At 35.2% G+C, this 72089-nt stretch overlaps 3 protein-coding genes, 1 non-coding gene and 2 pseudogenes across 5 annotated transcripts; 3 read left to right on the top strand and 3 right to left on the bottom strand.

The window, feature by feature from the left end:
• The first annotated feature begins 3554 nt into the window (after positions 1-3554).
• On the top strand, positions 3555-6597 carry LOC111022597 (patatin-like protein 3). The gene is made up of 6 exons (XM_022299766.2): positions 3555-3741; positions 3910-4091; positions 4189-4375; positions 4461-4622; positions 5110-5418; positions 6166-6597. The coding sequence occupies exons 1-6, from the start codon at positions 3628-3630 to the stop codon at positions 6385-6387; spliced, it is 1176 nt and encodes a 391-aa protein (XP_022155458.1). The 5' UTR covers positions 3555-3627; the 3' UTR covers positions 6388-6597.
• Positions 6598-16741: 10144 nt separating this feature from the next.
• On the top strand, positions 16742-18190 carry LOC111022609 (patatin-like protein 2; annotated as a pseudogene).
• Positions 18191-31717: 13527 nt separating this feature from the next.
• LOC111024766 (patatin-like protein 2) lies at positions 31718-33883 on the bottom strand. The gene is made up of 5 exons (XM_088120996.1): positions 33754-33883; positions 33320-33501; positions 33038-33224; positions 32842-32913; positions 31718-32066 (listed from the first exon to the last, which is right to left on the bottom strand). The coding sequence occupies exons 1-5, from the start codon at positions 33865-33867 to the stop codon at positions 31806-31808; spliced, it is 816 nt and encodes a 271-aa protein (XP_087977122.1). The 5' UTR covers positions 33868-33883; the 3' UTR covers positions 31718-31805.
• Positions 33884-42403: 8520 nt separating this feature from the next.
• LOC111024765 (patatin-like protein 2) lies at positions 42404-45723 on the bottom strand. Its single transcript, XM_022302541.2, has 6 exons — positions 45458-45723; positions 45034-45215; positions 44753-44939; positions 44518-44679; positions 44090-44398; positions 42404-42754 (listed from the first exon to the last, which is right to left on the bottom strand). The coding sequence occupies exons 1-6, from the start codon at positions 45569-45571 to the stop codon at positions 42533-42535; spliced, it is 1176 nt and encodes a 391-aa protein (XP_022158233.1). The 5' UTR covers positions 45572-45723; the 3' UTR covers positions 42404-42532.
• Positions 45724-62902: 17179 nt separating this feature from the next.
• LOC111024762 (patatin-like protein 2) lies at positions 62903-69802 on the top strand (annotated as a pseudogene). The gene is made up of 6 exons (XR_015789393.1): positions 62903-63230; positions 63445-63632; positions 63704-63890; positions 64400-64566; positions 66556-66860; positions 69419-69802. The product of XR_015789393.1 is annotated as a patatin-like protein 2 (transcript).
• A 997-nt stretch (positions 69803-70799) lies between these two features.
• Positions 70800-70995, bottom strand: LOC148212790 (U2 spliceosomal RNA). Its single transcript, XR_015789544.1, has one exon. It is a non-coding gene; the product is annotated as a U2 spliceosomal RNA (small nuclear RNA).
• Between the last annotated feature and the right edge of the window lie 1094 nt (positions 70996-72089).

Here is a 72089-nt window from a genome sequence, read left to right as displayed (position 1 = left end):
TCTGTTGAGCTTAGATTACTTACTGACTTGGGCGTCAGAGTGATTTACCTCCTTGCAGGTACCCCAAGAATCACTTTAAGTATAGCTAGCCAACCTCCCAAGTCGCCTATTGTGTCTTGCCAGATTTTCACATCAACAACGATTATGATGGAAAATTAAAACCGATAAATAATTAACCAAGTTTAAGCTATAAATCAATTTTTCCATGTCGAACTCAAAAGAATTAAGCTGACTGAGAATATATGAATCTGTTGCAAAAAGTCAAGAAATTTGGATTCGATATTCCAATTTCTTCCTTTTTGTGAAGAACAAACAATTTCTCACTCATGATCAAGGTGTACGCGGTAATTCTAACATTGGGATCATAACCCTTTCTCTAATTGACCAAAGACAGCTACAAGGTTACAAATTTTCTTTATTTCTCATTTAACCCGTCAAATTAGAAATTAATGATTTGCGTTTGACAAAGAAATTGACCAACTCAATGAAGTTCGGACTCAGGTAGGACCGTCGAACGAAGAAACCTGCATAGAAAAAGTAAACAACTTCGATGCTCAAGTCAGTTCAAGTCTCATTTATTACTCGAAAGAATACAGTTCTATGTACTTAGAAATGAACCGAGTCCCCTTATTTATAGGTTTCAGAGCGATGTCCCACATAGCCCACTGCACCATTACGACAGTCCCGTGAATCGCGGCGTGTTGTCCGAAAAGTAGGTAACCGTAAGCGAAGTGAGGTGTTGACTTGATCTCATAAGTCGGCTCGTCCTTGACTGAGCTATCGGTCGCTGTCCAAATTGTAAGTTATGCTTTAGTTTCATGTCATTTAGATGACAAGGAAAATAAATCTTTGACGTTGAGGGAAGAGTACATGTCAATTACCGATGAGTTATACTCATGTTGGCTATATGAACATCACTTGAAAAAATATATAATTTTTTATTTGTATAAAGACACATGACACACTTTAATAATAGATGGAGTATGGAAAATTTTCATACCAAAAAGGATTGGAAATTTTCCCAAATGACAACCACACTAACTAGTTTCAGTTTCTTGCAAATGGTATTTCAATTTTATTGTATTATATATTAATGCTAATTTTACTTAAAAAAAGTTGAGTATTTATAAAAAATTATAGTAAATATATTTATCAAAAAAATAAATTATTTATAAATATTAATTGATCTTTGATATAATTTAATAATTATTAATTATTGTTAAAGTTTAGTAATAATTATTAAAAGAAATAGCTCATAATTTGATTGAATCAATTACTTTATATATATTTTTATTATAAATTTATCTTCTATATTTTCTTTAAATTTAAAGTTGTTAAATACTTATACTCAATTTTATAATGAGAAAATTACGTAAATAGCAAAGTATAACTATGTATATATATATATATAACAACCCTGTTAAAAAATAAGTTAAAAAAAATAATGAGCAGAATCCATTTACATATTCATTTTGGATGGTTAAATGACGTCGAAGAAAAAACAAATATTTTGATGTAATCATGTGGGGTAGTGAAAAAATCTTGAATTATTTTTAAATTAAAAATAAAAAATGGAATAATTTAGGCATCTTCCATAAAAATATTTTATTAGACTTTTATAATGAAATGTATCTCTATAAATCTTCTAATTAATTTTAGGGATAAGTTGGCAACAATTTTTTTATATTAAATCTTTTAACATTGGTGTCCTTATTAATTCTTTTCATTGTTAAAGTGTTTATGCAAAAAATGTGACGGGGTATGACCTGGCCAAGGTCGGCCATGCGGAAGAGCTCGACTTGCTCCAGGTATGACCGTTGGGAGTGCTTGACCTGCTCCAGGTATGATCGCGGGAAGAGCTTGGGTATCCTTGGAAAGAGATGACTAGCTCAGAGGGTCAAGGTCGGCTGACTGGGATGAGCTGGTGTCAAGAACGAGCTCAAAGGCCACTTAGCGAGGAAAAACCTGCACAAGGGAACAAACACTCCGACATTCAAGTCAGTTTAGTCCGACGTCAATATGAAGACCGAGCTAGAATATGATACCTGACTGAAGAGTGAAGTGCCCTATTTATAGGTTGAGGTAGCCGACAACGAATCCGACCAGCGGTTGAGCATGTAGGGACCAAGGTCGGCCTGTCGAAAGTAGCTATTTCAATTCATACTCTTGTCATTTGGAATTTGGTTAAGTATGGAAGGTTGTTCCTCCCTTAAATGATCTTCAGGGAAGACCTTCAAGATTGGCCTTCAGGGAAGGCCTCAGGTCGGCCATCCGGCAATGCCTTCAGGTAAAACTTTCAAGTCAGCCCTCAGTGGCGCTCTTTAGATCGGCCACCAAAGGAAAGATCTTCAAAGTTAGACATTTTTGTCCTTCACGTGGTGGTACGATTTTCAACCCATAAACACATGGGAACGTATTACTAAATTTTCAGATAGATTAAGTATCAGTAAGACTGTGGTCCTTCTGAATAAAATAAAATTGTGTTCTCTCATGTTAATCGTGGAGGCAATATATTAAGCACATACTTAGCTGCCAAAGATGCTTATCCATAGTTTTAAGGAAGAGTTGTTTCCCTCGTGGCTTTTGCAAATTAAGTAATGACGAAATAATTTGTTTATTATTTTTCCCTCGTGGCTTTTACAAATGAAGTAATAAAAATTAAAAAAAATAAATATATCATAAAAATTTAAATATTTTTCATATAAATTATTTATGTTTTTTATTTAAAATTTTAAGAACGAATAATTGAGAAATGAGTAACATAAATAGTTGTCAAATACTTAAATTTTTTAATCAAAATGAAAATGAGAAACAAGAAATGGTAACGTTGCCAAATGAAGACTTATGTCTCAAATTAAAAAGAAAAACAAAAAACGAGAATGTTACCAAATATTAGATTTTGGCCAAATATCAAAAGAGCAAATTGTTCCCCATCAAAAAGTAGAAGAGGTGTGCTCAAGTGCTATAAAAGAGCTCATGCCTTTGAGTTTTACTCATCTCAATTCAAACATTTAAGCTTAGTATCCTAAGGAGTGATATTTTGCTTTGAGGCAGTGCTTTTTGTAATTGAGGTCGGGGAGAAAAGTCTATGTGATTGCAATAACTTTTCACAAAGTCGATTTTTTCCTGTGTGACGTAGTTTTTCTTCGATTTAGAGTTCTCCACGTAAATTCTTGTGTTTTCTTTATTCTGCTGTATTATTTAAAATTTTCAATTATTTTCTGCTTATTCCTATCATAGGAGTAGAGAATTCTTTCCATCACCAAATGGATATCACCGATATTCCGAATTGGTCGGTGGTTGGTTAAAAATTAAATTGAGTACCAAAATCTAAAATATGGCGGAAGAGGCAAATTAGAAGGCAAGTGGGAAATTTGAAATCAATTTGTTGATAAGATCAATAATATGATCACGTGTTGAGAAACCTAAAATAAAAGCAGGGTTGGAAGTCGTGAATTATTATTTGACCTCCATGGCCCATACTTAGTTGAAGAATACCTACTTTTCTTCATTTTCAAACCTCAATTTGTTCCATTATAAAAACCCACTTTCAGAAGCTTATCTTCCACATTCCAAAACTACAATTGCAAACCAAAAATATTCTTCTCTCTCTCTTACAAATCAAACATGGCAGCTGATTTTGCAAAGGGGAAGATGGTAACAATTTTGAGTGTTGATGGGGGTGGTATTAGAGGCATCATTCCCGGAACTATTCTCGCTTTTCTCGAGTCTAAGCTTCAGGTAATAGTTATTCACAATATATATATACCTTATAGATTGAAATAATTCACCAAGAGTGAGTTTGACGTGACTTTGAAATATCTATATATATACACTATTTGTCAATTTTATCATAATGTTCGACTATATGAAAGTTTTGATTTTTTGTGGGTGTTGTGCTCCAACTAGGAATTGGATGGCCCTGATGTGAGAATTGCAGATTACTTTGATGTAATTGCTGGAACAAGTACAGGTGGTTTGGTTACTTCCATGCTTTCAGCTCCTGACAAGAATAATCGACCTCTATATGCTGCAAAAGATCTCACCCACTTCTATTTAGAACATGCTCCAAAGATCTTTCCACAGAGGAAGTCAGTTTCTCGTTTTTCTCTATTATAACTTTCAATTTCCCAACCTTACTTATTATGGGTTCATTTACCGAATTTGTTGTTTTTGTGGTGGAACCAGTCATTTGTTAAGTTCAGTGGCAAATTTATTTGGGCAAGTTATGGGCCCAAAGTACGATGGCAAATATTTGAGGTCATTGATAAATGGACTGCTTGGAGATCTAACACTTAAGCAAACATTAACCCAAGTTGTTATTCCAGCTTTTGACATCAAGCTTCTTCAACCTGTGATTTTCACCACAATCGATGTATGAAAATTTGTTATCAATTAATATTTGATATTGAAATATATAAATTTTGGCTGGATTGGACTAATAATGTGTAAAAGTTCAGGCAAAATGGAACGAGTTAAAGAATCCAAAGTTAGCAGATGTTTGCATTAGTACCTCTGCAGCACCAACATATTTACCAGGTCATGAATTTCAAACTAAAGACTCCAAGGGAAATACCCGTAATTTTGATATGGTTGATGGTGGAGTTGCAGCAAACAATCCAGTAAGTCTCTCCCCTTTCATTTGTATTACTACATTTTAGGCTAAATATGTCTTAAGTCCAAGATATTTGGGTGTCTTTTCAATTTCGTTCTATTGTCTCTAAAAGTTTCATTTTAGTCCCCTTACGTTTTGAAATTTTTCAATTTAGTCCCTCACTGTTGGTGAATGTTCAAATTAGCTAATGATTAACCTACATGACATAATACTTAGTGAATTAGCATAATTTTAGAGGAAAAGAAAATCTTTTGGAAAGAAAACTCGAAATAAACTTTCTGGCATATATACTTTTTTCCTCCTTAAAATTTCCGTAGATTCATTAAATATTATTCCATCTAAGTTTATCATCAATCAATTTTAACATTCACTAACGGTAACTAAATTGAAAAAATATCCAAACACATCGAGGACTAAAACAAATATTTAAACTACATTATGGTATTAAAAGGGTGATTAATTAACATAATGTTTTGGTTGAAATTGATATTCAGACATTAGCTGCCATGACCCATGTGACAAAAGAGATCAGCATATTGAGACGAAGAATGGATCTTTTGAAGATAAAACCCATGGAAACAAAAAGGATGTTGGTGCTTTCTTTAGGAACTGGTACAGCTAAAAATGAAGGCAAATATAGTGCAGCTAAATCTTCAAAATGGGGTATGCTTGGTTGGATCTACGACGGTGGAGCAACACCTATAGTTGACATTTTCAGTGATGCTAGTTCTGATATGGTCGACTATCATATTTCTAGCATCTTCCAATCTACACATTGCCAAAAAAATTATCTTCGTATTCAGGTATATATATGGTTTTTACCATCATTATTAGGCGAATTACTATTTTATTTTAACTTTCCTTTTTGTATTTCGCCTTTCTAGAAAACACTTTTTAAATTAATTGGGTTCGAATTTCAAAAATAAAAATGGTTTTTTTAGAAGTTCAACAAGGAGGATCGAGGAGGTAAACTTTTGATTAAATTGTAAGTTGATTTCTTGAACTATGTTTAATAGGTTGTTTAGGTTTAGAAAATGTCTAATCGGTATTTAAATTTTCAATTTTGTATCTAATAATATCCTTGATCTATTTGTCACTTTTGTAAAGTGACGAAAATTAGACCTTGATCATTCAATTTTGGGTCTAATAGATCCGTGATTAATTTAAAATGTAAAATAGGTTAAGAACATATTAGACACAGAATTGAAAGTTGAAAGACCTATTAAAGGACACTGTTAAAATTTAGGATACTACATACAAAAATTAAAAGTTTATCAAAGACCTAATTAGACACGGTTAAAGTTCAGGGACCTATTAGACGCAAAAAATTTAGATACTTCTTAAAATTTCAAAGATCTATTAGACGTAGCTACGAAAGTTCATAATAAAAATTTTAATCTAACCTAAATACTTTTAACTTTTAAAGTTTTGAGTAAGATTTTAAAATTAAAAACAAAAAATTCATATAACAGAGGCAAGACTCTATACATAATACATACTTAAAAATATCACTAAAGAAAATCCTTATGTATGATTATGGATATTTATAGGATGACACACTGATTGGTGACGTATCATCTGTGGATATTGCGACCAAAGAGAATTTAAAGAAGCTTATAGACGTGGGGGAGAATTTGCTGAAGAAACCATTGTCAAGGGTAAATTTAGAATCTGGGAAGTTTGAACCAGTTGATGAAGGTACCAATGAAGAAGCCCTTATTGAATTTGCAAAAATGTTATCAGAAGAGAGAAAGCTACGACTAAGTCCTTAAGGCTAAAAATTTCCTTTTTCATCTATGAAAAATCTGTCATATCGTCTCCTGGGATGGTGCAGTGGCAAAAGTCTTGGGTGTTGTGGTAGCACCTACTATGGATTATTTCGTATGTTTGTATCTTGTATCTTTTATAAATTTATTTGTTACTGTTCCCACGGGCTAAATGACCTGTATGCATTTTTTAATGAAAGAGAGTTGTTTTTTCAATCAAGTCTCATGAAAGTTCTCTTTGGTTGTTCTCTTACCTCGTCCTCCTCGACTCTAATTAATCGAGTGATATTTACTTTGAGATAATATTTTGTATAATTGGAATCCATGAGAGAATTTTATGTGATTTTAATAAATTTTTACATAGTAGATTTCTTTTCGCTGCGCCATGATTTTTTTCTTGTATCTTTGATACACTATTTAAGAACAACACTAAGTTGTCAGCTACTTCACTAAACTAGGATGAGTTAATTACATATTTAGTGGATTGCACTTGACGAAAATACTTCAGATAGAAACGATGAAAGAAAATAATGGAGGGAAAATATGGGTGAAATTTTATATATTATATTACTAATAATAAGAAAGAAGTAAGAATACAAATAAATAGTGACAACCAAAAAGAAACACTAAACGTGGCGTAATATTATTCGTTCAGAGAATATGAGATATTAAGCTAAACACTGGGTTATGATTCCCTATCAATCGCCTCAACAAATATTTTCAATATTCATGGATTTCTATCTCAAATAGAATTAGTAATGAGAGGAGCATTGTTGAGACTTTCACTACCTTAAAAAAGATTAGAGACTCGTGCAAGCGCACACGGTCACAAGTAATACTCGGAAGTAATTCAAGGTCGAATCCTCAGGGACTTGTCGCTTTTCAAAATCAAGTAATGCCATGAAATGGTTCAAATATGTAATTGTGATTTAGGAAGAAAAATGTGATGAAATGTTGTTGTTCGGGATTTTAACTATGAAGCAACGTAATAAAACTCAACCTCTTTGCTTCCTGCCTTAGTTTTGATACAAAACATGGAAAACACACTTAGTTGGGAAAATGCACCAGGGGCAATTCTAGCTTTTCTCGGGAATCTGAGTTCTACTCTTTCACTACCGCTTTTGGTTGCTGCAGAGGCTAGGGTAACCTACAATCATATGTCGACATGTGATTACAATCCTAGAGAATAATTATCATCAACTCATTTGCGTTATGGGTCAGAAGGCCTATGTCTAGGACCATATTTTATGCGCTTATGTCTAAGTCACATCTCGTATTGGTTTCCTATTAATTTACCTAACTCACCCTTCTCAGGGTTGGACTTTAGTGTATAAATCAAGTTCCCACTGGTGAAATGGAAGAAAGACGTAAAGAGAAGTTTTTAGAAACCAACCCAAAAAAGTGTCAGGTGCAATTCTGTGCAAATCCCGAGCGTGTTGAAAATCAAATCATTTTGACTAAGGCATTCCACAAAGAGGTTGATAACTAATTTCGAACATTTTTGAAGAAAAAAAAATGCACGAAAATATAAAGAAAGTATTTTTTTTCATTGAATTAAAATAAATAAACGAATCGTATAAGAAGTTCTAACTTGACCCTCTCCTTTCTTGAGTATGAGGGGAGTGTAAACTCGCTAAAGAACTTAAGAAGAACAAAATAAATGTAGAACAAAAGGTAGAACTTGAATTAAAAGCAATACGAGAAGCAAAAGTATGAAAATACAAGGAAATAACAACTAGAACTTGAATCTAAAACCTAAGAACGAGTTATACAATGAGGGAGAAAGTAAATGAAGCTGAAAACAAGCTTGGAAGGGATGATTTGCTGCTATAGGGATAGTAACAACTTGATTCAAACACATGGAGAATGTCTTCCTTGCCCCTCATTAATCAAAAGACACATTTTGCCAAGGTTGATGTCCAAAATTGCGCCAGGCGCAATTCTTGCAAAACAGAGAACTGTTATTTTCTTTCAACTTTGACTGTATTTTTCTCATATTTTTTCTAAAGTATCATAATTTGACTTTTATGCAGAAATGTTTATGCATATTCTACTTTAAGAATATGTTATTCGTTTTGGCAAATAATGTTGGAAAATGGGTCAAAATTGTGGTCAAACAGGCCAATTGACACATGTTTCTATAGTAAAAAGTCAACCCTAACAAGTATAATCCACATATATTATAAATCCTGGTTAGATTTCTTTTTTCAATGTAAGATCCTTACCAAATATCACCTACTAAGGGTGCTTTTAAGAGTGATTTTGGCATGGTTAAAATAACTTTTGTCATTGCTATCACTTTTCTTTTAAAAGGATCATGTTTGGGAAGGGATAAAATTGATTTTAGGTAAATCTAAAATTATTTTAAAGTAATTTTTCAATTATTTGTTGGTAGGTGACTTTTGTTGAAATGATTTATGTGAAATTACCTCTTAAAATTATCCGTTAATTTCAATGCTAAAATTGCCCCTAACATTGCATCCATTTCTCTACTTCCCTCCAACAAGGGTTCTTTTCTTAGACGTTTTTTGGGCAAACAAAATTAGGCCAACTAATTGGGCTAACCACATCTCGAGCCAACTAGCATAGGCCAAACAACTTGAGACAATCACCTTGGGCCAGACAAACCCAAACTAGCTAATTTGAGCCAAAGGCATGGGCCTGACAACCCTAGGAAGACCATCTCAAGCATTAGCTTATGCTGACCAACCGGATCGACCACTCCTAGATGACCATATCGGGTCAACTAGACCAAGTTGACCACCCTAGGATAACCATCTGAGGTTGACCACCCATGGATGACCAACTTAGGTCGACCCACTAGGGCTGACCAACTCACGATATCGTCCTAGGCTCGACCATCCTAAGCCCATCCACCCTATGTCGACCAGTCTAAGCCAACCGCACGGGCCAACCAACTCAGGTCAATTAACCTAGGCCCAACCACCCTAGGACAACTAGACAAGGCCTGACCACTCTTAGATTACTAACTCGAGTTTACTAGCAAGAGCCCGACCACTCCAATCCGACCATCCAAGTCCTACCATCCAAACTGAACCACCTTGAGTCGACCTAGCCTTAGCCAACCAGCAAAGGCCAACCAACCCAAGTCGGCCACCCCAAGCCAACCATTTACGTCAACCACCCAGGTCATCCCACCAAGGGTGATTAGCACAAGCCTGATGATAACTCTCCAAAAGAGAGTTATTTGTATCTAGATCTTATATAAGATAGCCAAAGATAGCCTCATCTAACCCCCATATTCATTGAGTTGTGCCTCATTTAGCGAAAAAATCAAGGTTCTCCTATATAATGCTAGCATCTATATAAATGATCTAATTTTGAGCATTTTGCTACGGCTTTGATGATGCTACAGCATCGGGTCCAAAAAGCAGCAAGCTGGCAGTGAAAAGACTTCTCAACGGAATTTACCACAGTAACTGGAGGTTTCACCTGGGAGTGAGAGCTAGGCCCCACAGGGCTTGTTTTGTTGCCCTAAAATCGGAGGGAGGTATAAATGCCAACAAGAAGAGAAGCCTCCGGACATACAAGACATTTTCCATTTCATTCTTGAAATCACTCAACCTTCACTTCAAGAAAACTTCTCCAACTGTTCGGGAAAGTCAAGAGGAGAAGAAGATCAGACAACTGTAACTGAGAAAGAAGTCGAGAACTCTTGTTGGGAGCTGATCTTCAGCTCCCTCTCTTCATCTTTTAAGCTCTTTGTATTATTTTTATTCCTATATTTTTTATTCTTCTCATGGCATTGTTTAGCTAAACACCTTGTGTAAAGGGGAGATATTGTGTGAACTCATTTCAAGGGCTGTAACTTTGTTGTTCTGCATTAATGATAGTGTATTTTGAGTTGAAGTTGTTGTATCACTCTATTTTCAATGTTCTTGATCACCATATTGAAATACCTTCTTAATAACCTTTGGAAAAAGGTATTAGGGAGCGAAAAACATCATCTCAAGCTACATTCTACTTGAGTTAGAGTGTGGTAACTTAGGACAAGCATCACCTAGCTTGGTTAAAAACCGTGCATATATGCTGTTAATGTTTGTCTAAGAACCCTAATGGCAGGAAATCTAGGATGCTGGAAAAGCATCTTGTCTGTTTGACCACTGCATTCACTTCTTTGATGCTGCAGCATCGTTAGAGTAGCCTAGAAAGAGTCACGGTTCTCTCCCCCTTACGCCTTTATTTTTATAAAAAATCATCTGTTTGCTGTTCATGTTTGATAGTTTTAGTGAACATTAAGTGTGTTTATAAATATGTTTAAAACGCCTTCATTACTGTTTATTTTAGCATATATTCAGAAGAAAAACTATTAGTTTAATGTACTGTTTTCTTGGGTGAATATTGAGTGTTTGGTACTTATTCTCTGTGAATTCAAATTTTTTATTACTTGCTGCGACGATTGTGTATATACTTGCACATATATAAATTGGTAACATAATCCGTAGACAACACCTGACCACCTCGGGACAGTCATATCAAGCCTTGCCATCTTGGGCTCGACCACCCAAGCAACCATTCTAGGCCGGACCACCATGGGCGGCCCAACACTAGTTGACCACTCAATGCTAACAAATATGAGCCTGGCCACCCCGACCTGGCCATTTTTTACGGTATAACATGGGCGGACCACCTCAAGTTGACCAACCTAGACCAACCAACTCAGTCTTACCCATGCCAACCAACACAAGCCAAACAAACTAGCTAAATATATAAATTCAGACCCACTTAGTGCGACCACCCCTTGGTCGACCAACCCGGACCGACAACCCCCGGACGACCATGGTAACACATCTAGCTTAAGTCAACCACTGTGAACTACCCATGCAAGACATCCTTGGCACAACCACCCCATGACGACCATCCCGAGTCCAACCTCCTCGGTAAGACCATTCCAAGGTCTAAGGTTGAGCAAAAGATTCGAAAAACCAATTCGATAGAACCGACGTTCGGTCGGTTTGACCACTAGTTCGGTCAGCATTAGTTTTTTGAAAGCCAATATATCGATTGATCAATTTGGCCTCGAAAAACCAATATAAAAAACTCGTTAAATTTGAACCTGCGGTAGTGTACAGATTGCAATAGTGGCAATTTGCCATACGGCTTTAAGAAAACCAGCAAGGCACTCATTTACTAAAAGTGGTATAAATTGAATATTTTTGTTTTATTAAAAACAACACTTTTTTTAAGTTAGCACCCGTATAGTCTCCTCACTATCCCTGCCGACTTCTGGCAGATTAGTTTTTAGCATCAATTTGAGTCCAAAACCGTCCACTGACTGGTTAACACCCCCATCAAGTTCGACCACCTCAAGCCAACCACTCTAGGATGACTAGCTCAAGTCCGACCATCTTGGCCGACCCAGGCCTAACTATCCCAGACTGATGGACAAAGGTCCAACCACCCTAGGCCTACCATCTGGGACAAGGTCGACCACATCGAGTCATTCAGCCTCGGCCGACCAGCACGAACCCAACCACCTCGAGGTATAGCTTGGTCACTTTTAGAGAAGTTGCCAGTGAACAAGGAGCAACGAGAATTGGACAGTAAAAATAACAAAGGAAAATAATTAATATAAAATAGATATTTATAAAGTAATAAACTAATTGTAGAGTATTATATAATTAATTATAAAATTTATTTATTTATTTATTTAAATTTATTATAAATATATTTCTCTTTTAGTCATTTAAATCTCTTTTAATTAGTATGAAAATAAATTTTAAGGAGGTGAAATAAAAAATTAGAATGATTTTTTAAAAATCAATTTTCCACACTCAATTGTAATTAAATTTCTTTTTCTAAGGCCAAACATTTTCTCTTTCTAAAACCACTCCTACGATCCCTCTCAAACACGCTAAAAAAATCACTTCAAAATGATTTTAAATTTTACATCACTCTCCAACATACCAAAAAACTCTCTTGATTTTAAATTTTTCCAAAATAATTTTTTCTTTTCACCAAATATCATCATTTTATACGACATTAATTTCGATAATGAAAAAAGTGATTCCCATGCATAATCGGTATACCAAAAGTTATACATTATTAGGTCACTTTTCTCGGTTCAATTAAAATAGATACACATTTACTAATTTCATGGCCTCCTATTACTTTTTTTTTTTTATACAACATGAGGGTGGGGGATCGAACTCACAACCTCTTGGTTAGAAATATATGCTAATCACTGCGGAGCCGTGCTCGCTTTGGCGTGAGACTCGTATTACTAAACATTAAATAAAATAAAATTGTGTGATCTCTCATGTGGCAACAAAATAAGCACGTGTTTTGGCTGGCCCAAGATGCTTGTCCGACATATTTTAAGGAAGAGTTGTTCCCTTATGGCTTTTTATGGAAATTTAGTAATAAGGAATGAGCTGTTATAGATTCCAAATAATTTATTTACTGATTATTTACAGATGGTTTGGTATCATTACTATTTCTCTTGTTGTAGTTCTTCTTTTTCCTAATTTATGGAAAGTGTAACCCTTTAGTAATTGTTCCTAATTTTAATTTTTCATTTTTAGAAACGTTTCCAAATTTCTAAATAAATTTTAGGAAGTTGGTTTAGTAACCTTTATATTTCTTGCTTCCGTTTCTTGTTTCTTGATAAAGAAAAATAGTGTTGCATGCCCACATCACACTGAATTCAAGAATGATAAAACAATGTTTTTATTTATATTTTGGGACAAATTGGAAATGAGAAATGAGAAACAACAAATTTATTTATGTTGTTTCCAAAATGTATCAGCACTTTTGAGAATATTTCTAAAAAATGAGAAATAAGAAACATAAATAGTTGTCAAATGTTGAAATTTATTAATAAAATTGGAAACGAGAAACAATAAATTGTAACGTCGCCGGCGCCCAAAGTGATCAGCTTCTTCTTGCATGTTATACCCTCGAAGTTCTTTTTTTTGTTTTCCTAAAACATGAATGAAGGCATTATTTAATCATTCCTACTTAAAAAATGCATAATGACTATTTAAATATAAAAAAATTGAATATTTAGTTAAAAAAAACTAGAATATCAAATTTTTAATATTCTAATTTTATACTTTAGAGAACCCAAAAAAAAAGTTACTGAAGAAGTTTTTATTTTCCTTTTTCAATAAATATAATGTTAAAATATTCAAAATTTTATGTTATATTTATTTTTTAATATTTAATATATATTTTATAAATATAAAATAAAATAAAATAGTGCATTTATAGATATTTTGGAAAAAGCTTAGAAACTAAAACAACACACTTTAATTTCGTGGTTTTTAGAATTTCTACATCATTTTGAAAACATTTCCTACAAATGAGAAACGAGAAATCTAAATATTTAGGGCTTTTCTGGTAACATCATCATTTTTTATTTATGTCTCTCCTTCTTATTAAAGAAAAAATTGAATCGCTTGACTCGAAATACCCATAGATTCAAGAATGATAAAATAATGTTTTTATTTATATTTTGGAACAAAATGAAAATAGGAACAAGAAATAAGAAAATTGTTTTTATTGTTTCAACAATTTTTATACAAATTTTTATAATGTTTCTAAAAAGTGAAAAAAAAAACATATAAATGGTTGTCAAATGCCAACATGAGCTTAGCTCACCAGTATAGGCACCTATTTATATGTGTTTTTTTTTTCGCCAACATGAACTTAGCTTAGACACCTATCTCCAACCATGAGTATGTGAGTTCAAATACTCCACCCCACTTGTTGAACTAGAAAAAAAAAAGTTGTCAAATACTTAGGTTTCTTAATACGATAAAAAATAAGAAACAAGAAACGTGAACGTAACCAAACAAGCCATATCCAAACACTCATGTTTTCTCCAAAATATTGAAAACAACAAAGTAAGAAACAAGAAGCAGACCTGTTTTATAACATTTCCGTTCCTTGTTTCCTGCTTTCAATTTTATTAAGAAACTTAAGAATTTGACAACTATTTGGATTTCTTAATTCTCATTTTTTTAAGAAAATTTCTCAAAATTACATATAAATTTTAGAAACAACAAAAACAAGTTTTTTATTTTTCGGTTCCATTTCCAATTTGTTTCAAAATATAAATTAAAACATTGTTTTGCCATTCATGGATCAATATTGTGGGCCATAAAATTTTACTAAGAATTAAGAAAAAAATAGAAAGGAACATTACTAAACGGAGACTTACCAAACCAACCATTCCATATCAACCCTAGAATATCCTCACCTCCTGTTTTGTTTTTTTGTTTTTTTTTTTTCCCTCCTCCTCAAAATAATAATAATATTTTTGTGGTTGCTTGATTACAAATTAAAACTAGAGCCAAATTTAAAATATGGTGTAAGAGCCAAATCTGAAACCAAGTGGAAATTTTAAATCAATTCTGTGACAAGAACAATAACATTATTTTCTGAAAAGATAAGATCAATGATATATATGACCGGGGCGGCTTAGCTATAGGCGAGTGAGGCGACCGCGAGTGAGGCGACCACCTAAGGCCCCGTTCTAGGAAGACTTCATATTTTTCCTATAATATATAATATTGGTATCTATTTAATTTAGTTTTTAATTAGAAATTAAATTTAAAATATAAATTAATTTACTTATTACTTTTCATATTATTTTTTTATAATATTGAAAATACACCATAATAAAAAAATCCACCATTAATAGCTCATAAATTTCTCTCCATTTTGATTGACTTACCTTTGAAATTTGTTAACTTTAATCTATTTGCTCACAATTTCTTTCAAATTTCCTTAAAAATCTCAACTCATTAATATAAGCTCCTCGTAATCCTCTAGAGTTTATTTGGGAGGGTGGAGGCATTCCATATTTCTTTATGTTTTTATTTATTTTTTTCACAACCAAAATTTTTCAACTTCTCTAAAAAAACTTCATAAATATATTACTTAAGTTACACTAATTTTAGGTTGAACTCGCCGTCTCTTTGTAAGTACTCTCCCCCTCCCTCACTCTTAATCTCTCTGAAATCTCACATTTTCATCTTGGGAGCGACGAATTATATTTTTCGTCGCTTAAGATGATTTCGCCTCAAAATTTTGTCGTTGAATCACTAGCTAGTTTCTTGTAGTAATTGCTCAAAACCTAATATCTGAGATTTGTTTAAATTTGCTTACTTAGAATATCAATATGAATATGAATCTGGATATGAAAAATTAAAAGAAAAGAAGAGTAGAAAAAAATTATTGAATATAAAAAAAGTGCTCTTGATAAATTTGCTATTGAAAGTAAAAGTAATAAAATGATGAAATAATAGAAGAAATGATAGGTATAGACAAATCAAGAGATGAAAAAAATAGTAGATAATGATATAATTGTTGAAAATTAAGCATCTAATCATGGAAAAAAAACTAGAGAGAAAGTATAGAGAAAATGGATTTACAACGCTATGATTTCAGCTAAGGAAATTGCAAATGTTATGTAAATACAACCAATATTTCGTGAAAAAAAGGGGATTAAAAAAATTTGATAAGAATGTTGATATTGAAAAAACACGATCACCACAAGATTCTTTTATAATTGATTATTTTTGCTATATTATAGATTAAGCAATTTCTTCACTTCAAAATAGATTTGAACAATTTCACGTATATGAAATATCTTTAACTTCTTATTTGAAATGTAAATTTTAAAGTCATTAGATAATGATAATCTGAAAAGATATTGTATTAATCTTGAAAATACATTTAAAAGATGATACATTTTCTGATATTAGTGGTTTAGATTTATCTTTTGAATTAAAAATATTAAGAGAAATCTTGTAAAATGAAATCGACTATCCTATTAAAATTATTAAATTATATAAAAAAAAAGGTAAATGATTTTCCAAAGGCGTATATTGCTTATAGAATATTATTAACAATAACAATTATTTCCACTGAAAGAAGTTTTTCAAAATTAAAATTAATCGTATTTAAGGTCAACTATGTCACAGTAAAGATTAAATTGGTTGGTCATATTGTAAATTTAAATTATATATCAATAATTTAGATTATCAAAATTTAATATATAATTTTGCATCGAAAAGATTAAGAGAAATAAATTTTAAATCATATTTTATATATTAAGACCTCACAATCAAAGTTTTGCCCAAAGTCCCGTACCATCTCACCACGTGAAAAACTTAAAAATAAAATGAAGGGTGAGCATGTGGAGCGTGGAAAGTAGTTGATAATTATTTTACCTCCATGCAGGTTGAACAATGACTTTTACGTACTTCTCTTCATTCACAACTTGAGTTTCTTCACTTATAAAAACCCATTTTTCAGAAGTTTATCTTCCACAATATCAATTGCAAAACCAAACATATTCTTCTCTCTCCCTCTCCTTACAAATCAAAACATGACTGCTGAATTTAGGAAGGGTAAGATTGTATTGAATGTCGATGGTGGTGGCATTAGAGGCATTACTCCCGGAGCCAACAGTCTAAGTTTCAGGTAATAATTACCTTTGTTTATTACAACATGTGGGAGTAGAGATTCGAACTTCCGATCTTTTAATTGAAAATAAATATAAGTGAAAAGCATTTTTACCAAACATTTAATTAGTATTGCTTTTTTAAGTGCTCATGGAAATGAAAGTTCTTATTTTAGGAATTGGATGGCCCAGATGCAAGGACTGCAGATTACTTCGAGATAACTGCTGGAACAAGTACAGGTGGTGTGGTCACCGCAATGCTTACAACTCCCGACAAGAATAACTAACATTTATATGCTGCGAAAGATCTCACTCGCTTATATTTATAACATGCTCCAAAGATCTTCCAACAAAGGAAGTTAGTTTCTTTTTTCTCTCCCATTACTTAACTTTCCCAACCATGTTTATTATGCTTTCATTGACTAAAATTGGTGTTTTATGGTGCATATATAGTCATTTGTTAAGTTTAATGGTGAATTTATTTGGCAAGTTATGGCCCAAAGTACGATCACAAATACTTGAGGTCTCTGATAAATGGATTGTTGGCAGATCTGACACTCAAGCAAACATTAACCCACGTTGTTATTCCAATTTTTGACATCAAGCTTCTTCAACCTGTGATTTTCACCATAATCGATGTATGAAACTTTCACCTATTCAGTTAATGTTGGTATGAAACTTTCACCTATTCAGTTAATATTTTATTTGACATTGATGGTAAATAAATTTTTGCCCAATTGTACTAATAAGTAAAAGATCAGGCAAAATGGAACGAGTTGAAGAATCCAAGGTTGGCAGATGTTTGCATTAGTACTTCTGTAGCACCAACTTTCTTACCGGGTCATGAATTTCAAACTAAAGACTCCAAAAATAATACTTGTAATTTTGATATGATTGATTGTGGAGTTGCAGCCAATTACAATCCAATGAACTTCCCTTTAGTATTACAACATTTAGACTAAGTATATGTTTTAGACGATGCTTAATTATTAATATAATGTTTTGGTTTAAATTGATATATATTTAGACATTAGCTGCCATGACTCGTGTAACTAAAGAGATTTAGCACTTTGGGACGAGAAATGGAGTTTTTGAAGATCAAACCCATGGAAACGAAAAGGATGTTGGTCCTCTCTTTAGGGACTGGTGCAGCTAAGAATGATTTCAAATAAAGTGCAGCTAAGTCTTCAAAATGGGGTATGTTTGGTTGGATCTATGACGGATAGATCGTCGCCTATAGTTGACATCTTCAATTATGCGAGTTCTGATATGATCGACTATCATATCTCTATCATCTTCCAATCTACACATTGTGGAAAAAATTATCATCGTATTAGTATACTAAAAGTTCATCTAACAAACTCAAAGCTATAATACGTCCTATCACATTTTGAAAATATTACTGAGAAAAGTTACGATTGAGCCCTTAGGCTTGAAAGGCCAATTTTCCTTGCATGAATTTGTACTTTTTTTAACCCTTTTGGTATGAATAATTTGATTGTGTTTGCTCCAATATTTGAGTATAATAAGTTAAGGTGTAACTTTGAATCAAGATTGGTAAGTCAATATTTACGTCCTTTAACAAATTCAAGAAGTTATTTGTAAAAGTTGTTGAAAAATAAATAATCCATAAAAGATAAATAAATGAAATAAAACAAAAATACAAATGTTAATATATCATTTTATGGTACGTAAAAGAAATAGTTTAAAATTAACAATAAGTTACTGTTGATTTAGTTCAACCTAAATTTATTTTAAGTAAATCCTTGAATCAATCCAGGGTCGAATTTAGATCATGGCGTCGCACGTTTAGAAAAATGTATAACCGTTATACCGTTATTTTATTTCAAATTAACCTAATCCAAAGCACGTATGAATTCGTGTCCGTTGGGAATCTTTTATCCAATGAAACACAGTACTAGAGGTGAAAATTGAATAATTGAACCACCGACAATACGAGAAAAAGAAATGGAAAAGGACAATACTAAATTTGTAGTTTGACAGTTCTATTTATTTGTTAATATATTAATTTTAATTAAGTTCAATAAAGGATAATCAATAATATTTCTTGGATGACTAATTCAAAACCTAAGAGAAAGTAGATGAAGCATAGTTGGATCAGTTAAAATACTTGTCACCCATTTTCATGTGTGGTTTGGATTGGGTTGAGTTCAAATAAATGAAAACAACCCTATTCAAATCACCTATGAATTAGGATGGTTGTCCTCTTGATTAATCCAACCAGTGACTTCTATTTTTCTATCGTAGTCCAACAGGTTTCTATTAATGAAGTTGTTTTTATTCATAAAAGAAAAAGACACATATCTCCGACTAAAATGATCGTGAGTTGAAATCTCCACTATCACATTAATTATCAATTAGGCACCAAACTCTAGGGTGAAAAAAGTAACTAAAAAAAAGCTCGGGAAAAAGAAGTAATTAGGTATACTCTCTTTTTTGATAAAAAAAAATACAAATTTTATCGCTAAATTTGGTACTTTGAGTTATTAAAACTGTAATAATTTTATCTCCCAATTAAAACATTCAGTTTCATAGATTTAGGCCTGATCATCAGTCGGTTTTTGGTGTTAACTATTTCATGACATGTGTTTGTATCATAGTGTGGACAAATATTGCAAAACTAGGGTCTTGAGTGTCTCCCTTTAGGGATGAGAATCTCAAAGGATGGAGTGGCACAAGTGTATCAATATTACGCCTGTTCCTTTGGTTGAATGTTACGACATAGACACTGTTTATGCAAAGATGTGCACAACAGTGTGTTCCTGGTTGTAGCTCGAACCCGGCCTCCGGACCGACCTGAACACTTGGACGGACCTGCACAAAAAGGTGAGCACTCCGACGATCAAGTCAGTATAGGTCGGATTCCAAGTCTAGTTCGAAGCCAGAAATCATCGTACCTGATCGGGGAGTGAGGTCCCCTACTTATAGGTGGTGGTCCCGCTAATCTAGCGACTGTTACATTCGGTAATCTTGGGACCGTCGGTTACATCCGGTAATCTCGGGACCGACGGTTACGCCCGATAATCACGCCGCAGACAGTTGCGCATCTCGGCCCATACCGAGCTCCCCGGTGGGTCGGACCTGGGCCAGGCTCACCTCGGCCCTCACACTTGGCATTTGTCGGCGTTGGTGGCGGCCATCTCGGCCTTCCGAGCTGGGCATGATTCATGAGTCATCTTGGAGCACCAATAGAGGTCTTCCACGTGTCCAGAGTATTCCCTTCCCCAAACATTGGCCCCCTCTATGTCTGGTCCGATCTCGACCTGGCAGAGAAGTTCATTCGACTTGCTTTGGACACGTGGCGACTTCCTATTCGTGGGAAAATACAACCGTCGCGGAAGATTTATCGTCGGAATATTCAAATATTCCGACGCTTCGGATCTCAGAGAGGATCCCAGCCGCTCGTTGATTACACGTGTACGGTGGGGAAATTCTTCCGACGGGCTATAAATGCCCCCAATCCTTCAGATCATACCTTACATTCTTTGAATTCTTGGAGTTCGACCTGAAGGCAGCTCGAACCCTTGGTAGGTCGGTCTCTTCCCTCTCTCTTTCGAACATAATTGCCATGTCGTCCTCTATTAGCAGTAACCTAGGATCCGATTTAGCTCGTAGGTTAGAGTCCGAGCTCGAGGAGATAGAAAACTTTAGAATCTCCGATGACGGGGAGGATAGCGACGCCTCCACTTCAGGTCAGGGTTTGGAATACCCTTCTAGGATACCTGAGCACTACCTTGGATCCCTTCGTAGGGGGTTCGCTATCCCTGAGAACATCCTCCTCAGGCTTCCGGAGGAGGGGGAGAGAGCTGACCATCCTCCAGAGGGATGGGTCACTCTCTACTTCAAAATGTTTGAGTACGGCCTCAGACTTCCCCTTCACCCTTTTGTCCAAGAATTTCTCTTCCGGACTGGGTTGGCTCCGGCTCAAGTGGCCCCCAATGGGTGGGGTGTCATTTTCGCTTTGGCCATCCCCTTTTGGCTTCGAGCTCGGGATAGTGAGGAGGCCGAGCTGTTGGACGTAGACCAGCTCCTCGCGTGCTTCGAGGCGAAAAAAATAGCTAAGAAGCCTGGTCGGTTCTATATGTGCGCAAGGAAAGGCGCAGGCGGTATAGTTAAGGGGCCGACCTCCATGATGGGATGGGTGAGGAAGTGGTTCTACGCTTCGGGGGACTGGCTCGCAAAGGACGAGTCAGGTCGTTCCTTCTTTGACGTCCCCACTAGGTTTGGGAACCTAGGTACGGAGTAGTTCTTACTTTTCGTAATTTTCTTCTGTCATTCAGGTCTAACTCGGATTTTGTCTTCGTGCAGTTTCAATCCGACCAGTCCCCGAGCTTACGCAGGCCTCCTTCGATACTCTGAAATACTACAAGGAGCGCTTTCCGAGGGGTAGGAAGGTCGGAACCCTGGTGACTGACGAACTGCTGCTTGAGTCCGGGCTGCTAGATTACAACTCTGCAGTTCGTCCCATCGAATCCTCAAGGCCGAACTCTGAACTTGGTATGCCGAACTTGCCTTCCCCCTTTTTCCTCTAACCTTGTGTTGACCCTTGTTTTTATCTTGTAGCCATGGTTTGCGGATTTGCAAGCGGCGTGAAGCACAAGTCTAAGGGCCGAGCCCATGCTCTTGAGGCTGCCCAGAATTCGAAACCTCCCACCCCTGCCGTGGTAGGGCCTGCCTCGGAAGATCCAGCCCCGGTGATCGAGCTGGAGTCTTCTGGGGGTCCCTCGAGGGAGAAGCGCCCCAGGGATCAGACCGAGGCGGTGGACGCCCAGACCGAGGCGACGGACGCCCCGCCTTTGGGCGAGGAGGCGAGGGAGGAAGCCCCTCTAAAGCGAAGAAGGAAGAAAAAGAAGGCGATCTCTCCCTCGGAGGTCGGAGCTTGCAGGGTCTTGCCTGCAGGTTTCGGTGATCGGGTGGACGATCCTGCGGCCAGGATGGGCGGGACGTCCGACGTGATGGCGCGGTTCAGAATTGAGCCGTCAAGTTTCGGGGTGAGGGACCAGGTGACCCGCATCTCAGCTGCGAGTTTGGACCGCTGCCTAAGGAGACGTCCAAATTTGTGAGCGCCCCTGGGTCCGTTCTGCAGAGGACCATCGACTACGCCGCCGAGGTAAGACTAGTGCCCCATTTTTGCTTGATTTCGCCCAACAGGTAGTTCGATCTAACTTTTTCCTTGTACCATTTCTCAGGTGTTCGTTGCTTCCATTCAATCGGCTCTGGTTGTAAAGGCCGAGCTGGATGGGAGGGAAGCTTTGGCAGCGAGGGAGAAAGAGGAGTTCTCCGCTGCCTTGGAGGCTGCTTCCTCCACCATGAAGGATGAGCTGCTGAAGGCTCACTCCGAGGTGGAGACTTTGAAGGCCGAGGTGGAGTCTCAGGCCGAGCTGCTGAAGAAGGAGGAGGACAGGCGCAAGGCTCAACTCCGAGCTGCCCACGCTATCACCAGAGGCTTGGAGAGGGAGAAGTTCCAGCTCCTGAAGGAGAAGGACGACATGCTCCAGGCGCTCGAAGCGAAGGATAAGGAGTTGGAGCATGCGACTGCCGAGTTGGAGACGGCGAAGGAGCGCCTCAGCAATGGAGTCCTGCTGGAGGAATCGTTTAGGCAACATCTTGACTTCGATGGATTTGCCAAAGACTTTTCTGACGCGGGCTTCAAGTTCCTCATGAAGGGCATTGCTTCCGACATGCCTGACCTTCAGATCGATTTCAGTGGTCTGAAAAGAAGGTATGCCGAGAAGTGGGCGTCTGGGCCTGGCGGCACCCCTGGCCCCCAAGCGTTGGTGGATCAGTATGTCAGGGATCTGGACTCTGACTACTCCGATCCCGAAGAGGACCAGGTCGACTCCACTCAGGAGGGCGCTCCCCCAGCAGGCTCTTAGGCGACCACCCTTCACGAGGCTTTTCGCTGTTCTCCCTCCCTTTTCTTTTTGTTTGTAAGTGCCAGGGCAGAGCTGCAAGGTGTATAATCCTTGGCTCTGCTCTTCATTCAATAAAGAAACTCCCATTTGCTTCTACTTTGTTGTTAGCGACCTCTTTTCTTTGCTTTTCCTTTGAACTGCAGCTAATGTCACCTCGCACCTCTTTACTTTTGAGGTCGCGCCTTTAATTAAAATAATTTGAAAGTTTGAGTTTGAATCTCTTAATGTTTAACACATTGCACCAACTTTGGATTTTTAACATTTCACCCTTAACTTAAAAAGGTAAAAAGGCTAAAATCCGTAGCTATTCTTCATATCGTTCCTCGTATCCTTAGGCTTCGAAGGATTGAATTTGAACTAACTGCTGGAATGCGATCGCGTGGGAGTCCGTGGCCCCCATTTAATTTCTGGTCGAACTCGGAAGCATGAAATTAAATCATCACATTTATTCCGATCATAATGCTTTTGGAACAGTCGTTACAAATTCATTGAAAACCCTTTTGGCATTTCAAGGATAATAACGCTTCAGGTGTTCCGCGTTCCACGGGTGCGCGAGGACATCTCCTTTCAGATCGGCCAATACGTACGTCCCAGGTCGGACTATGCCCTTGATCTCAAATGGGCCTTCCCAGGCCGGATCAAGGGCACCCACATGCGTTTGGACCTCCTTAAGACCAGATGTCCGACCTGAAAGGCCCGAGGTCGAACGCGGGCATTGTAATGTCTGGCCATTCTGCCCTGATATTCCGCCAGGCGTAGCTGGGCCATTGCTCTTCTTTCTTCCAACAAGTCGAGGTTGAGGAGCAGCTCTTCCTCATTTGTCGAAGGCTCGTAATGCTCTACTCTGTCAGATGGCATGCCGATCTCAACCGGGACTACAGCTTCGGAGCCAAAGGCCAGGGAGAACGGGGTCTCACCCGTCGACCCCCGTTGGGTGGTCCGGTACGACCATAGAACTTCTGGTAGCTCCTCGGCCCACCTGCCTTTCTTGGAGTCCGGTCTAAGTTTGATGCCTCGCTTGATGATCTTGTCGACCGCCTCCACCTACCCATTTGCTTGCGGATGTGCGGGGGACGAGCTGAGATGACTTATGCCAAGTTTGCTGCAAAAGTCTTTGAACTTGGCGTTGTCAAACTGCTTCCCATTGTCTGTCACTATGGCCTATGGTATACCACAGCGACATATGATATTCGTCCATACGAAGGACGTGACCCTGGATTCCATTATGTGGGAGAGCGCTTCGGCCTCGGCCCACTTGGTGAAGTAATCCACAGCAACCACAGCGAACTAGGTCTGGCCCTTGCCCAAAGGGAAAGGACCAATGATATCTACCCCCCACTGCGCGAATGGCCACGGGGCCGAGATGGGGGTGAGCAGCTCGGGAGGTTGGTGGATTATGGTTCCGTAGCGTTGGCAATTGTCGCAAGTTCTAACGAACTTCTTGGCGTCCTGGCTGAGGGTCGGCCAATAATATCCTTGTCGGATCACTTTGGCTGACAGCGACCGGGCGCCTGAGTGATTGCCGCACACTTCTTCGTGGATCTCTCTGAGGACGTACAGGCCCTCTTCAGGGGTTAGGCATCTCAACAGAGGCAGGGAAAAGCCACGTCGGTACAATGCCCCATCTCGGACCACGAACCGAGCTGCCCGCCTTGCCAACTTTCTGCGCTCCTTGGGGTCTTGTGGTGAGTCGCCCCTAATGAAGTCCGCGATCGGGTCCATCCATGAGGGTTCTGGAGCGCCGATCTCCATCAGATCTAGCTCTAAGATCGAGGGATTATCTAGGATCTCGACGGGGACCAACCTGGCCAGGTCGGTCTCGTACGCCGATGCTAACTTGGCCAAGGCGTCAGCATTAGAATTTTCTGCCCGCGGAATCCGGCTTACTTCGTAAGTTCGAAACTGGGCGAGGTATGACCTGACCTTGCCCAAATACTTCTCCATTCAGGTGTCTTTGGCTTCGTATTCGTCCTTGATCTGGCTCACAACCAGTTGGGAGTCCCTGAAGACCTTAACACAAGAGGCCCCCAATGCTTGAGCGACTCGCAGGCCGGCAATAAATGCTTCATACTCAGCCTCGTTGTTAGAAGTCCGGAAGCTGAATCGGAAGGCATACTCAAATTGTTCACCCCCTGGTCCGAGCAAGAGGACCCCGGCTCCGCACCCCTTTTCATTGGAGGATCCATCGACATAGACTGTCCAAGGCAGGTCGGACCCGCTCAGCTCGGAAGGTGGTGTGAGCTCGGCTATGAAATCTGCCGCTGCTTGTCCTTTCAACGCAGTTCTGGGTTCGAACTGGATGTCGTACTCACTTAGCTCTATTGCCCACTTCATTAGGCGTCCGGAAGCTTCCGGCTTGTGGAAGATACTTTTAAGGGGCAAGTTAGTGAGCACCACCACCGTATGGGCTTGGAAGTATGGTCTAAGTCGTCGGGCCGAGGTGACCAAAGCGAGAGCCAACTTCTCCATCTGAGGGTATCTAGTCTCGGCTTCGGTCATAGCCTTGCTTGTGTAGTAGACCGGGTTTTGCCGCGCTTCCTCTTGCCTGATTAGGGCCGAGCTGACGGCACTGTCGGACACTGCTAGGTACAATTGGAGCTTGTCCCCCGGCATAGGCTTGGCAAGCAAGGGTGCCGAACAGAGGTAGTTCTTCAATTGCTGAAACGCTTGCTCGCACTCCGCCGTCCATTCAAACGGCCCTTTCTTTCGTAAGACCTTGAAGAAAGGGAGGCACTTGTCCGTCGACCTTGAAACAAACCGGTTCAGGGCCGCAATCCTGCCATTGAGGCACTGAAGCTGTTTCAGCGTTTTAGATGCCTCCATCTCGATCACGGCTTTAATCTTTTCGGGGTTGGCCTCGATTCCCCGGTTGTTTACCATGAAGCCAAGGAATTTTCCCGAGGAGACTCCAAAGGCACACTTAGCAGGGTTGAGCTTCATTTGATATGCCCTCAGAACCTCGAAGGCTTCGGCCAGGTCGGAGAGATGCGACTTAGACTGCTTGCTCTTGACAAGCATGTCGTCCACATACACTTCCATATTCCGGCCGATCTGCTTGGCGAACATTTTGTTCACCATTCTCTGGTAGGTCGCTCCTGCGTTCTTTAACCCGAAGCGCATGATCTTGTAGCAGTACAGACCTTGGTCTGTTATGAAAGCGGTATGACCTTCATCTGGGACATGCATCTTGATTTGGTTGTACCCAGAGTAGGCGTCCATGAAAGTGAGAAGTTCGTGCCCGGCTGTGGCGTCCACGAGCTGATCAATCCTCGGCAGTGGGAAGCAATCTTTCGGGCATGCCTTATTTAAGTTCGTAAAATCTACGCACATTCTCCATTTGCCGTTAGATTTTTTAACTAATACAACATTGGAGAGCCACTCGGGATACGAAATTTCTCTTATGTATTCAGCTTTCAAAAGTTTGTTAACTTCCTCAACAATTACATCACTCCTCTCCTTGTTTATAGGTCTTCTCTTTTGTTTCACAGGTCGGAATGATGGATCTATGCTGAGGCGATGCGTCATAATTCGCGGGTCAATGCCAGGCATGTCCTCATGGGACCACGCAAAGACGTCCGAGTTGGATCTGAGGAAGTGGATTAGCTTCTCTCTGTCGGTGGCCCCCAGCTTGGTTCCTATGCTTACCTGCTTCTCGGGACTAAGCAGAGGAACAAGCTCGAGCTCCTCAGTGGGTGCGGCAAACTCCTTCCTCGGCAGGTCGGCCTCGAACTCGAGCGTTCCCATCCCTGAGAGTTTCGAGGGCGCAGACCGATGGGCCTTTGAGTGCGGCGGCATAGCACTCCCTCGAAGCGGTCTGTTCTCCTCGGACTGTGCCCACGCCATTGGGGGTGGGATACTTCAAAATTTGATGAAGTGTTGAGGGAATGGCCCGAAATGAGTGGATGATGGGTCTCCCAAAGATGGCATTATAGGCCGATCTACCGTCAACTACCATGAACTCGGCCATTTGAGTGACCCGAGTTTGGTCCTGCCCCAGCGCGACCGGCAAGTCGATGCAACCCTCTGGAATGACCGATTCTCCAGAGAACCCAACCAGCGGCGTCGGGCTTCTCTTCAATTGCGACCTCGTCCAGCCCAAGGCGAGGTAGGTCGGTAAGGACAAGATGTTAGCGGATGCGCCCCCGTCTACCAGCACTCTCCTAACCACCACATCATCAATCAAGGGAGCAATCACAAGGGCATCATTGTGCGGCAGGTGGACCTCCTCCAAGTCTGCTCCGTCGAAGGTGATTGGGCAGGTCGGCCCCTGCTCCCCGACGATGCACACCTCGCGCCTGGCTGCACGGGCTAACTCCTTTCTTTTTTGTCCGGATTGACCCCCGCTTGGCTCTCCAAAAATGGTATTGATGACCGCAGGTCGGTCGGTGCGCCGGGGTGGCATCCTTGAACGCTTTCGCTCTTCCTTTTTCTCTGCTGAGCTGGTCCCGGGCTTTCCCACAAACTTCTTGAAGTAGCCGTCTTGAATTAGATCCTCAATTTGGCGCTTCAATTCCCAGCAGTCCGACGTGTTGTGGCCGTGCTCCCGATGGAAGCGGCAATACTTGTCCTTGCTGCGCCTCTCCGGGGCTCCCCGAAGTTTCTCCGGACGCTTGAGTAGTTTTTCCATTCCAGAATCCTCGATGTTCGTTAGGATCTCAGAAATTGGAATCGTGGTTGGGGTGAAGCGCTCGTAAGGTCGGCTCCTGGTAGGTCCGTTCTCCGCCCTTCGATACTCAGCTCGGCCGCTGGAAAAGGATCCCTTGTCTTTGGACTTGGGATCTGCCCTTTCATCTTTTCCACTTCTGCCCCGGCCGATCTTTCGTTCAGGTCGGCCGGTTTTGGTTCGGAGGAGCTCCTGTCCATCGATGACTTTCTTTGCCTTCTGGAGCACCTCGGCGAAGGTGGCCGGGGCCTCCTCTCCAAGTTTCATTGTGAGGGCTTCGTCGGCTAGACCGGTGAGGAAATAACACATGGCCGAGTCATCGGAGCAGTGTGCAACCTTCAACTGCTCCTCCTGGAATCTAGTGACATACTCCCGCAGCGTCTCACCCTCCTTTTGCCTAATGGTGGCGAGATGGGTCGCTGTCTTTTTGTCATAGTGCCGAGAAGAGAACTGGGCGAGGAACTCCCTTCTCAGTTGAGAGTAGGTCGAGATCGACCTGGCTAGCAGTCTCCGGTACCACAATCGCGCGCTGCCAGTAAGCGCGATCTGAAAGACGCGGCATTTGATGGCGTCTGATGCCGCTTGGAAGTCCATGAGGCCTTCAAAGACCTCAACATAGTCCTTGGGGTCCTTCGTCCCGTCATAAGGCTTCACGATAGGAGCTTTGAACTTCAGAGGGATTGGTGCTTCCAAGACGTCCGAGGTGAAAGGCGATTCTCTCAAGTCGCCATCGTTCAGTGAATCGTCTTTCTGCTCACATTTGGCCTTTAAGGCCTCCACCTGAGCATCGAGCTCCCCCCTTAGCTGGTCGAACTCCTCTCTTGTGATTAGCCCTGCGGGATTGTGAGAGGATTCAGCCTGCTGGTTGGAGCTCCTGTGGGAGCAGGATGGTGACTGCCCTTTTCGGAGAGATGAGCCTCTCTTTCTGTTGAGATGCTCGCGGAGGTCTCCCCTCTGGCGAGTGTACCCCTCACTCTCGTTGTCTTCGGGACGTTCCTCCTCGGCTGGGCCGAGGTGGGAACCCATTTGCTCGCATACGTCCATGCGCGTCGCTCGATTTTCAGATCGGGACCCTGTGCCTGCAGCTAGCACCATTTCGTTATACATTGCCTCCATGGAGCGCATTTGTGTGCGCATTGCCTCCATCTCTCTCTGGAGCGCATCAAAGTTCTCGCTTGTTGGAGCCGGGGCTGGACCCCGGGCGCCCTTCTTAGAGGTCCCACCTCGGCCACGGGTGGCCTTGGACGTCCTCGGGTGTGCAAGCGGTAGGGCAGGCGCGGTGATTCGTGCAGACCTGCGGAGGGGTTCCGCTGCTAGGCCGTCGTGACCTTGCCCCTCTACCACCGCTGCTCCGACCTCCCTCTGGTGGGCATCGCTGGCAGCTAGAGTCCTTCGATCCGTCGTATTGGTCGAATTCGCTGGTTGAACCATGTTCGCTCGCGTGTTGGTTTAAAGGAATTGGGATGACTTAGATTGTCAGTCGTTCCCACAGACGGCGCCAAATGTTTATGCAAAGATGTGCACAACAGTGTGTTCCTGGTTGTAGCTCGAACCCGGCCTCCGGACCGACCTGAACACTTGGGCGGACCTGCACAAAAAGGTGAGCACTTCGACGATCAAGTCAGTATAGGTCGGATTCCAAGTCTAGTTCGAAGCCAGAAATCATCGTACCTGATCGGGGAGTGAGGTCCCCTACTTATGGGTGGTGGTCCCGCTAATCTAGCGACTGTTACATTCGGTAATCTCGGGACCGTCGGTTACATCCGGTAATCTCGGGACCGACGGTTACGCCCGATAATCACGCCGCAGACAGTTGCGCATCTCGGCCCATACCGAGCTCCCCGGTGGGTCGGACCTGGGCCAGGCTCACCTCGGCCCTCACACTTGGCATTTGTCGGCGTTGGTGGCGGCCATCTCGGCCTTCCGAGCTGGGCATGATTCATGAGTCATCTTGGAGCACCAATAGGGGTCTTCCACGTGTCCAGAGTATTCCCTTCCCCAAACAGACACGATGTTCAATATGGTATGTTCAAGCGATTCTGGCACAAACGAGTGAGTCATTGTGCCATGGTAGTATCTTAATGGATGAATGTTGGAAAGGTTGCGATTACAAAGACCAACTCATGGATTAGTTCTCAATAAACGTGTTAGAGCAAGCAACAAAATATGAAACCCCAATGCTCAGGGTGGTATTGTGAAGCATGGGGCTCGATTCTGAAATCCCAATTTAACTGACAATCTTCTAATAAAATTTAACAAATGGTATAAAATTGAAGTAAGTTTAGGGTTTTAATTTTTTCAAAATAATTAAACAGAAAATTTAGAATAGCCAAATCTAACAGAAAAATACTCGACCCAGAAGAATTATTAAGGGCTCGTTTGGTAACAGTCTCATTTCTTGTTTCCTGTTTCTTATTTCTAATTTTTTTTAAATTAGAAACAGGAATATGTTTGGTAATAATTTTAATTTCTTGTTTCTTGAAAAAAAGAAACAGAAACAAAAATATGTTTGATAATTATTTCCTGTTTCTTGTTTCTAATTTTTTTTTTACAACAACTTGTAGGAGTGGAATTCGAACCTACTACAATCTATTGACCAAAATTTATATCTTACTCAGGTTAGCTAGTTTTTATTTTTAGTTAAATAAAATTTAGAAAATATAATATAAAAATATATAACATAGATTCGAACAATAATATTTATTAAAGAAAATATAATTTAGAATATAAATTTATTTGATATAAACGTTATTAGCTTAAATAAAGAATAACGTTTCAAAATATTTTTAATTTAAAAAATAGAAATTTTTTTATTTAATAAAATATAATAACTTTTAATTAAGAATAAATTATCAAAATATTTTAAGTTACAAATATAATACAAAAATAAAAAAACAAATTTATAGTTTATTAAAAAATATAATTTACAATATAAACTAATATAAAAGTATAAATTGTACAAAAAAAAAGATATAAAAGTATAAATTATTAGTTTAAATAAAGAATAAAATTTTATTTTTAATTTAAAAAATTGGAATTTTTTTTGTTAAGAAAGTACAATAGTTTTAAATCAAAATAAAATTTGAAAACATTTTAAATTAAAAAAATATATAATATCAAAAAAGAGACAAAAAAATGTATTTTGCATACGACTATGTTCAAACCTTTAAACTTGTGTTTAATTTAAGCTATCTGCACCACCAGGAGATTGATGACTTTATGAAAAGAAGTGACAAATATACTATTTAATCTCAGATAGCGTTGAAACAAAATAAAGAAATAAAAACAACAAAAACGAAACTACTTTTCATAATTTCTAAAAATTGGTCTCTTTCTTAAAACGTTTCTCAAAATTTAGAAACGAGAAACGTGATTGGTTACTAAAGATGTCTGAAAATATGAGAAACAGGAACAAGAAACATGGAACGGGAACGTTATCAAACGAGGCTTAAACTATTCAAATCAAAAAATCAAAAAAATTCAAAACACTCAACACTTAAACGGAAGCTTACAAAACAAGAAAAAAGGATTAGCAATTGATATGATTTACCTTTGAACTCCGATACTATTTATTTGTATAATAACACCAATAACACTACTTCTTTATCTAACAATAATATTAAATCAAAATCCAAAAACTCCACTAAGCAATGTAGAAAATTAAATCAAACCAAAATTTATAGACATTCGACCAATAAGATCTACCTCGATTATACAAGGTGAAAACAAACTTTTATTATTTTCACTGAAAAACATCCATTATGCAACCTCAAACCTCATATAGCAAAAATGTATTTTTCCTTTAATTTACTATAGTTTTGGAATTTTTTATTCAATTTACAATTTTTTAATTATTATTACTTTACAAGCTACCTATTTACATTCAGTCTATCAAACTCCTATAGAAAATATTATTAAATTGTACGAACAAAACTTCCTGATGCATGAAATTTATTTTATTAATATATTTGTACACGTGTGCTTGCCTTTACTTCCTATCTTTACCTACCTGCCTTGAACTAGTGCACTTGCGTATACATTTTCCTGTTCGAGACAAAAGATAGCTTGAACTAGCATCAGATGCTGCTACTTGACTTATATATACTATATGACACGTGGGGTCAGCTCTATCAATTAACAAAAAAAAGAACTTTTTTTTATTTCTTTTTCCTTAAGTTTGTCGGATTATAATGTCGTCATATCTATGTGTCAAAATAAAAAATATATTAACAAAACAATAATTAACTAGACATGAGTTATTTTTATTAAAAAGTTTTAAAAGATTAAATCGAAAGATTCTGGATCAATCATAGATTATTATTAGTAGGGTAAAATTGTACTCCGTTACAATTTATTGTACTCAAACATGGGAGAAAATACATCAAAATATTCATATCATAAGGATTCGAAAGTAAAAATCCATGCATAGACTTAAGGGCAATCGTAACTTTCTCTCTTCTGATAACATTTTAGCAAATTCAAAGAGAGCTTCTTCATTGGTGCCATCATCAACTGGTTCAAACTTTCCAGATTCCAAATTTACCCTTGACAACGGTTTCTTCAATAGATTCTCCCCCACATTTACAAGCTTCTGTAAATTCTCTTTAGTTGCAATATCCACAGATGATACGTCACCAGTCAATGTATCATCCTATACATCCACAATCATACACATCACATTTTCTTGAGTGATATTTTTAAAATCAATTTTTCTTTAGTGATTTTAGAAATATATTATGTGTAACACTTTTGAGTTTGTTAGTAAACTTTTTGTTTTTCAGTTTTTTTTTTCTTCTTAAAAGCAAGATTGTGTTGGCATCCAAAGGATTTGTAATTTTTTTTTAAATCCTCAAATCCTAGTCAAAAGTTTAAAACTAAAATATTTTAGGTTAAATTTAAGATTTGGTAATGAAATTTTTATAGTTATGTCTAATAGATCTTTGAACTTTAGAAAAAATTCTAATTACGTATCTAAACTTTTAATTTTGTGTCGTGTAGGTCTTTAAATTTTAATGGTGTCTAATAGGTTTCTGAATTTTTAATTTTGTACGTAATTAAGTTCCTAAACTTTAACGGTTTTTAATATGTCTCTTAACTTCTAATTTTGCCTCTAATATTATCTTTGACCATATTTGACATTTTAAAAAATTCACCAACCTATTTGACTTAAAATTGAAATGTCAAGAGTCTACTCTAGACACAAAATTGAAAGTTTAGACACAAACCTGTTGAACACAATTTTGAAAGTTGAAGAACTAATTAAACTTGTAATTTGACAAAAATTTTATATCCTCTCCTTGTTGAACTTTAAAAAAATATATTTTTATCTTTTAAATTCGAACCCGATTAATTTAGAAGTCTCTTTAAAAACGTGAAATATAAAAAGCATAGTTAATAAGAAAAATAAAAAGAAGGTATATATGTACCTGAATACGAAGATAGTGTTTGTCACAAATTGTAGATTGGAAAATGCAATGAAATATGATAGTCGACCATATCTGCACTAGCATCACTGAAAATATCAATTATAGGTGTTGCTCCGTGGTCGTAGATCCAACCAAACATACCCCATTGAGAAGACTTGGACACACTATATTTGCAATCATATTTGACATTTCATACCTCGATTGTGTTGAAAATCACAGGTTGGAGAAGCTTGATGTCAAAAGTTGGAATAATAACATGGGTTAATGTTTGTTTAATTGTTAGATCTCCGAGCAATCCATTTATCAGTGACCTCAAGTATTTGCCATCATACTTTGGGCCCATAAATTTTCCGAGTAAATTCACCGCTGAACTTAGGAAATGACTAATTCCACCCGAAAAAGCCAAATTCAGTAAATGAAACCATAACAAAAAAAAGTTGGAAAATTAAAAGTTATAGGAGAGAAAAAGGAAACTAACTTCCTCCGTGGAAAGATCTTTGGAGCATGTTCTAAATAGAATTTAGTGAGATCCTTTACAGCATATAAACGTCGATTATTCTTGTTGGGAGCTGAAAGTATGGAGGTGACCAAACCGCCTGTACTTGTTCCAGCCATTACATCAAAGTAATCGACAATTCTCACCTCTGGCCTATCCAATTCCTAGTTCAAGCAAAACACCCGACCAAAAAAAAGTCAAAACTTTCTAAGCACTCAGAAGAAATAGTTATTAAATGTCTTGTACAAACACGTTTTGTCACACTTAGACAAATAGTCAAAACATTGTGATAAAGTTAATAGACAGTAAAAAGAAAAAAAAAAACCTATGTTATTCTAAAATCATGCATGTCAAATTTTCTCTTGGTAAATTATTTAAACTTTGAGTCGTATGCATATGTAATTCATAACTATTACTTGAAGCTTAGACTCGAGAAAAGCGAGAATAGTTCCGGGAATAATGCCTCTAATGCCACCACCATCAATACTCAAAATTGTTACCATTTTCCCCTCCCCAAAATCAGGTGCCATGTTTGATTTGTAAGATCAGAGAATAGTGTGGAGGATAAGCTTCTGAAAAAATGGGTTTTTATAATGGAAAAAACTCAGCTTTGAACTGAAGAAATTACGTATGTATGGGCCATGGCCATGGAAATAAGGTAGTAGTAATTCGCAACTTTCAAAACGCCTACCCTACCCGTCGTTTTATTAAGGCATTTTTTGACGTGATTATATTATTTGATCTTATCACCAAATTCATTTAAACTTCACTTGCTTTCAAATTTGGAAATTTTCGGCACTAAATTTAATATTTAATCAACTACCGAACATATTGTTGTTATTATTACTGTTCTGAGAAAGGGAGGAAAAAAATTTCAAACAGTGGGAGAGGATATATCCAAGGCCAAAACGACAATGGTTCAATTTGATCTTTGCTGTTTGCTGTTTATCGGGTAGGGATGCACAACAAAACTGATAAAATCGATGGAATCGAAAAACCGAACCGAAACCGAAACCGAATTGAATTTTCTGTTTTTACAGGTTTTCGGTTCGGTTCGGTTCGGTTCGGTTTAATAAAATAGTCAAACCAAAATTTCAGTTCGGTTTCGGTTTCGGTTTCAAGAGTCAAAAACCGATATTAAAACCGAACCGAATATATAATTAGATATATATATATAAATATTAAATTTTACTTTTATTTATTTATAATAGATATTATTTATATTATTTATATTATACAACATTTAAAGGCATGACACAAGTGCCAACGCCACCTCGAGTCCCTCAAAATAGCGGCCAACTTACATGCAGCCTTTGATTTAATGGCTGCTGGCTGGCAGCTTTTGATTAATTTTATTTTTTCAAAATTTATTCACTTTCTTCAACCTTTTTTCATTCTTCTTTTCTTCATCTCCCTCCCCTTTTTGTTTCTTCCTTCTCCCATTTCCCTGACTTTTCTTTCTTCCTTATAACTTCTCCCTGATTACCTTCAATGTTGTGCTGCGACCACCACGGTTGCTACCAACCATCGCTCCAACCTTGCCGCTGCAATATGCCAACTCCGCCGCTGCCGACCATCAACTCCGACCTCGTCTCTGACATCTACCAACTCCGTCGTTGCTAGCCACCAACTCCGATCCCTTTGATGCAGAAGTCAGACTTCGGTGAAAACAAGAAAATAGTGCACTTGGACTATACGCCGTTTTCTAGCCCAGAAACAGACTAAACCGAACCGAATTTTCGGTACGGTTTATGCGATGCATGCGGTTTGGTGCGGTTTGAAATTTTCCATTTCAATATTCGGTTTTGGTTTCAGTTCGACTCTAAAATCGAATCAAACCGAACCGTGAACACCACTACTCTTGGGTATTTTCACTATATGAAGGCCCAACATTTTAAAGGCCTACGTGGGTCATTAGGTTATTTTGGTTTTGGATAATTTAGGCGAGTGGTTAAAATTGAGCACTCCTTTTTAAAAATGTGTCAAGACGACTTCACGTGACGATGTATGTGACAATGTATGTTTGATTTGATCTGATTTCATAGTTGTATGGACCTATTAAATATATTTACCCATCCCACGTAGAAATTTTAAATTAGATTTTAGTTGTTTAAATTTGATTATTTAGAGTTGATTCCTATCATTAGGGTGCATTGTTTTACAAGTTATTATACCAAATAAAATTCCTAAAATTAAGAACATATAGTTAGAGGGGTATATTTGTCCAAAATAATATTTAGGATTCTAAAAAAAACATCACTTAGTCATTATACAAATATTCAATATGTTTAGCCATTTTTTAAAACGCCTTATTTACTTTTGTCATTCCTCCAGTCCCTAGGGGTGTTCACGGGTTAGGTTGGGTTAGCGAGGGTTTTGGGACCAACCCGAACTTTCGAATTGGCCATATATGGAAACTGTCAGGCTTGAATCAGATGACCAACCCAATATTTTCACGTTGGGTTGTCAGGTTGGAGCTACTATAGCGGGCCGGCGACGGAGAGCTGCTTCACGGGCGAGATGCTACGGGCCAACGACAGGCTTCATAGAGGCAATAAGCTTCAGAGCGGTGCGACAAAGCTTTTGGATCTGCTAATGACAACAATAGGGAGTTGCTTCAACGGGCTGGCGACTAGAAGCTAATGACATCGATGGAGAGCTATCAGCGGTGACAGAAATCTTGCATGAGAGAAAAAAATGGTGAAGGGAAGAGGAAAGGTGACGCGGAGCTTGAGTGAGAGAAGAAAATGGTGAATGGGAGAGGAAAGGCTTTGATTGCGATAAAAAAAGATAATATGAAAACTTTTTTTTTTTTTTTTAGAAAAGATAATATGAAAACCCTTAAATGAAGGGTCCATATGAAATCTAGATAGAGGGCTGAGATGGAAGATCTATTATATTATATATTTATAATTCAAAAAAGCATATATATATATATATATATATATATAAATCCTGGTTAGGTGGTCGGGTTGACCCGAGACCCCGCCGGTTAGCTTGGGAAAGAAAAACTTAAAAGAATTAGAAAAGAAAAATAATTTGTACAGAATGTTTGCCGAGATTTATTGTCTCAAGATATCTATTATTGTATGCTTCTAGTTGTGACTAAGGTGAATTTCGTGTAGCCCATTATTTATTTTTAGTGGAGTTTTTTACTCTGGTCCGTGATTTATGTGTCTTGTGCTTGTTTGAATTATTATTCTTACTTGATATTTCCTATCAAGTTCACACAAGATGAGATAATTGGTCCATAGAATAAAGTATTTATCTCAACAAAGTGGTATCAGAGCGAGGTTGAAATTAATTAGGCCTTTTGTTGAACATGGAAACTAGTACAAGTAGAATGGTGACTTTGACTGACTATAATTATCAAGTTTTGAAAAGAAAGATGGAAGATGTTTTGTATGTGAGATTTCTATCATCTTGTTTTTTCACTTGAAAGCCTGAAGATAAAACTTATTTAGAATGGGAAATCTGTCATAGAAAAGTATGCGGCTTTATTAGGTATTTGGTAGAAGAAAATATTCTAAATTTTATTGAAGAAGAAACACATGCATTGAACTTTATGGAACAAGCTTGAGCCGTTATATGACTCGAAAACTAGTAATAATAAAATGTTTCTGATTAAGCAAATGATGGCTTTGAAGTATCAAGATTTAACAACTATGTCAGATCACTTGAATAATTTCCAAGGTATCATTAATCAGCTTGAAGGAATGAATGTCAAGTTTAAGGATGAGATACAAGGGTTATGGTTTATTGGTACATTGTCGACTCATGGAAGACTTTTAGAACTTCGTTATGTTCAAGTAGTGTTCTAAATGAAGAGATGAGAAGAAAGTCGCAGACTCTTCATCAGTGTCAGAGGTTCTTGTTACTGAAAGAAGGTGGAGGAGTAAGAGCAAAGGTCCGAAGGTAAAGACATAAGCAAATGTAAGAGCAGTCGGTTTGCCAATGTTGAGTATGTTCATTGTGGCATGAAAGGGACAAAGAAATATTGTGGACAATTGAAGAGGGAAAATAAAAATGATACGAGTTAGGAAAAGAAGAATGATGATGTTAATAACGTAGATAGAGTTGTTATAGCTACTGATGATTTCCTTATTATTTGATGATGATGTTATCAATTTAGCTACACAACACAGTTGTTGGGTTATTGATAGTGGTTCGTCCATTCATGCTACATACAAGAGGGATTTCTTTGCATCCTACAAATTTGGTGATTTTGGCAGTGTTAAGATGGATAATGATCGATCAACTAAAGCCGTTGGTATTGGTGATGTGCACTTGGAGACCAAGAATGGTACTACGCTGGTTTTGAGGAATATGAAACATATCCTTGATATTCATATGAATTTAATCTCCACAGGTAAGCTTGATGATGAAGGTTTCTACAATACCTTTTATGATAGCAAACGAAAGCTTACTAAAGGCTCCATGGTTGTAGCTAAGGGAGAGAAGTGTTACTCACTGTATTTGATACAAGCAAAGGTTACTGATTCCGACATAAATAAAATGAATGATGAAAAGAGTGTTGAACTTTAGCATAAGAGACTCAGTCACCAAAAAGAATCATCTTGATCTTTCTAGTATAAAGAATGCACTATTGAAAATATGTGATCATTGCTTAGTAGGGAAGCAAACTTGGGTTTCTTTTTAAGGCATCTCAGTACTCAAGGAAGCCAAATATACTTGACTTGGTATATTCTAATGTATGTGGTCTATAAATACTAAAATACTTTGAGGTTTCTCATATTTTGTGACATTTATAGACGATCATTCAAGGAAAATATGGATCTATACATTTAAGACTAAAGTGATCAGGTGTTGCAAGTGTTTAAACAGTTTCATGCCCTTGTTGAAAGTGAAACTGGTAAGAAGTTGAAGTGCATCAGGACCGATAATGGAGGTGAGTATTGTGGACCTTTTGATGAATATTGTAGAAGTCATGATATTCGACATCAAAAGACACCTCCGAAGACTCCTCAGTTGAATGAGCTAGCTGAGAGAATGAATAGAACACTAGTTTAGCGAGTGAGATGTTTGCTTTCCCAATCATAATTGCTGAGATCATTATGGGGCAAAGCATTGGTTATGCATGTTTTGAATCTCACACATGAATTCCTTTTAGTTTTAAAGTTCCTAATAGAATTTGGCCAGATAAGGAGATATCTTATTATCACCTATGTGTATTTGGGTGTAAAGCTTTCGTACATGTCCCTAAAGATGAGAGATCGAAGCTTGATGCAAAGACAAGACCATGTGTGTTCCTTGGCTATAGCAAAGATGAGTTCGGTTATAAACTGTATGATCCAGTACAGAAAAAGCTTATAAGAAGTTTGGATGTTGTATTTGTTGAAGAAAAGACCATACAAGATATTGAGAATACAAATAAAATAGAGTTTCAGCACAATGATGATTTTGACTTAGATTTAGTTCCTTTAATACAACCTTCTACGCAAACTGAGAATGAGGTTTGGAATGATCAGTTTGATGGTACAAATGAGGTAAAAGATCCAAAACAGGTTGGAGTAGATGATGATGTTCATGAACAATCGTCGGAAACAAAAGTTCCTACAGATGTTTCACTTTGAAGGTCTATTAGAAAGCGACGTTCTTCCACAATATATCCTAATGATGAATATGTGTTACTAACCGATGGGGAAGAGCATGAGAGTTATGAGGTTTGGAATGATCAGTTTGATGGTACAAATGAGGTAGAAGATCCAAAACAGGTTGGAGTAGATGATGATGTTCATGAACAATCGTCGGAAACAAAAGTTCCTACAGATGTTTCACTTTGAAGGTCTATTAGAAATCGACGTTCTTCCACAATATATCCTAATGATGAATATGTGTTACTAACCGATGGGGAAGAGCATGAGAGTTATGAGGAGACTATGGAAGATGAGCACGAAAAAGAGTGGATTGATGCAATGAAAGATGAAATGAAGTCATTTCATGAAAATCACATTTTTGACCTTGTCAAGTTACATACTTCAAGACCACGTTACAAAGTGAGATTAGTTGTCAAATGGTTTAGTAAGAAGAAAGGTGTTTACTTTGATGAAATTTTTGTTCATGTTGTAAAAATGACTTCTATGCATGTAGTTATGAGTTTGGTAGTAAGCCTTGACTTTGAGGTTGATCAAATCGTGAATACTGCATTTATGCATGGTGATTTAGATAAAAAAATTTATATAGAACAGCCAGAGGGATTTGAGGAGAAAGACAAGGAGAATCTTATATGCAGGATGAATAAATGTCTTTATGGGTTGAAACAGAAACTGAGGCAGTGGTACAAGAAATTTAAGTAAGTTATGGGGGAGTAATGCTTCAAAAGACTACTTTCGATTATTGCGTATTTGTGCAAAAGTTTTCTAATAATGACTTTATTATACTGTTGCTTTATGTTAGTGATATTTTGATTGTTGGCAGGAATATTTCAAGAATCAACACGTTGAAGAAACAATTGAGCAAATCCTTTGCCATGAAGGATTTTGGGCGAGTGAAGAAGATTCTTGGAATTTGTACAACACGAGACAGAGCATCAAAGAAACTGAATATGTCGCATTATATAGAGAAGCTGTTTGAAATATTCAACATAAGCAAAGCTAAAGCAGTAAATTCTTCTCTATCCAATCACTTTAACCTAAGTAGCAAGCAGAGTCATTCTTCATATAAAGAGAACAAAGAGATGAGCAGAGTTCCATATAGTTGGGAGTTTGATGTACATTCGCTACCATCTGAATAACATTTCCTATTGCGGTTTGAGCGGTCAACAAAATTTAAAAAAAAAATTATTACTTTGGGATTTTTTTCTTTAAATAATTATTTTTTAAAAACAAATGAGAAAACTAGCGTAGGTTTCAAAGTAATTATAAAAATATGATAGATAAATCGTAGGGATGGACTGCGATTTGACCAAAGTCGCTGGCGTGTAAATCGTAGCCATTGGCTGCGACTTCTCCTTGACGTGGCTGCAGGTGGAGCCACGTCTCTACTGACGGAAGTCTGTTCTTTTTTTTTTTTTTTTTGAATTTGGACTTCCCTTTTGTTCTTTTTTTTATTTTAAATTTAATTTAGAAGCCAAATATCTTTTTGTTATTTTTTTTTTCTTTTTTGAATTTTATTTTAAAAAACCATAATTTAAGTAAAAGACTAAATTGTATAATCTTAATTTTATCCATATTTGAAAAATAGATCATGCATTACCTACAACATGGAATCTTTCTCTAATACAATAATTTAAGACAAAATAATTATAAAACAAAACAAAAAACCCTAATTATCCATACCCCAGATTCAGAAACGACCTCTAAATCCCAAACCAAAATCTGGGTTTTGTTCCAAAGCCATGTATTTGACGATGCAACATCATCGAGATTCCCAAAGGAAATCAGATTTTTTTTATGAATTTTTATTGAAGAACAAAGAAATAGTAAAGCCATTTTTTTTATAAAAGGAAAAAAAACCTTGGAATCTTGAGGATTTTTTTTAAATAATTATTTTTTAAAAACAAATTACAAAACTAGTGTAGGTTTCATGTAATTTACACCTTGACTTTTATGTTTTTATTAATTTAATAATTTTTATCGATTTAGTTTACATTAAATTTAAATGTTATTTTATAGAACATATGAAGATGAAGCCCGAGAAGTTAAATGACATTTTAATCATCGAATTGGTTTTAATGTAATTTTAAACTATCAGACTTTAAATGAAATTTTAATCCAAATTTAAAATATAATAACAAAAAATACAAATTTTAATCATTTTGTAATATTAATAAAAAAAATAATATAAAAAATTGAAATAGTAATAAAATAATAAAAATAATAAAAAAAAGGTTGAAGTTGCGTACAATAATATACACGTTTTGTATAGAAATTACACACATGAGTTTTGACTTTTATTTTGACCTAACCTATTTTTGTCAATAGTTTTAAAAACCTAACTTACGTTTGAATTTATTTATTTAAATTACATTTAATTTGTAGTTATTTTTAAACCAACATTATTTTTGTAATTTATTTTCAAAACTATATTATTTTAAAACTTTGTCCTATTACTCTGTCCCTCATGACTTTTTTTCTTCTTTTTTTTTCGAACGTAAAAAAAAACCCTAATTACTTCACTCAGTGGTTCTCTCATCACTGACTTTAGCATCGGAGCCAATGTGACCAAAATCACACCGGTTTAGGGTTATTCGATTTTACAGGTATCCAGTCCCGTGATCATCGAATTTGATGCATATTTGACGAAAACCGAGGAGGCTAAAATTCTAGCATCAACAATCTCTTTCCAAATTTTCAAATAAAACCAGTTTAATTACCTAAATTTACCGATCTCCATGGTGGAGCTCTCCAAAAACATAATCGAAATCAATCTCAGCCTCTATTTCTCGACAGCTTTGTGAAACCTTTGCTCCCTCTCTCCCGTTCTTTCTCTTCTTCCCCTTCGTTCTCTTTCCCCACTTCTTTTATTTTATTTTATTTTTCCCTTCCAATCTCTCACTCCTTTTCTTTCCTTTACCACATGTCCACTATCACACACTGTCTCAACAATTTGTGTTTGCTTCCCAAACCAATTTATTTTGTTTTGTTGATTTTTATTTTTTATTTTCTTGATGGTAAAAGAGCAAAATGTCTCTATTCCAAATTTTTTTTAACAACTCACCAACACGTGCTTGCAACAATTGAGGGATGTGCATCGACTTCACAAACTTCAACCAAGAATAGCCCAAGGATAATTCTATAAAAAGTTATTATTAAATTTTATAAACAAAAATTGATGATACATGAAAATTTTTCATTGATATATTTGAAGACGTGAAACGTAAACATATCACGAAAATGCTACATGACATATGAAACCAACCCTATCAATCAACAAAATCCAACATGGCGACCCATAAAAAATTCATTTTTTTATAAGTTTGTCCGAATGTCACGGTGTCAAAATATAATAAAAAAACAATAACGAATGACACAGGAGGCTTTATATTAAAAAAATTTTAAAGATTAAAGATTAAATTGAATCAGTAATTCAAAATCAACATTCTTGATCAATCATAGATTATTATTAGTTGGACAAAATTCAATTCCTTTACATTTTATTGTACTCGAACATTGAAGAAAACACACCAAAATATTCATATCATAAGGATAAGAGAGTAAAAATCCATGCATAGATCTAAGGGCTCAATCGTAACTTTCTCTCTTCTGATAACATTTTAGCAAATTCAAAGAGAGCTTCTTCATTGGTGCCTTCATCAACTGGTTCAAACTTTCCCGATTCCAAATTTACCCTTGACAATGGTTTCTTCAGTAGATTCTCCCCAACATTTACAAGCTTCTGTAAATTATCTTTAGTTGCAATATCCACCGATGATACGTCACCGGTCAACGTGTCATCCTATACATCCACAATCATACACATCAAAATTTTCTTGAGTAATATTTTCAAAATGAGATTTTCTTTAGTGATTTTAGAAATATATTATTTTTAACTTAACAGTTTTGGGTTTGTTAGATAAACTTTTTTATTTTCCAATTTTATTATTTTCTTTAAAAAAATATATATTTTTAGTACAACAAGTTGGGAGCTGAGAGATTCGAACTCGTAGAGACATATAGACGTCGGTTACCAATTAAGCTTGACACTTAAAAAAAATTGTGTGCGCATCTAAAGGATTTATAATATTTTTTTAAAATTCCAGTTAAAAGTTAAAACTGAAATAGTTTAGGTTAAATTAAAGATTTGGTCATAAATTTTCAGGATTATGTCGGGTAGATCCTTAAACTTAAAAATAAATAAATAAATAAATAATTCTAATAAGTATCCAAGCTTTTAATTTTGAACCTGATTGATTTAGAAGTCTTTTTAAAAAGAGAAATAGAAAAAGCAGAGTTAGTAAGAAAAAGAAAGAGAAACCTAAGTGGCCTAATAATAGTGTAACCCCTGTTTGGAACATCCTATTTGGAACGAAATAATGTCACCTGTTTTATGAAGAACAAATCATTTGAAATTCAGGTTCCGTTTAAATATTTTCCATTCATTTGTTAGGATTTTAAGTTTAAACTTAACAAATTCCGATTTTGAGGTAGAAAAGGGATAAGTATCACCCCAATCTTCTTTGCACATCATCATCACCCAAATTAGTTTCAAATTTTGATTTGACCTGACTATATTTCGTCACCATTCAAACAAACTAACAAATTAAGGTTGATTTTCTATTTTGTTTTTGGTGTATTTAATTTTCTTTATATTTCAATATTGTTTAGATCTTTGTGTTTATGTTTTTTTTTTATATTTTTTTCTTCTTTTTTTTTATTTTTTGATATTTGAATCCATAGTTGCTCCGAAAAAAAAAAAGACTAAATCGAGAGATTTGCAAGTTTTTTTTTCCAGTTTAGTTTTTAAAATAAAGGTGACGTCAAGTCTTAATTTTTGTGAGGTTGTTTTCATTAAATTATTTATGGTTTCAAGGATTGAAATTACTAGTTTATATTAAAATATTATATTAATAGTATAATATTCCGCAAAATATTAATGACATAATAATAAAATGTTATACTTTCTTTTCTCGTGAACATCAAAACAATAAATTTTAATTTTAATGATTTATAATCATTTTTGTTCTAAACGCAATTAGGAATTCGAAATCATTTCTTTATTTAAAATCCTAGAATTTGAAAAATCATTTCCTAACAATTCCAAAGATCAAACGGAGCATAAGGATATATGTACCTGAATACGTAGATAATGTTTGTCACAGTAGGTAGATTGGAAGATGCTAGAAATATGATAGTCGACCATATCGGAACTCGCATCACTGAAAATGTCAACTATAGGTGTTGCTCCATTGCTGTAGACCCAACCAAGCATACCCCATTTAGAAGACTTTGATACACAATATTTGCTATCATTTTTAGGTGCACCAGTTCCTAAAGAAAGGACCAACATCCTTCTTGTTTCCATCGGTTTTATCTTCATAAACTCCATTGTTCTTCTCAAGAGGCTTATCTCTTTTGTAACGTGGGTTATGGCAGCTAATGTCTATATGTATATCAATTAAACCAAAACATTATATTAATAAACAATAAACATCATCTAAAACATATATATATATATATATATAGTCTAGAATGTAGTAATACTGATCAGGAGAAGCTTACTGGATTGTTGGCAGCAACTCCACCGTCAACCATATCAAAATTACGAGTATTTCCCCTGGAGTCTTTAGTTTGAAATTCATGACCGGGAAAAAAAGTTGGTGCTGCAGAAGTACTAATGCAAACATCTGCCAACCTTGGATTCTGCAACTCTTTCCATCTTGCCTAAATTTTTACTTCAATTAGGACAAATTTATTTAGTATCATCAAATAGTAACTTAATAGTAAAATTTCATACCTCGATTGTGTTGAAAATCACGGGTTGAAGAAGTTTGATGTCAAAAGTTGGAATAACAACGTGGGTTAATGTTTGCTTAATTGTTAGATCTCCAAGCAATTCATTTATCAATGACCTCAAGTATTTGCCATCGTACTTTGGGCCCATAACTTTTCCGAATAAATTCACCACTGAACTTAAAAGATGACTAGATCCACCACAAAACACCAAATTCAGTAGATGAAACCATAATAAAGAAGGTTGAGAAATTGAAAGTTATAGGAGAGAAAAACGAAACTAACTTCCTCTGTGGGAAGATCTTTGGAGCATGTTCTAAATAGAATTTAGTGAGATCCTTTGCAGCATATAAAGGTCGATTGTTCTCATTGGGAGCTGAAAGCATGGAGGTGACCAAGGCACCTGTACTTGTTCCAGCCATTACATCAAAGTAATCTACAATTCTCACATCTGGGCCATCCAATTCCTAGGGAGAGCAGAACACCAAAACTTTCATTTCTATAAGCACTAAAAAAAAAAAGTTATTAAATGTCTTGTAAACATACGTTTTAGGACATATAGACATATAGTCAAACATTGTGATAAAGTTATAAACAGTTAAAAAAAAACCTATATGTTACTCTAAAATCATGCACGTCAAACTTCCTCTTGGTAAACAATTTAAATTTTGAGGTGTAAACACATATCTATATAATTCATAACCATTACTTGAAGCTTAGACTCGAGAAAAGCGAGAATAGTTCCGGGAATAATGCCTCTAATGCCACCACCATCAATACTCAAAATTGTTACCATCTTCCCCTTCCCAAAATCAGCTGCCATGTTTGTTTTGTAAGATCAGAGAGGGAGAGAGGAGAATATGTTATGTTTGAACTTTGCAATTGGAGTTTAGGAGTGTGAAAGATAAGCCTCTGAAAATGGGTTTTATAAGTAAAATACTTTGGCTCTTTAAAGAGCAATCTCGTCCACTGCTACCGTTGAATATTTTGACAATTAAAAAACAGAAATATAAAAATAAATATTTTTTATAAAAAAATAAAATAAAATTCGTCGCGGTTAAGAGATCAAAGTATTTTTCTTGTTATAATAGAACAAACAGCTTTGAAATGAAGAAACGTACGGAAATATGGGCCATGGCCATGGAGATAAGGTAGAAGTAATTTGCGAATTTCAAGGCATACCCACCCGTCGTTTTATTAATGAATTTTTGGAGGTGATCATATTATATTTGATCTTATCACCAAATTCATTTTTCAACTTTGGAAACTTTTGGCAATGAATTTAATTTTTGATCAACTACCAAACAGGTTGTTTTTATTATTGTTCTCCTCAGAAGGGAGGAAAAGAACAATCAGTGGGAGAGGATCCATGGCCAAAACGATAACGATTCAATTTGATTTTGTTGTTTCATGTTTCAAAAAGAAAATTAGTATTACGTTTATTAATAATTGAGACTTATCCAAAAATTATCGATTCAAAAAATTGTATGCTTTGAAGAAGTTTTTACAATTTGGGAAGGAGTTTTGATCGGTGAAAAAGAAGATGAAAAAGAAGAAAATAAAGATTATGACCTCATTATCTAAAAGGATGACTTCTGTTTGTTATATATCCTGATCCTCTGAATAGCATTTCTTGCTGCAGTTTTAGCGGGATCATGCAATTAAAAAAATAATAATAACAACTTATTATTCTGTCTCATAGCTTGTAATTGTAACTTGTATGGTATTGTTTATTGTGTTTTTGTGCTCTAAAGTTTTAAACTAAAAATGTACGAATTTAATATGAAAATTGTTGATGCAGAAATTTGGCTTCTTAGGATTACGTCAAATTCGTACCAATCTTCTAGAATAAAAGAATCGACGAGGCTTGCAAAACAGAATAGTACTAAGACGGTATGGCTCTTGCCACACGAACTCTGATGCTTAGGTTAGTATCGGAGTAGTTGAGTATGGAGTATAAGGTGTTGTTAGCATACCTTTAGGGTTTTTCTTCCCTATTCATAGAAGTTGAATCATAATCTCCCTAGGTTTACAGAAGTCCAACCCTAGTATCTTTGGGACATATGGACTTCTGGGCCCACGTGTTTGTCGTGGACCTAATGTCGGATCAAGGGTCGAGATCAGGTAGGATTTCAGATTGGGCTGTACAAGGATCGAGGGGAATCGAATTACTCGACGCTGACCATGGGTCAGATCAGGTTGGTCCGGGCCGACGATCTTCGGCGACTCCCCTTCTGTCGCTTTGTTCGTTCTATATTTTTCTTCCCATAACAGTAGCCCACACTCTCAAAATAGAAGCCAATAAGCATAAGTAAAATGCTAAGACTTCTATATTGAGAGTACTTGTCGCTCGGACGTTCCATGGGTGGTTGTTTTTGTGGAATAGCCCCTATACCCTTTTGTCATGGTTAGCTGTAGTCAAGTCTCTTGGGCTCTACCGTACAGTTAATTTTAATTGTTTAGGTTTTTGTCTTGGAATCTAACTTTTAGTTGTGCTAGTTGTACTACCCTTGGGTTTCTAACCTGCTTAGTTTTTGCCCATAGTTTTATACTCAAGGGTTTACTTTTGGATTTCTAACCTATTTAGCTTTTGCCAATGGTCTTATACCCTAAGTCCAGTTCATATCATTTTTTCGTTTTATGGGTTGTGTTTTTTAGCCTCCATACCTTTTTGTCGTAGTCGGCTGTGGTCAAGTCTCCTGGGCTCTCTCATACAGTTAATTTTAACTGTTTAGGTTTTTTTGTTGGCCTTGGGATATAACTTTTAGCTCGGCCAGCGGTACCACTCTTGGTTTCTGACTGTTCTGGCTTTTGCCTATGGTTTTACTCTTTGGTTTCTAACCTATTTGGCTTTTGTCAATGGTTTTATACCATGAGTTTAGTTGGTACCCTTGGGTTTCTAATCTATTTGGCTTCTGCCGGTCTTTTACCATGGGTTTAATCAATACCCTTGGGTTTCTAACCTATTTTGGCTTTTGCCAAATGGTTTTATACCTTGGGTTTCGCTGATTGGTTTGGCATGTCTGCTTTCTGTTTTAACCTTGTTGGGCATAACGCATGCCTTTCAGCATCTTTGGGATTCTCTTCCCTGGTTTCACTGATTGTCTTTTTGGCTTATCAGCCTACTTCTAGGTCTATCCCAGTTCGAGTTCCTTGACCAACTGTTGATTAACTTATCCATGCCCCTACTTGAGGAGTTTTTTGTTTAGAACAAAAATAAATGCTCAAGTAATAAGAGCTAATTAAATCTCAGATGCTATAACTAATCAGAAGTAAATAATCATTTTTGGAAACATAGAATCATATGTAATCTGAAACAAACGACATATACTACGTAATATGTAAGCAATAAAAACCTATTCAATCATTAAAAAGGACATTTGACGTAGTAGTATCCCCAAAATACTCGTTGCTCTCCCTTGACTCTTATTCGAGCGGGACTGTCGTTGGGGTATATCTTTTTTTAGGATCTCGTTGATCTTATTGATCTTGAGTTTTGTCGAGATCCCATTTTGAATGGAGTAGCTCTTTTGCGCCCATATACTTTTCGGTTCAAGTCACTGCTTCTGAAAAAGTTGTTGGGGCCCTTTTTCTAAAAGAGAACAAAAACCCTTTTTCTCTTACCCCAAATATGAAAGCAAGTAGTGATATTCCATCGGTAAGATCTCTGACTAGTAATCTTTCCTCGTTGAAACGAGCCACATATTCTCCAAGGCTCTCTGTCGATCTTTGTTTTATAGTAAGGAGGTAGGTCATAGGTCGACTCCTATCCTACCCTTCAATGAATTGCGTAATAAATGCCCTAGCCAGTACTTTGAAGGAGGATTGATTTTCTTCTCAATTGTTGGAACCATATGTGAGTTGTGCCAGTTAACGTGAAAGAGAATAATACCCTGCACTTGATTGCCTCTGTTATTCTGTAGAGGTCCATCCATTCCTTATATGTGCACAAATGGTCGACAAGATCTGTTGAGCCGTCGTATTACTTTATAGTAGGGAATCTGAATTTTGGAGGGATCTTTCCTCTCATTATCTCCTCCCCGAATGACGAATCTGCCTGATCTATAGTTTCTTCGAGACCGCATTCCCTATTCTTCTGTTTCCCATTATGCTTATGTGATTCTCCTACATGTTGGTTAAGAGGTTCTTCTTTGTCGACCATGGTGTTCTCGAGGCCTGGTCGGGTTTTTTGTGTCGTTAACTTCTACGATGGTGTAGTTTCTAGATCATGTAGGCGAAAAGCTTTGCCTTTCCGTGTATCTCATATAACTTAAGTGTTTCCTGGTTGCTGAAGCCTTTTGAGGATGAGGGATATGCTCTGGTCCATCCCTGCGACCTTCTCTGCTAAAGCGGCCAATCTGTTCTGTTCAAGAATTTCCGTCAGTCGCTCTTCCTTTCCTGATAAATATCGTCTTATATCGCCTAGGACCTGCTCAGTAAGTTGTCGATATGCCTCACCCTCGGCCATCTCGGCAAAGATAGCATCCGAGCCGTACGGTATTCGTCGCCAGAATGTTATGGTTTTTTATCTCCTGAATTCATGTTGATTTGTTTCCCTTTAGATTTTATCTCACGCCCTGTTGATTTGCTTTTCCCCTAGACCTCCTCGGATCTGAGTAGTGCTCGGCCAATTTGACCGTCTTGGCTTGATCTTAGTCGTTCTCCACAAACGGCGCCAATTGTTGATGTAGAAATTTGGCCTCCTGAGATTCCGCCAAATTCGCACCAATCTCGTAGAATAAAGGGATCGACGAGACTTGCAAAACATAATAGCACTAAGATCGGTGTGACTCTTGCCACACGGGTTCTGATGCTTAAGTTAGAATCGGAGTAGTTGAGTATAGAGTGTAGGGTATTGTAAGAATACTTTTAGGGTTTACCTTATTTCCATATTTATAGAAGTTGAATCCTAATCTCCCTAGGGTTTACAGAGGTCGAACCCTAGTATCTTTGGGAGATCTGGACTTCTAGGCCCATGTGTTTCGTCGTGGACCTAATGTTGGATCAAGGGTTGAGATTAGACAGGATTTCGGATTGGGCTGCACAAAGTTCGGGTTGGCCCGAGCCGACGGTCTTTGGCGACTCCCCTTCTATCGCTTTGTCCATTCTATATTTTTCTTCCCATAACAAAAATAATTGTTTCAATTAAATACTTAATTATTTTAATATTAGTTAAGCATTTTATAAGTTAACAAAATAGTGTTCTTATTTAAGTTTTGGGAAAAAATTTGAAAAGTACAACAAGAAATAGGAAATTAACTTTGTTATTTCTAAAATTTAATAGAAACACAAATATTTACTAAATACTTATATTTCATAAAAAAGAATGGAAAAAAAAAAATAAGACACGAGAAATAGTAATGTTACCCAAATGACCAGTAAATGAGTAAACAAAATTATTTCATCTCATGAACAACTTTTTTATTACTCAATTTCCACTAAAGGGGTATTCCCCTATTTCGAATTACGTATATTTGATCAATGAATTTTTAGGATTGTTTAATAAGTTCCTGAACTTTCAGAAGTCTCTAAATTTTTAATATTGTGTCTAATAGGTTTTCAACTTTACAAACTGTTAATAGATTTCTAGACTTTCAATTTTATGTCTAATAGATCTTTGGCCTATTAGACACGATCGATTATAAAGTACATAAATCTCTTAGACACAAAATTGAAATTTTAGAGACATGGTAAATACTTTTTAAATTAATTTAGAGGCATGTTAGACATAAAATTGAAAATTAATTTTAAGATCTATAAAACATTTTCTTAATAGTTCAAGGATTTATTTGACACGGAAGTTAAAGTTTAAAGATTTATTAGACACGCATTTTAAAGTTTAAAGATCTATTAAACACAACTTTAAAAGTTTATTACCAAACTTGGTAATTGGTTGGACTAATGAGTGATGATTTGGCATACAGCACAATGGAGTAGGATTTTTTAATACGCCACTATGTCATCTCTCTCACGCCACCTCACATGTAAGAGGCGACCTATTATCGGCTAAACGTAAAGCAACATAAGTGCAAGATCTAGTTGAGCCATGTGGTCGTGACAATAAAAATCGAGCAAAAACGAGCTCACTCGAGCCTATTTTGGAGCGCATCAGTTTGAGGGACCAATCACACATGGACGAATCATACGAGACAACTAATAGGCAGGTTACTCACACCATGTACCTGAACCATAATACACTCCAGAGAATTGCCTAAGGTTGACCCCCCTCTACAGGACACAACGAGAAGGATAGAATGTCAGTGGTCCCTAAAACCCTCTAGCGCGGCATGTCGCCCTCTGTGTCTGTCCCACACTCTCTCAGCCTCCCTCTCCCATAATATAAAAAGATGGGGGGAAACCCTAATCGAGGTAAGTCGAAATTCCCTACACAACTTTTTATGAGAATTGGTCACATACTCAATTCCAAGCATACTCTCATCCTAAAACAACTACTTCCTTACTCTAACTTGCTCAATACTCGTTTGCTCCCACCTTGAGTTCTAACTTAAGCATCGGAGTACATTCGATAGAGCACCACACTAGTACAAGATTTTTGTGTGCAAGTGATCCAGAGCTAAGGAGACGACGACGTACGTGGCGCTTGTCCATAAATCAACACCAACAATTTGCACTGTCTTTAGAGACGAGTTGATAGCCAATTGACTCAACCCTCCAACACCTACGATCAAGAATGACGAATGACATGCTATCCACCTCGTGGAAGGATCAATTCCAAAAAGAAACCCACTCACTAAGAAGCTTTCTTCGAAGGCGCCCCCAGCAAAAGGGATGAGAACCAAAGAAACTCTTCCGCAGAAGATATGAAACTTGTCTCCCTTTTAATTGAAGACAAAAAGGTCAGCATCGGGACGAAGTTGGGGCCTAAGAAGATAGAAATTCTTGTAACTTTCCAAAAAAACAATGCAAACATCTTTGTGTGGTCACACAAGGACATGCTGGAAACAACTCTTGAAGTCATGGCACACAGATTTGATGTCAACTCTGAACATAAGCCCATAAAACAAAAGCAACACTCTGTAGATATCGTGCAAGCGCGACTATTACGGCAGAAGTTAAGTAGTTACTCAAAGCCTACTTCATACGTTAAAAGAACAGTACTTCAGTGGCTTTCCAATGTTATACTTGTAAAAAATGCCAACAACAAACGGCGGATGTGCATTAACTTCACAAACCTCAACAAGGTCTGGCCGAAAGACAATTTCCCCTCCCCTTGATAAACACCAACTGGTCGATGTGATGGTCGGCCTTGAATTGCTCACGGTCATGGACGCTTACTCTGGTTATAACTAAATCAGAATGCATGTCCGAGACCTAGAGCACACCTTCTTTGTAACAGATCAAGGGCTCGCTACTGCTATAAATTGATGCCCTTCAAGCTGAAGAACGTCGAGGCCACTCACTACAAGAACTTATTGTTTTTCCGATGGAATATTTTCCAACGTTAAAAAAGTTGTCTAGAAAAGTTATTTTCTCCGACGAAAACAAAATGTCGCCAAAATTATAAACTTTGCCGATGTTTCGATAAAATGTTGGGAAAAAGTCTATATTTGCTGATGTTTTGTAGAAAACGTCGGTAAATATTTCGAAGGCTTTGATGGGGTTCAACTTCATGTTATACCTTCTCAATATGTCCAAGGCTTTGCTAAGGTCTTCTTCATGTTGGTGGTTTCCCTGCATTTTACCAGCATGTGGTTCAGGTACACCTTCATGAACTATATTTTACGAGACTTTTTCTTTTTAATAATGTTCTTTTACAAACTTATTCCAAAAATATACCTTCCACCAAGCTATTATATGCTTTAACAATTGTAGGTCGTCTCTTGAATAGAAAAAAATTGCAATATATCATTATGGTGGATAAAAAAGAAAGAGAAAAAAAGACATTGTAGATGAACATATACTCCTCCAATATATTTTTTCCATATTTTAACTATTTTCTTCCCTACATTATTATTTTTTTTACATCTTTTTATTTTTACACACATCTTTTTTTCAATAGTATGATTAACATATACTCTTCCAAAATGTTATATAATATATACTAGATTATATAACAATGACAATTATATAATATATTTTAACTTTAATCTTTTTAATACACAGTATGATAAACATATACTCAAATAAAAGATTATATAATATTTTTTTTTATCAAACTTACACTATGATAATATATACATTTTTATAATATATACTGTATACGTTGTTGGTCTCCCTCTGTCTTCTTCTTCACGTCACTCCCCTCCCTCAACTATCTTCTCCGACAACGAGCAATAACCCAGCGATGACCTCCTCGCCACGACCCACATGCAGCGACTGATAGCGAGGCCACTTAGAACGACGTCTGATGGTGAGACCACCTAGAACGCGGCTAACAGCGAGATTGGCGACCAGAATTGACCCATGAACAAATCTGGTGACCCGCGAACAGATTCGGCAACCCACAAACAGATCTGGTAACTCAATAGCCCTTTGCAGATGGCAGCAGTCTTTGCAAATATTCGACGACCAACTTTGCGCTCTAGTGGCCATGGTCGGGCTAGTGTGTGTGTTTCACGCGGAACCAGTGGCGGCCTACGCCTTGGTTGTCCTCCGGCGAAAAACACCAAGCAATCTGTTAGAAAACAAAAATCTGAAGGCGAGAGGAGTCTTCTTCTACGCACTCCTGTGAGGGAATTTTTAGGGATTTGGAGTATTCAAATAAATGGGAAAGAAGCTATATTTGAGAGAGATCTTAGGATTTGAGATTTTCAAAAGAATGAGAAATTGGGGCTCCATAATTTTGGATATGATTGTGTGTTTATTTTTTATAAAATATATATTAGAAAGGATCGGACTCCATTCATAAAAGCCATCTTTAGACAATGTTATAAATTCTTAATATTTAAGCCACTTTGGTGATTTGAATTCCATGTGTACTTATCCCTAACAAACATTCAACCACTTGTCCAGCCCAAATAAGCTCCACATCGGATCATATCAGCTCACTTAATCTAGATATGTCCGGGAAAATTTCTAGTGCTCCCGGAGTAGGGAGAACTTTCATACTCCTCCCATTTAAAGGGGTCACATTTCAAGTATCATTATTATTATAAGAAATAAAAAATAGATATATTTTATGAGGGACGCACACGTTTAAAAGCAATATTTGAAAATTTTATTTTATTGAATTAAAAATGAAAAAAAAAATTAAACATAACCTATCTGGAGATTAATTTCTTCACATGTGGATGAATGCATTAAAATATTTTTTACATAAAAAAATGAAAATGATTAGAATGGAATAGATAAAAAGAAAGTAAGAACAACAAAAATTAAAAATAGATTGAAAAATCCTACCTAAGGTGAAGTAAAAATAGTTGAAGTTCAAACATTCTACCACAAAAATGAAAATTTTTAATTTGAAGGGAGAAAATTAAGGAAGAAAAATTGAGAATAAAAAAAAATAATTGAAGACATAAATAACAATGAGAAATATGAGGGAGAGTAAAATATTGCTTCTATATTTATTTTTATTTTTTATAATAATAAAGATATTTGACATGCGGCATGCGGCAACTAGTATGGAAGTTCTCCCTCCACAAGAACTAGAAATTTTTCCAGGTCCATATCAGCAGCTAAGTCTGCCCTTTGGCCTCACTGTCAAGCATCTGCACTGTTGATGGCAAGAGCTCATAACCTGCTGTAATATTGACCAGATGTTGCCATTTTTAGCTTAAGGCTTTTAAATTTGGTCACCTAATTCTCTCTGTGTCATCAATGCTGCCACCTACAAATTATTTTAATTATTTATCTAATTTTGGCATGAATTTTGTATAATTGGATTGGAGAGATCCTCCCTCCAAATAAAAATGTGTTTGGAAACTATTTGTTGTTTTTTATTATCTAAAGTATCAATTAACAAGTAAAAGTTTTATATAAATTTTTTAAATTAAATAGTCAAATCTTATATATTATATTTAGTTTTTGTTATTTATTATTTATTATACATTTTATTAGTTAAGAATGATAAAATAGTGAAAAAAAAAATTAAAAAACCATAAAAAAGAAACTTAATTTTGTCGTTCCAAAATTTGAGCACAATTTTGGAAACCATTCTTTAAAACGAAGAAGAAGAAAAAACAATCACCAAACGATTATATTTCTAAAAGATTAAAAACAAGAATGAGGAAATGGGAAACACAATTTTGAAAACTTTTCTTAAAAACGAAAAAACATGAAATTACATAACAGCTACAAAATACTTATATATACTTCTCAAAATCTTGAACATACCGATATATTATGGTTGAAAAATCATAGTCTATATATTCTTGACTGTGTGGTCTAAGCCTAGTTTTGAAGTAGTGTAATGTCCCTGTTTAAAAGTTTATTTTTAAACATTATTAACCCTTGAATTTTTTTCAAAGCATTGAAAAATGTTAATAGATTGCTAGTATCCTGACTAATTAAATTAACTCGTGTTGTAAAATCAGATATTGTGTCTCATAGACTCCTAAACTTTAAAAAGCATATGTCGTGGATGTTTTAGGGTAAGTTTGATAACCATTGTTTTTTGTTTTTGGTTTTAGTTTTTGGTTTTTGGTTTTATGTTTTTAAAAAACAAAAACCATATATATTTCATAACCTTTTTTTTAATAGAAAACCAAACATGTTTGATAACCATTTTTAGTTTTATATTTTTTAAAAGTTAGAAAATTGAAAATACATATTAGAGAGAGAAAATTCTATGTGGATAATAGTGTGGGTGCGATTGAGGATGCTCTCTCCTATTTTCGTGATCATGAAAATTTGTAGTCCCCATCTCCAGCTTGTTCTTCGATCCAAGAGATATTCTTGGAAAAAATTATTGGTTTTAATTATTTTTAGGATTGAAGTAAAAAAAAAAAGTGCAATAAATATATATTGGTTATTTAAAAAATGGAATCGGGGACGGGAATGGGGTCTAGACATGCATTTCCTATTTTTGGGACCCGACCATGCGGAAAGTTTTGGCATGACATGAAAATACAAGTTTAAGTTATGTAAATAAACTTTTGGAAGATAAATTTTAGAGAGATAAATAAAAAGATTTAGAAAAAAAACTAGTTAAAGACAAGAAGAGAAAAATTTTAGAAAACAAACAAAGTAAAGTCGAGAGGAAAAGAAATGTTAAAGAAAAAAAAAGAAATTATAAAGAAAGAGAAAAATTATAGTGAAAACAAATTTAGAGATAAAAACAAGACTCAAAATATGAAAATTGAACGAAAAAATAAGATATAATTTTCAGAGTAAAAAATAGATTATGAAGAGAAAAAAAATTTATAAAAGACGAAATTTTAGAGAGAAAAAAGTTATAAAAAAACATTAAATTTTTAGAGAGAAATAAAACGAACTATTAGAAGAAAAAAATAAAAATAAAGAATACAAAAAAATTTGGAGAGATACACAAATAATAATAAATATTCAAAATATGAAAATTTTAGAGAGAGAAAAATAAATTTTGTGAGAGAAATTTAGAAAGAACAAAAGTTTTAGAGTGAGAAATAATTTTTTTTAGAGATAAATATGAGAAAGAAAAAAAAGTAGGGTATGAGAAGAAAAAATCAGATTTTGAAAAACATAAATCTATTTTTGAAATTTTTTTTTTTGGTTTTGATATTTACATAGATTTTCAAAATGGTGGTTGAAAAACAAAAAAAAAAGAATTGGTTATAACCCTGTTTTTAAAAAACTAAAAACAAAAAACCAAAAACAAAAAGTAAAATGATTATTAAACGGGTTCTTAACTTTTAATTTTTTCTAATAGATCTTCTAAATTAATTTTGAAAAGTGGTCAATATGTCTCTAAACTTTCAATTTTGTATCTAAAATATCCATGAGGTTTATAATAGTAATAGACCCAAAATCTATTAGACAATAAATTAAGAGTTCAAAGACCTCTTAAACACTTTTTAAATTCAAACACTTATTATACAAGAAACAATATTGAAAATAATTTAGCGATCCATTGAATAATTTTTAAAGTTCAAAAGATTGTTAAAGATCACTCTAAAAAGTTCATAGATCAAATTTAATTTAACTATGGGACAATGCGTATATCCCAAATATAGGGACAAAAAGGCCAAAGGATAATTGACTTCTAGGTAATTAAAAAAAAATTTAACGTTAGTCCAAGAACCCTAATAGACATAGCAAGAACTAATTTTGTAATCCGAGCTAAAAATTTTTAAGATCTTAACAACATAATAATTCAACAATAACAACTATATATTTAACCATAATTAATTGGATAAATAAAAGATATGTTTTTTTTTAATACAATAGCGTGGAAAATGGAAACTCGAACTCACAACTTTTTTAACAAGAGAAAACATTTTTAACTCAGTTAAGTGTCTTATGAATCACTTGATTTAGTTAACAATAAATAATTGACAATGAAAAAAGCCAATAACTTTTTTCCATCTTTGTGGCCACACTTCATTAAATTTTACCCATCAGCTCTGCTTCCACTGATCACTCAATTTCACACAAGCCTTGACAGATTCCTTTCTCCAACTAGTTAATGAAAAAAGAAAAGAAAAAAAAAAGGAAAAGGAAAAGGGAAAAAAGTTTCAATTTTTTAAGGATAGTGTCCACATTTTTGTGGATCATTACAGAGGCATGGATATCTCTATAGTTTCTGGTATTTCTTTCTTTTTCTTTTCCACTATCTTTTAGTGTTAATAGGATAATCTTTTAAACTCTAAGTATGCTTCTATCCAACACGTCCAGATAGAGTACTCGCTCCATGGGATCACCTTGTGGGAACACCAGGTGTTGTTTTAGTATTCCTATCAGTCTACCAGACTATGATCAGCTTCCTATCAATCTGCCCCGACTTGATAGGACATGTCTTGCTCGTCACCTCGAGCACTTTTTTTGTTCTATTTTGAGATCCATCTACAAGTTTCGTAATGACTATTAGACTTACCAATCATCTTGTTCGTTCCCCGATGATTCTTCCCACAAGGCTAGTTTTTTTTACCATGGCTCTGATACCACACTTGTTAAGGACAATGGTATCCCAAGTACCTTGAGTATGTCTACAATGGTATGATATTGTCCGTTTTAGGCATAACTCTCACCACTTTGTTTTTTGTTTCACTGCCTCGTACAAATTGAGATAATTGTATTACCTTAAAATACCATGAATCACCCCATCTCCTAACCAATGTGGGGATTCTGTTTGCACTCCAACATTTACGACCCATTTGATAACGATTTCGTTTTTTGTTTTTGATTTATGGTTTTTAGTTTTTGAAAAACAGGATTGTTTGATAACCAATTCAATTTTCTGTTTTTTGTTTTCTAAGACCCATTTTAAAATTCTATGTAAACTTCAGAAAAAAAATCAAAATCAAAAACAGGTTTCTATTTTTCAAAATCTTATTTTTTCTTTACCCAACTTTTTTGTCTTTCTCATATTTATCTCTAAAAATTTTCTTTCTCGTTCTAAAATTTTTTTCTTTCTAAATTTCTCTCCACAAAATTTATTTCTATCTCTAAAATTTTCATATTTTGAATATTTATTATGATTTGTGTCTTCTTCTCCAAATTTTCCATCTCTATGTATTTTATTTTTTATTTTTTATTTCTAACAGATCAGTTTCATTTCTCTCTCTAAAATTTAATATTTTTCCGAACTTTTTTTCCTCTAAAATTTTGTGTTTTATAACTTTTCTTCCTAATCTATTTTCCCTTTGAAAATTATATCCTTTTTTCTCGTTCAATTTTCTTTCACGTAATTTTTATTTATCTTTGTATTTATTTATTTCTGTAAAAATTATATTTTGAATCTTGTTTTTATCTCTAAATTATTTTCCACTATAATTTTTCTCTTTCTTTCTAATTTCTTTTTTTTTTCTTCTTTAACCTATCTTTTCCTCTCGACTTTACTTTTTTTCTCTAAAATTTTTCTTTTCTTTCTCTTTTTGTTGGTAGCTTTTCTTTCACTAGTTTTTTTTTTCTAAATCTTTTTATTTATCTCTCTAAAATTTATCTTCCAAAAATTTATTTACATCTCTCTAAACTTAATAGAGATGACAAAAATTTCCGCAAAGTCGGGTACCAAAAATAGGAAATGCATGTCCCGACCTCATCCCCGATTTCATTTTATAAATAATTGATATATATTTATTACACGTTTTTTATTTTTTAAATTCTAAAAATAATTAAAAACAATTATAAAACATATAATTTTTCTCGAGAACATCTCTGATATCGAAGAATGAGAGGGAGACGGGGATTAACAATTTTCACGAGCACGAGAATGTGGGAGAGCATCCTCACTCGCACCCACACCATTGTCATCTCTACCCTACATAGAATTTTCTCACCCTAATATGTATTTTCAATTTTCTAACTTTATAAAAATAGAAAACTAAAAATAGTTACCGAACATGTTTGGTTTTCTATTTTTTAAAAACAAAAAACAAAAAATGTTATCAAACATATATGGTTTTTATTTTAAAAAGAGAAAACCAAAAACCAAAAAAACAAAAACCAAAAACAGAAATTGTTATCGGTCCTTGGTTTCTAGTTTCTTCTCTGCATAATGGAAAAGTGGGTAGTTTCTTCTTCTTTTTTTCATTAAATCTGATTTACCTTTTCCATTAATAGGTTTGAGCTCTTCAAAGAGAGTATGAAAGGTTTTGTGACAGACAAGACACTTAGTTGAATTCAAAAACTAACCTTGATTTCCACTTTTCATATTTGAAATACTTATATTACTTCTCATTTCTTACATGTAGTTCTTAAAAGTTGTAGGCTCAAGCCGAACCAAATGAGGTACATGATGAATTGGGTCAGATAGGTTGTGAATTACACTTAGTTTGGTAAGGGTTAGTAGATACAGTTTTATTATTTTAGCTTTTAATATGCTAAATCTGGAACCATTACATTAATGAGCTAATTAACATTTTGCTCATTTTGTTCATTTTAAATTTTTAATGAAGCAAATTATTGTTACTCAGTCAAAGAACTTATATTAGTTTATGAAAGTTGTGTACTAACGTTGTGAATGTTATTGAATTATGTAAGTGTTGTGGTTGCTGAATTCTATTGGAGGTGTATTGAAATTTGTGATGATTGCATTGGAGATGTTTTGTGTGTGAAACTTATTAGTATCATTAGATTGTATTGATATGGTGGTGATTAGATTGTGTTGAAGCCTAGAAAAGTACTAGTATTGGATGACGCAATTGTGTAGTGGATTATTGAAAGTATGGGTTATTTTATTGGGAAGTATTTTGATATAGGTTTTAAAGGTATTTAGATATGGTTTATACAAGATTTTATTAGTTTTCTTGTTGCGAGTTTTTTATAAACAATGTCAGTTTAGAACTAATCACATCATAGAGAATTGTTATCGTAAATCTTCATTAATATTAAACGTAAACAATGTCAGTTACAAAAAAAAAAAACAATGTCGGTTATTTCATTGTCAGTTAACAACCGGCATTATTCGGACAAACGATTCAATTGGGAACTGCGTCATAGGCTACGATAACACGGATACCATGTCGGTTAAAAACCGATATTAAAATAACTGACATTGAAGACCTACAATGTCGGTTAATTTGATGTCGGTTCATAATCGACATCGTTCAAGAAACGACATTGTAGACTATGATGACACACGCGATTCAATGTCGATTGCGGAAACGACATCATATAAATACAATGTCAGTTAAAGGTCAATTTTGTTGTAGTGTCCTCCCTTTCTGCCTCGATGTTGTTATGGCCTAAATTTTTGGATGCAAAATGTGGGTGAGAGGAAGTCCGAGTTGGGGAGAGGAACTTGGATTCAAGATATCCAAACTTTTTAGGTGAGCTAGAAGAGAGGGAAGATGATTTTGTGAGATTTGGAGAAAATAAAAAACTTCACCAAAATGGTTTAGTTTGCCATGGAGGAAGATACATTGGTAAACCGTCAAATATTCCTTCTTTCCCCTTTAGAGAAAATTTTGTAGAAAGTGTAAGGATGTCACTCTCCCTAAAATTGTTAATATATAAATGAATGGAAGATATAAAAGAGGGGGAGAGAGGAGAAAAGATGACATGAGATGAAAGAATTTGAGAAGATAAGATAGCTTCGAGAAATTAAATGTTGAATATACGACCCCTCCCATAACTTATTTTGGATTTATGACCTCCTCTTAAACAAACAGTTTGTGATTCCACCCCCTTATATTTGACTTCTTCAATTTTTTATCTTTTGGAAAAGATGAATTTATCCTCGTGGGTTAATAAATATGTATTTATGATATATTAAATTTTCACCCACCTATTCCACCAAATTCTAAACTCATGTTTTACCTATGGGTTGAACTCCATTATGTTTTTTAAATCCTCTCAAACAAATATAGTTGTCCACGTGTTTGATCATTATCCTCGCACACTATCTAAAATCATTGTCCCTACATTTTCACTTTTGAAAAGTTAGGAATGTTACACTTTCAACATTTTTATTTTAAACTTGTTGAAATTATTTGAAATATTTCCTCATCAATAAATTCTACTGGAATGGAGTTATTTGAAACAAAAACGTGGTTCAAATCGTTGTCGTGGATCAATACCCGATCCGAGATTGAAGTTATATTGCACCGGGATTGAATAATTCAATCCCGCATTCAATCGCGGTGCAATTTGGATCGAGACATGACCGAGACACATCTCGGGCTGATCTCGAACCAAGATTAGTCCAAGACAATCCGAGATGAAGCAAATTTTTTTTTTGTTAATCATTTTTTCTTTTCTCACCTAGTTTTATTCGATTTGTAGGATGTCTAACGTTCGGTGGAGAATGAAATGATAGTGAAAAAGATCCACAGACTAGGACAAGGTCCAAGATGAAAGGCAGAAGCACGTAGTGATCCCGGAACGTACTCAGATTCAATAAAACTTCCATCTTCTGAATTTTTTTTAATTCTTAATTCAAATTTAAAATTTATTATGTTTAGTTGGGTTACTTATATATATCTATTTATTTATTATAATGAATAATAATTATTAAATAAACATAAAAGTGGTCAAAGTAAACATAGCTCTACGATAAAAAACATATATTTTCGATCAAGAGATTGTGAATTCGATCCCCATTCCACGTGCATCAAATCATACGTGTGGAAGTAAGTCAAGAAATCAACATCCCCAACCAACACTTTTACCTTTTCGGCGTTGTACATCTTTGACACTCTTAACCAGCTACCATATATTAATTACGGTGCTTGGAGGGTCATTGGGTAACTTCCTCTTTTTTGTTTGTTGTTTCTTTTTTTTTTTAATAAAGAAAAACATAATTACATTTCTTGTTTTTTATTTTTTTTATTGGAAAAAAAAGGAAACCATTAAATTTAAAATTTAAAAAGTAAAAAATTTATATGAAAATTAACTTTTTTAATTAACTACTCAATTTTTTTACATTGTTAATACTTTTTAATATATATTATGCATTTTATAAGAATAGACCAATAATTTTATTTATCTTTCGGAAAAAACTAGAAATTGGAACGAGAGACAAGAAACTTATTTCTATTGTTATCAAAATTCCTACATAATTTTGCGAGCGTTCATTTAGAAATGAGAAACAAAAATATAAATAGTTGTCGAAGTCTTAGATTTCTTAACAAAACTAAAAACGAGAAACAAAAAACAAGAACTCTATCAAACATATTCGGTAATATTCGACTTGCAATCCAATCCCATTTTGAGTGTGTCTATTACTCTCTATCAATATTCATGGGGGTTCCAGCTCATCGTGGCTCTTTTTGGCTCAAACGATCTTGGTCAGATCCCATTTTTAGACCCAATGCTCATTTGAACTTTTGGATTCTGTATGGAATTCCATCGCATAACCAATTGGCTATGAGAGGAGTAGTCCATATCTATTATAAACCATTGTTAGGTCTCTTGCACTTTTATCTTTTCAATCTCGACAAATAAAAAATTAGAAAGTCTACACACAAACAAAATACGTAAATATAGTTTTATATCCCAATTAAATTATTATTACAAAGGGAAAAAATAATAATAAAAGAAGGGTATCCGAAGAAGAGTGATGTTGATATTGAAAAGAGGACCCTATCCATTATTTAATTTGGTCATAATTAGACTCTAGTCACCAATCTTGACGAAAGGAATCGTAGCTCTTCTTTACGATTTTATCATAGTTCTTGATTCTCCTCCTTTGGCATCCTCAATTTCTTTGGCTTTCACAGCTCCATATCCTTCAAAACTTCAAAAAACTAATTCCACAGCTGCCTTCACCAAAAACACCTTCGATCTTCAATCAAAATATAAAAAAAAAACCAAAGAAAATAAATAAAATGGATGCAAACTTTGGAAGGGGCAAATTCATAACCGTGCTGAGCATCGACGGCGGCGGCATCCGAGGCATCATCCCCGGAACCATCCTCGCTTTTCTCGAATCCAAGCTTCAGGTATATTCTTATAACAACATAAATAAGGTTTATTGCGACAATTGTTATAAACCACTATAAGATATTTCTCAACAGTCTAACAACTGCTAGTCAAGGCAGTTGGATGGATAAAGTTTTATGTTCTAACAGTCTTAATTTTTCTTATACAATTTTTAAGCTTGGAACAACGGTCCTTCTTCTCCCTTACGTTGAATCTTTTGGGTTGGTTCAATAGGAATTGGACGGTCCAGATGTGAGATTGGCCGATTACTTCGACGTAATTGCTGGGACGAGCACGGGTGGGCTAGTCAGCGCTATGCTCACAGCTCCGAACAAGAACGACAACAATCGGCCCATGTTTGCAGCGAAGGATATTACAGAGTTTTACCTAAAGGAGACTCCGAAGATTTTTCCTCAACGAGGGTAAGTTCTTATCTGAAACTCACTTGTTTTTGTTTACTGAATTGAGATGGTGCTTCAAATGTTATATATAGGCATTTTCTTGGCTCGGTTTTCAATCTCTTTGGGCAAGCCACAGGGCCGAAGTACGATGGGAAGTACCTGAGGAAACTGGTGAATGATCTGGTCGGTGATTTGACTCTGAAACAGTTGTTGACTGAAGTCGTAATTCCAAGCTACGATATTAAGATTCTCCAGCCGGTTATCTTCACCACCAGCGATGTAATGATAATGAAATTTAATTTTTGAAACTACTGTCGGTATGAGTTTTATTTTATGGTATAAATTTAGTCCTTAGTTTTTATAGTTGTTCTCTCACATCTCCAAATTTAAAATTAAAATAAAAAATTGTCTTCAATTTTTATTAAATACAAGATAGAATCAAAATACTTTCACTGGTAATGGTAAAATACTAAATAAATGTTTTAGTTCCGTATTTTTTCAATTTAATCTTTCATGTTTAAACAGTTTTAATTCGATTCTTCTCCTTTAACGTTTTTCAACTATACTCTTTAGTGTTAAGATTAAGATCCATAAATTTACATGACATGATATTTGTGATGGACAGAAATTTAGAGAAAGATCTCAATTAGAAAATTTGTAATTTCTATTAACTTGTAAGAAATTTGGTAGAAATTTTGATATTGTTTCTCTTAGATTGCTAATTTTTTCTTTAAATTTCTACAAACTTGTTAAGTATCATGTTATATAAGTATATCTTGAATACACAGGCAAAAAAGAATGTATTGAAGAATTCACGGGTGGCAGATGTGTGTCTAGCTACTTCAGTTGCGCCGACGTATTTACCAGCGCACTTCTTCGAAACAAAGGACGACGAAGCAAAGACCACTCGCGCACGTATGATGTTATTGATGGGGCCATTGCAGTAAATAAACCTGTGAGTACCCTCCCATATAAATATCTCTTTTTTCCCTTTTTTTTTTCTGTTGTTCATGGAATAAAATAAAACAAATGACCCATAAATATATTTTTGGTTATATTTTTTTCCAAATCTTCGTATCCACAAAAAAATATTCTTACTTTACAGGGGAGCTTCTTTTGCAAATGATATTAATATTTACCACGTGAGCCTCGCTCCTTCATTTCACAACTGGAAATTTAGGGTTGGGTTATTGTTTTTTATTTTCTTAATAAATTGAAATAAAATTGTGTTCGATAATTTTTTCTACTATCTTTTTCTTTTTCTTTTTTTACTAAAAGAATATAAACATATTTGAAATCATTTTTGATTTATCGTTCTCTAAAATTTTTAATTAAAAAAATTAAATTTAATATAAAAATTGTTAAAATCAAATATTTAAATTTTATCTAATATTTATTTTTTATATTTATTATGCATTTTGTAAAATACAAATGATAAATTAATGCTTCTATTTATTTTTTGAAAAGAAAAATTGAAAACAAAAACAAAAAAAACCTTAATTTTGTTATTTCTAAAATTTCAACACAATTATAACATTTCTTTAAAATAAAAACAATAAACAAAAAATAGTTACCAAACTTTTAAACCCTAAACCCTGAGAAATTAAAAACAAGAAACAGAAACGTTACCGTCTTCTCTTCTATCTGGTTTTTCCTCTTTCAAAAGACGTTTCAATTTATGCACTTTGTTTTCTTTTTTTTTTTTTTTGAGAAAATGTTTGCGCACATTTTTTCTTTCTATTTATTTTCTTGCTTTTTTAGGGATTCCGGTAGAAAAGTATTGCTTTGAATAAAGAAGGATGAGGTGAGGTTGGACATAAATTAGCATCGGTCCCAATAACAAATTGAAAGCTTTCATTTCCAACTCCAACCAACCACGTTCTTCATTGATATAAGGGGATCAAAAAATATCTTCTTTTCTTTTTTCTTTTTTTTTTTTCGCAAAATGCAAAATGCAAAACTTTGAGTCACTTTAAAGGAGAAATAAATAAATAAATAAATAGAGAGAGTTATTTCCTAGTACAATCGATGTAGATGGAGATTTGAACTCACAACTTTATAGTTGAAAATAGGTACCTTAACCAGTTGAGCTAAGTTCACATTGGCAGATCGAGTTTTCTTATCTTTTCTTGACTTGATGATGCTTTTATTTATTTATTTTTTTCAAAATATATTTATTTTGAGGGGGAGATGGAAAGAAAATAAATTTAGTTATATCAGCATTAAATAACCTATAAATTTAGTTCAACAATTAAGGCATTTTGGTTTTTTTCTTAAGGTCCAAGGTTGAATTCTCTATCCACATATTTGTTGTAATAAAAAAAGACATAAAAACATATAAAGTTAATTAATAAATATTTAGTAACACTTAGGTTTATATATTGAAATTTAAAGCTTTGAGGATCAGATTATAAGGTTTAAAACTTCTGAAGACCAAATAAAATTATTTCCCAAATTTGAGAGATAAAAAGATATAGTTTGCCTTTTGTTTTTCTAATATCCTACATGGTAAAAAAATTATAGTTCTGCCTTTTGGCTTCCTTATCTTCTTAGCTTGATGACAGTCTTTTTAAGGAAGTCATACTATTTATTAAAATTAAAAAATAAAAAAATAAAAAAATTAACCAAATTTTGAGTGTAAGATACATTTTTTTATTATTATTAACTGCGTCTCTCTAAAAGTATTTTAAAAAGTGGTAAAAACCACTTTTAAGCTCGAGTTCATGTTGTTGACATTTTAAAGTAGTATTTTTATATAAAATACTTCTATAAACACTTTTAGACTCTTGGAAGAATTAATCATTGAGTGTCTAATCTTGGACAATGCATATACCAATAAGATTTTGAGAGTATATAATCAAATATCATATCAAAGTAGTTCTTAAAACGTAATTTGTCAAGGAGTACTCTTCATTGTTTCAAAAGTTATATCTAAATTCGACAGACACTGGCGGCGATATCCCACATCAATAGAGAGATTGAAATGCATCACGAAGAAAACTCAAAGATTAGAACAAATGAAACAGAAAGGATGCTTGTTCTATCTCTAGGGACGGGCTTGCCTAAGCATGAAGAGAAGTACAATGCAAATCAGGCCTCAAATGGGGAGCCTTCAGTTGGATTTTTCAACTCAGGGGTTCCAACCCAATCATTGAATTCCTCTCTGATGCTAGTTCTGATATGGTTGATTTCCATGTTTCCACCCTTTTCCAATCCTCGCATGTCGATCAAAATTATCTTCGAATTCAGGTAACTCTAATACAAAACCCCTCTTTATATGTAGGATATTCATTGACAAAATGATGATAGGCAAAGATGAGAAATATATGTTTTAGGTTTACGATCCTTTAAACTATAAGGCTTGTTACAAATTTTACATTCGAGTTAACTTTTAATTTGAGAAATGGCTTTCAAGAGTTATAAAATTGATACAATTAAACACTACTTTTATAACTCTCGTTAAGAGTAGTTCTATGAGTTTAATTGCATAGTTATATAAGTTTAAGGGTCTAATTGCAATAATGACACTAGTTTTAGGGTGGTTTAAGATTTAGACTTTTAGTTTAATTGATAGGATGTGAATCCCGGATCGAGAGTGGATCATCGTTCATGAATTTTTTAGAAACAAAATCAAACATTCAATAATGAAAATACAGGGGAAAGAACTTTTCTTTTACCTTTGAAGAACACTTCTTCAATGAATTAAACCAACGAACACCACCAATAGACCTTCTGTGCTATCCTCTGGGTACCGAGAACACGCTTGTGGAAGCGTTCAATATGGATCTATGGGACCGATGAGAGAGAGCTTGAGAAAGATGCTGGGGTTCTTTTTAGGCTTCGTTGTTCTGTTTTTGCAGAACTTTTCTGCAATAAACCAAAACCAAGAACAGTGACGTGGGGAGTTATCCTACGTCACTTAACTTCACACTCCCCTGCAAATTAATTAATATTATTAATAAATAATATTAATTAATATATATATATATATTTAATTAATTAATCATATTAATTAATAAATAATTATTAATTATTAATCTAATTAAAAAATATATATATATATATATATATATCAAATAAATAAGTAACACTTAATTATTTATTACAAAAATAGAATCATATTTTATAGTATTTCTCTCTTATATAACTTATAGTTGTAATGTAGGCACATTATTTTAACCTTTAGTTTCAATATGAATCATATTCATATTAATTTTATTTGAATCTCATTCAAGTAATTTCTCTCATAATATATAGTTTCAATTAGAATTAACTATATATTATAATGTATCACTACACATATAATTCTTGGAGCAATTTGAACATTTCAAAATTTTTCAAAAAACTTGATCCTCGTTTTACCCGTTATGATCTAGCAAGCGGACCTAATGGACCTACAGATAAGAAGCTCCAACGATACGAGATTAATCGGTCAAACTCATTGACCGAGTTAATCAACATTTAACTACAAGTCACTCCACTAAAGACCCGCAGCTGCACTCTTCTCACTGCAGAATATTTTCGTGTCCACACATATACAACCATTAATGGCAAGTCAATCCTTCACAAGTGCTCGTAACTCAATTTGGGTCAAATTACCATTTTATCCCTAAGTTACATCTTGCTCCTTAAATACACTGTTCCTCTAATGAACAACCCGGTTATGGTCCAACCAATAACCGGAAGTCCCTCTCGGGCCAATGAGAGGGTGGGGCCCCTTGTTCAAGTCCCGGAGTCAGCATTTAAGAGAACACTTATCTACTCCCCTAAGGTCGGGGAGGAGTGAATTCCATCTTGTGAAGTTATGTTCCCAACTCCTCACTTGGTCTCATCCCCAAAATGGTAGGAATGTTGAGTCGGCGACTCGGGCCACTCTCACCCATACAGATCAAAGGACGAGCTCTCATAGGCAGGAGTCCATAACTCACTCAGGATTGAGAATGAGTTGCCTGGTCATCCTAAGAAATAGTAATCTATTAGTTAACGGTGTTACATCTAAAGCTTGGCTATTTCGCGGTCCGATCTTATACAAACTCATTGTATAGGATACCCCCACTAGTATGTCTCTACACGAACGACCTGGATCGAGTCGTCTGTAACATTTACAAAGTGAGTTGTATCCATAGTGTTGTCAGGATAATGTACCCAGCCTTATCCATATACTATAGACCCTTTAGGTTATTCACGGAACATTATTCACTCGTATATCAGGGGTATATCAAATATATACCTAGTATATCAAATATATACCTAGTATATATACTGTCTTGGTTACATGATAATAACCTTGGATGTTTAGTTTATTGGATTTTGGACAATGCAATGTTATGAATTCAACAACAAATTTATTGAATAAAACTTTATTGAATATACATTTGTTTCTACATAAATACAAACTACGAGTTTAGGGCAACACACCCAACAGTAATAACTCTTATAGTTTAATGACGGTTTTCTCATTTTTTGAGTTATAATGATATAATTTGATTGCGACAGTAATAACTCTTAAGCCCTATAATTTAAGAGAAGTTTTTACATTTTTTCGAGTATTTTTTTTTTTAGTTCAAATAATGTGCGAGGGTGGAGATTGAACTTTTAACCCTACTCAGATTATAGATTTTTAACCACCACTTAACAAGGATCACATAGCTACTTTTATTGACTAGGTTGAAGATACTTAATATTTTAATTTAACTAAATCAAACATGTTCATCACAAAATTGTAAACCTACTCACCTTCGGTACGACTCCACCTTTTTGTCCTACGGAGTTTTTTTTAAGAATATGAGGATATTATGTATGAACAGGATGACACGTTAACTGGTGATACTGCATCAATGGATATAGCGACTCAAGATAATTTACAAAAGCTTGTGAAGATTGGACAGGATCTGCTGAAGAAACCGGTGTCGAGAGTAAATTTGGAAACCGGAAAATTTGAGATAGTTGAAGGGGAAGGTAGCAATGAGGAAGCTCTTGCCAAGTTTTGCCAAATTGCTCCATGAAGAACGAAAGATAAGACTAGCACTTGATTAAAGTTTAGACTTTAATTTTGTGTCCCACCAATAGCCTTTGATTTTTAATCCTTTTAATGTTAATTCTATTTATTTCCCTCTCTCTCTCTCTGTTATTCATAATCAAAGTTTCTAGAAAATAAAGGGTAGAGTTGTTCTCTGTGGCCTTCACTCATATATCTTGGTTGATTTATTGCTCGTTTGAAGTTACATTTCTTGTTAATCCAAATTATTTCTTTTGAGAAAACTTTAAAATAATATAGTTTGTAAAACCTAAGGAATTAAGTTCATTTAATACACCTTGGAAAATTAGTAAAACGTGCTTGATATAACTTGTTTCAAAAAAAACAAAAAACAAAAAACAAAAAAAGAAGTGTTTGATAACAAGTTATGATTCAACCTTCTTTGTGTCATATAAGTAATCCACTATGTGGTTCCGCACGTCTCACCACTTCTCCGTTCATTTCAAAAGTATTTTTGCATTGTTTCAAAAAAAAAAAAAAAAAAAACTTTCCAGAGGCTTTTTCGCGCTTTATTCAAAAATGCTTTTAGCCCTAGCAAAAATGTTCTTCACCATGTCAAAAGTACTCCAAGAGTATGTTTGGAAGTACTGATTTTGAAAAAATAATTTTTACTCGAAATTATTATGCTTGAAATTGTTTCATCACTTCACTTATAGAACGATTTATAAGAAAACACGTAACATTAAATTAATGGAGTTTGAATTAATAAGATAAAAAAATTGAAAGTTTAGAAATATATTAAAAAATTTTAAAAATACAGAGAAATTGTGAAAAATAGTTTCCTCGTATATATAAATATTGCACCATGCATAAAATCTATAAATATAAAAATTCTGTCATCTATTTTTTTATTTTTATTTTTTGGTTATTTTAATCGCCGAGTTAAAGGTCATTTTCTCAAATAGAAATCTTCTCTAAGTAATTTGAAAGAATATAAGCACAGGTTGCTGATTAGTAGTGGCAGAGACCAAACGGTGACAGAAGACGACACCTAGTTTTTCCTTAATTCAAATTTTAATTAATTCTTAATCCAGCTATCAAAACCACTTGTTGGATTGGTGAACAAAAAATTAGTGGGCCTAATCATACTGGGATTTAGGCCGCACTGGACTTAGCCTGTAAACGGGCCAAAAGTCTTGGACTGAAGTTTGGAGGGGTGCGCCAGGCCCAAGCAGCAGTGCAACGCTTGGGCGACGCTCGAAGACCCGGGTAGCAAGCTACCGTGGTGGGCCTTCCCCCTAGAAAAATTAATTTAATATCATGTGGGCCGATGGCCCACGTATCAGATATTAAACTGATAAGAACAGATACTACACTTGATCTTAGCCAAAAGGCCGAGAAAGGTATGAAAATTTCTCTCTTACATTTCCGATTTTATAAGCTTCTTCCTTGTTCCTTTCTGCTGCTCCAACCGATGTGGGATTTTTCTTTTCCACTTTTCATAAACCAAAGGATTTCTCTTGTTTCTCTCCCAAGTCTTCTAAGGAGGGCACTTTGGTTTTTTTTTTTTTTCTCTCTCTCTCTTTATTTTTTAATATCCAAATTTATTTATAAGTTGCGTTTACTTGGTGAAAACAAAAATAGAGTTGTATTTCATCTCTATAGTATTTTCGAATTTGTATTAAGTATCAGATTTGGAAAATGAATATTAATTTAAAATTTTGTTCAAGAAAAGCATTTAGTAATCATAAATAAGTGGTAGTTACCAACTAAATATTTACTTGAATCTAAAATATTATTAATTAATTTATTAATTTATGTTACAAATTTTGTATAATTGTTATTTTGTAGTATTATATAATTAATATAACACGTTACGTTTCACATGTTTTAATTTAAAAAAAATATGAAATGATTTTATAATATGGAATAGTATATTTATCAAAAAAATTTATCATTTTTAATGTAGTTATACATTTTAAAGTTTCAAATCTAAAATCTAAAAATACTGAAATTTTCAAAATTTATATTTGCATCACAAAATTCAAAGATTTTCAAAAACAAATTTATCCATTCAGGAGCGATGTTGTTTGGCAGATTATCAATTGAATCGCTTGCAAGGAGGACACTTGTGGTTAATTCAACAATAATCTTTTTGTTTTTTTTTTTCTTTTGAATCTTAATGACAATAATTTTTTAATAGACATCTAATGAAATTCAAGATTGGTTGTAGTATATGGCATTCGAGAGTGGTGCAATGGAAATCTAAAAATTCTACTCCATTACATAACATAAATTTAATATATATTCTAAAAAATTGTCCTAATTTTTTATTTCTTTCGAATATAGCATAAACGTAACTCTTATTAACGTGATTCCCCGTTTTGTTCAAATTTATTTCAATAGTAATGCTTCAAAATTTCTTCCGTCATGGGAGACAACCTACTCACGTGGTATTATATGTCGTTTCTTGAAGAAACAACATGCAACCACGTTGTTTT

This window comes from Momordica charantia, assembly GCF_013281855.1.
Source record: "Momordica charantia cultivar OHB3-1 chromosome 2 unlocalized genomic scaffold, Mcharantia_2.0 BLBB01000002.1, whole genome shotgun sequence".
Taxonomy (NCBI): Eukaryota; Viridiplantae; Streptophyta; class Magnoliopsida; order Cucurbitales; family Cucurbitaceae; genus Momordica; species Momordica charantia.
This window is presented reverse-complemented; position numbering and strand designations above follow the sequence as displayed.

What these genes read in the sequence shown, in the direction of transcription:
- LOC111024765 (XM_022302541.2), bottom strand. Translation starts at nt 45,571, where the DNA reads ATGGCAGCTGATTTTGGGAAGGGGAAGATGGTAACAATTTTGAGTATT. An exon ending in AAGATCTTCCCACAGAGGAA is followed by an intron (nt 44,940 to 45,033) that starts GTTAGTTTCGTT and finishes TGGTGGATCTAG; the next exon opens with TCATCTTTTAAGTTCAGTGG. An exon ending in GAGTTGCTGCCAACAATCCA is followed by an intron (nt 44,399 to 44,517) that starts GTAAGCTTCTCC and finishes ATATACATATAG; the next exon opens with ACATTAGCTGCCATAACCCA.
- LOC111022597 (XM_022299766.2), top strand. Translation starts at nt 3,628, where the DNA reads ATGGCAGCTGATTTTGCAAAGGGGAAGATGGTAACAATTTTGAGTGTT. An exon ending in TTCTCGAGTCTAAGCTTCAG is followed by an intron (nt 3,742 to 3,909) that starts GTAATAGTTATT and finishes TGCTCCAACTAG; the next exon opens with GAATTGGATGGCCCTGATGT. An exon ending in GAGTTGCAGCAAACAATCCA is followed by an intron (nt 4,623 to 5,109) that starts GTAAGTCTCTCC and finishes ATTGATATTCAG; the next exon opens with ACATTAGCTGCCATGACCCA.
- LOC111024766 (XM_088120996.1), bottom strand. Translation starts at nt 33,867, where the DNA reads ATGGCACCTGATTTTGGGGAGGGGAAAATGGTAACAATTTTGAGTATT. An exon ending in AAGATCTTTCCACGGAGGAA is followed by an intron (nt 33,225 to 33,319) that starts GTTAGTTTCCTT and finishes GGGTGGAATTAG; the next exon opens with TCATTTCCTAAGTTCAGCGG. An exon ending in TGATTTTCAACACAATCGAG is followed by an intron (nt 32,914 to 33,037) that starts GTATGAAATGTC and finishes ATGCTAGTGCAG; the next exon opens with ATATGGTCGACTATCATATT.